The sequence below is a fragment of the Oncorhynchus masou genome, chromosome 8 (genome assembly GCF_036934945.1).
Source record: "Oncorhynchus masou masou isolate Uvic2021 chromosome 8, UVic_Omas_1.1, whole genome shotgun sequence".
NCBI lineage: Eukaryota > Metazoa > Chordata > Actinopteri > Salmoniformes > Salmonidae > Oncorhynchus > Oncorhynchus masou.
This window is the reverse complement of record NC_088219.1, coordinates 15,466,854-15,527,801: the sequence shown is the minus strand read 5'-3', so window position 1 is coordinate 15,527,801 and position 60,948 is coordinate 15,466,854. Positions and strand designations below refer to the sequence as shown.

The 60,948-nt window shown below is 41.1% G+C and overlaps 8 protein-coding genes across 12 annotated transcripts in view; 5 read left to right on the top strand and 3 right to left on the bottom strand.

Moving 5' to 3' along the window:
• The first annotated feature begins 651 nt into the window (after window positions 1–651).
• si:dkey-251i10.3 (uncharacterized protein LOC553498 homolog) lies at window positions 652–11,004 on the top strand. The gene is made up of 15 exons (XM_064971607.1): window positions 652–745; window positions 2,275–2,368; window positions 2,813–2,883; window positions 3,094–3,158; window positions 3,341–3,489; window positions 3,578–3,733; window positions 3,817–3,936; window positions 4,169–4,263; window positions 5,489–5,612; window positions 5,743–5,820; window positions 8,320–8,716; window positions 8,871–9,352; window positions 9,539–9,723; window positions 9,852–9,951; window positions 10,089–11,004. The coding sequence occupies exons 1-15, from the start codon at window positions 693–695 to the stop codon at window positions 10,371–10,373; spliced, it is 2,454 nt and encodes an 817-aa protein (XP_064827679.1). The 5' UTR covers window positions 652–692; the 3' UTR covers window positions 10,374–11,004.
• A 570-nt stretch (window positions 11,005–11,574) lies between these two features.
• si:dkey-251i10.2 (uncharacterized protein LOC562682 homolog) lies at window positions 11,575–13,711 on the top strand. The gene is made up of 5 exons (XM_064971192.1): window positions 11,575–11,913; window positions 12,292–12,410; window positions 12,513–12,622; window positions 13,127–13,191; window positions 13,291–13,711. Exons 1-5 carry the CDS (start codon window positions 11,721–11,723, stop codon window positions 13,398–13,400), a joined length of 597 nt encoding a protein of 198 aa, XP_064827264.1. The 5' UTR covers window positions 11,575–11,720; the 3' UTR covers window positions 13,401–13,711.
• A 964-nt stretch (window positions 13,712–14,675) lies between these two features.
• Window positions 14,676–16,981, bottom strand: si:dkey-251i10.1 (uncharacterized protein LOC100038774 homolog). Its single transcript, XM_064971606.1, has 4 exons — window positions 16,786–16,981; window positions 15,482–15,965; window positions 15,251–15,391; window positions 14,676–15,115 (listed from the first exon to the last, which is right to left on the bottom strand). Exons 1-4 carry the CDS (start codon window positions 16,894–16,896, stop codon window positions 14,958–14,960), a joined length of 894 nt encoding a protein of 297 aa, XP_064827678.1. The 5' UTR covers window positions 16,897–16,981; the 3' UTR covers window positions 14,676–14,957.
• A 702-nt stretch (window positions 16,982–17,683) lies between these two features.
• LOC135544172 (pre-mRNA 3'-end-processing factor FIP1-like) lies at window positions 17,684–55,236 on the bottom strand. Of its 4 annotated transcripts, none has more exons than XM_064971604.1 (17): window positions 55,179–55,236; window positions 54,342–54,467; window positions 29,082–29,124; window positions 28,864–28,954; window positions 27,532–27,638; window positions 25,723–25,781; window positions 25,512–25,622; window positions 25,271–25,401; window positions 22,669–22,808; window positions 20,444–20,543; window positions 20,173–20,317; window positions 20,016–20,039; window positions 19,725–19,782; window positions 19,183–19,220; window positions 18,899–19,070; window positions 18,604–18,780; window positions 17,684–18,343 (listed from the first exon to the last, which is right to left on the bottom strand). In XM_064971604.1, exons 2-17 carry the CDS (start codon window positions 54,421–54,423, stop codon window positions 18,220–18,222), a joined length of 1,602 nt encoding a protein of 533 aa, XP_064827676.1. In that variant the 5' UTR covers window positions 54,424–54,467; window positions 55,179–55,236; the 3' UTR covers window positions 17,684–18,219. The 4 variants fall into 4 exon arrangements, with proteins under 4 accessions (XP_064827676.1, XP_064827674.1, XP_064827675.1 ...); XM_064971602.1 differs by lacking the exons at window positions 54,342–54,467; window positions 55,179–55,236 and adding exons at window positions 29,511–29,676; window positions 29,782–29,828; XM_064971603.1 differs by lacking the exons at window positions 54,342–54,467; window positions 55,179–55,236 and adding an exon at window positions 29,511–29,831 and having other exon boundaries at window positions 22,669–22,802.
• Window positions 33,951–37,117, top strand: wdr55 (WD repeat domain 55). Its single transcript, XM_064971600.1, has 10 exons — window positions 33,951–33,995; window positions 34,120–34,179; window positions 34,298–34,351; window positions 34,472–34,617; window positions 34,709–34,809; window positions 34,968–35,055; window positions 35,218–35,397; window positions 35,527–35,626; window positions 35,767–35,936; window positions 36,230–37,117. The coding sequence occupies exons 1-10, from the start codon at window positions 33,951–33,953 to the stop codon at window positions 36,558–36,560; spliced, it is 1,275 nt and encodes a 424-aa protein (XP_064827672.1). The 3' UTR covers window positions 36,561–37,117.
• On the top strand, window positions 39,446–49,201 carry LOC135544170 (UDP-glucose 6-dehydrogenase-like). 2 transcript variants are annotated; one of them, XM_064971598.1, is made up of 12 exons: window positions 39,446–39,676; window positions 43,015–43,148; window positions 43,465–43,550; window positions 43,947–44,147; window positions 44,260–44,457; window positions 46,315–46,462; window positions 46,660–46,754; window positions 46,904–47,034; window positions 47,149–47,291; window positions 47,546–47,637; window positions 47,803–47,913; window positions 48,336–49,201. In XM_064971598.1, exons 2-12 carry the CDS (start codon window positions 43,022–43,024, stop codon window positions 48,438–48,440), a joined length of 1,437 nt encoding a protein of 478 aa, XP_064827670.1. In that variant the 5' UTR covers window positions 39,446–39,676; window positions 43,015–43,021; the 3' UTR covers window positions 48,441–49,201. The 2 variants fall into 2 exon arrangements, with proteins under 2 accessions (XP_064827670.1, XP_064827669.1); XM_064971597.1 differs by having other exon boundaries at window positions 43,015–43,183; window positions 43,449–43,550.
• LOC135544173 (uncharacterized) lies at window positions 54,849–57,035 on the bottom strand. Its single transcript, XM_064971605.1, has 7 exons — window positions 56,865–57,035; window positions 56,269–56,339; window positions 56,013–56,186; window positions 55,852–55,919; window positions 55,703–55,762; window positions 55,459–55,524; window positions 54,849–55,316 (listed from the first exon to the last, which is right to left on the bottom strand). The coding sequence occupies exons 1-7, from the start codon at window positions 57,026–57,028 to the stop codon at window positions 55,161–55,163; spliced, it is 759 nt and encodes a 252-aa protein (XP_064827677.1). The 5' UTR covers window positions 57,029–57,035; the 3' UTR covers window positions 54,849–55,160.
• Window positions 57,036–60,030: 2,995 nt separating this feature from the next.
• Window positions 60,031–60,948, top strand: part of LOC135544169 (M-phase inducer phosphatase 1-B-like) — a 4,756-nt gene continuing 3,838 nt past the window's right edge. Inside the window, exons 1-3 of the mRNA XM_064971596.1 lie at window positions 60,031–60,115; window positions 60,389–60,505; window positions 60,749–60,834. Of these exons, the coding sequence (XP_064827668.1) occupies window positions 60,039–60,115; window positions 60,389–60,505; window positions 60,749–60,834 (280 nt within the window). The 5' untranslated portion in view covers window positions 60,031–60,038. The remainder of the gene's footprint in view (window positions 60,116–60,388; window positions 60,506–60,748; window positions 60,835–60,948) is intronic.

Here is a 60,948-nt window from a genome sequence, read left to right as displayed (position 1 = left end):
TCTTGGCCATGTTCTGTTATAATCTCCACCTGGCACAGCCAGAAGAGGACTGGCCACCCCTCATAGCCTGGTTCCTCTCTAGGTTTCTTCCTAGGTTTTGGCCTTTCGAGGGAGTTGTTCCTAGCCAAAGTGCTTCAACACCTGCATTGCTTGCTGTTTGGGGTTTTAGGCTGGGTTTCTGTACAGCACTTTGAGATATCAGCTGATGTGCGAAGGGCTATATAAATAAATTTGATTGGTCCGCATGACTGGTTTTTAGCTAAGCCTAACATTCTGCTAACCTACCACCTTAATGATCCTAACCTGCTACGTTAGAACTCTTAGCCTGATATGTAAACATTAAGCTACGCATCACTGTTGATCCAGCCACTGATGTTTTTTGTTGTTGCTGTTGTGTTACACCCATCGCTGTTGATCCACCAACTTCTTTTGCAACGCCAACTTTCAGACACTCCAAGCAAATAATTGTTTCTAACTAACCTAATTGTTCTACCTGTGCTGCAAATATCCAGTTAACCACACTTGTCAATTTCAGCAGATCTGGGCCACAAGTACCAACTGCGTAGTACGCAGCATTGATGTCCCCGAACATGCCAGCTGTGGAACACGCGCTTTTACGACAGCGTACGACAGACTTGACTCCCATACGGCATTTACATTGCACGTGTGTTTCTAGCGAGTTTCTAGTCAAAATGGCCAAGTCAAAAGCTGCACGAAAGAGTGGAGAAACTATGAAGATTACAAGGTTTGTGCACTGAACTTACATTTTCAATAACTCGGACCTTTACTGACATTCTTTACAGTGCGACTAATTACTTGAAAGGAAAGGTCGAGAGCCACTGATGGTGCCAAATACATCAAATTACGTTAAGTAGCTAACATTTGTGTTTTAGCTAGCTACCTGGATCACCAAAGGAAAACGCTTAATGCATAGTACCAACTGTAAAGTTTAGTGAATGAAGAATAATGGTCTAGGCTGTTTTCGTGGTTGGGGCTATGCTCCTTAGTTCAAGTGAAGGAAAACCTTAACGCTACAGCATACCATGACAGCATACAATGATATTAGCCAAATCGCTAACTAACGTGATTTGGTGTATTTGGCACCACCAGTGGCTTTCGACCTTTCATTTCAAGTAATTAGTCGCACTTATTTATTACACTACACGACCAAAAGTATGTGGACACCTACTCTTCGAACATCTCATTCCAAAATCATGGACATTACTATGGAGTTCAAATCCAATTTTATTGATCACATACACGTGATTAGCAGATGGTATAGCGAAATGTTTGTGTTTCTATGTCTGACAGTGCAGTAGTATCTAACAAATTGCACAACATACCCAAAAATATAAGTAGGAATGAATTAAGACTATATGTCTATGGATGAGCGATGTCAGAGCAGTACGGCCTAAGATACAGTAGAATAGTATAGAATACAGTATATACATATGTGATGAGTAATGCAAGATCTGTAAACAAAGGGTCCCCCCCCTTTGCTGCTATAACAGCCTCCACTCTTTTCCTGGCATCCACCAAACCCAGATTAGTCTGTTGGACTGCCAGATGGTGAAGTGTGATTAACACTCCAGAGAACGTATTTCCACTGCTCCAGAGTCCAATGGCGGCGAGCTTTACACCACTCCAGCCGACGCTTGGGATTGCGCATGGTGATCGCTTGGCCATAGAAACTCATTTCACGCAGCCCCAGATGAACAGTTATTGTGCAGATGTTGCTTCCAGAGGCAGTTTGGAAGTCCATAGTGAGTGTTGCAACCGAGGACTAACAATTTTTACTCACGACACACTTCTGCACTCGGCGGTCCCGTTTTGTGAGCTTGTGTGTGTGGCCTACCGCTTCGTGCCTGAGCTGCTGTTGCTCCTAGACATTTCCACTTCACAATAACAGCACTTACAGTTGACCGGGGCAGCTCTAGCTGAGCAGACATTTGACGAACTGAGTTGCTCCATCATATGATGGTGCCACGTTGAAAGTCACTGAGCTCTTCAGTAAGGCCATTCTACTGCCAATATTTGTCTATGGAGATTTCCTGTGCTTGATTATTATACACCTGTCAGCAACAGGTGTGGCTGAAGTAGCCAGATCCACTAATTTGAAGGGGTGTTCACATGCGTGTGTGTACTAGCTAACTACACGTTGCACAGAACTACAGGGCTAATGAGGATGGTCTTTGGTAGATTAGTCAAATATTGATGGAATAAAAAGATAACTAAGTGCAAAGTAACAGGTAGCTCTTTTGTCCCCCACTCCAGTTCCTGTGAGACGGTGGTCCAGGGGATGGATGACGAAGATGACGAGCTTCAACGTGCACTGGCAGATGACATCATTAGTGCTAGTGAGGATGAGGTAGGATGCACACACACCTGCAGTAATTATCTTGAGCAATAATTTGACGGTAGCTTATCTGTCTATTTGGAATTTGAAACATGCAGGAGGAACATGCAAGAGGAACATGCAAGAGGAGGTCACTATATTGAGAATCAGTATGAGCTGACTTATCAAAGCACATGAATTCTGGATTGGTTGGTTCATTTAGGGTACAGTGTAGAGCTCTACGCTGACCTTTTTTACAAGGCACATGTTTGCTCCTAAGTTGAAAATGTATGCATAAAGAAATACATTTAGGAGCATGGAAAAAATTGTCTCCGGGTAATAAAGCTAGAATCCTTCATTTTCTCAGTCACTGGTGCTCCTAAATGAAAATTCCAGATCGCACTGCAAAATATTTACGTGCATATGCAAGTAAAATGGATGAATGTAGAGCCCTGCTGTGTATTTTGTCTGATATAGGGAGGCAGCGATGATGAGAGGAAACACTGCAAGCTGCTGGAGGCCATCAGCTCGCTTGGGGGGAAGAAGAGGTGAGAGATGTCAGAACATTGTGCTCCTATAGTACCTTCCTAGATGAGTTGGGCTTCTGGAGTTATACAGGAGAAATGAGGACTGGTGAACTTGGCCCACCAATTCATTATGTTATTCACCAGTATGTAATGTTACAGTCTTACTTGTATTGCTTTTGTAGCCATGTTTGATCTGTTTTTTTGTCTGATGTGCATTGTTCTCACGATCAGGAAGAAGCTTACTGAACGGTCTGAAGCAAGCATTCAGGTGTCAGAATTCACAGTCAATGCTGAAGGTAAAATATGCTAAATGTACCTGATTTACTTATTTGAAAATACCTTGTGCTTTTATCAAGGTGTTTTGTTAGTTTGTGAAAGTGTAATGTCAGGATCCAGGAACCGGGACGGAAATCCAAAATGTGTTTGAACAATAAGCTGAGTCTGAACTGTATGTCTGTCTGCGTGTCATGACTGACAGGTGAAGGAGATAAAATAAATTTGTCTGACCTCATTGGAACCTTGGATAAGACCCCCGGTGCCTTAATCAAGACAAAGAAGCAGCTGAAGAACCTTCAACACAACCAGAGCACCCTGCAGACGCCCCTGACCAGGAAGGAGACAGAGAAAGTAAGACCACCGACAGAGGCCGGATGTCTAGTCTTGAATGCAGGCCACTGTGCACAACTCAGACGATTGAACAAATATTCTTGTACAGATCCAAAGAGAAGTGGCTTTTGAGAAAACGTCGAAAGAGGTGTCTCGCTGGCAGAGTGTGGTCCTACAGAACCAGAAGGCAGAGCAGCTGGTCTTCCCACTGAACCAGGAGCCCTCTGGCCCCAAACGCATAGAGCAGGTGGTGGCTGGATGGAAGGTGGGTGTAAAAAGATCCTTTTGATTTTTCTGTTTATGTAACATGATTATAAACTAATTTCAGATTCATATTTTATGTTCAAGGCCCAAACCCCCCTAGAACAGGAGATATTCAGCCTCCTACGCATGAACAAGCAGCCTCTCCATGACCCTGTCTTGACACCCACTGAGGAGGCTTCTCTCCGGGCCATGAGTCTGGAGGAGGTGAGTCCCCGTCTCAAGCATGACAGCCAGTATGTGGTCAGATGCGTAAAATAAGCTGAATATGGTGTGTTAGTGCTGGGCAGGGACAAAGGCCTGCACGCACTACTGATATTGACTTCATTCTGTATATGGACAAAACGGACAATGTACAAATTAGGGAGTTTTTCTAAATGGTTCTTGGTTGTCACATATCTACAACTAATATATAATACATTGTTACATTTTTTTGCAGGCCAAGATCCGTCGTGCAGAACTCCAAAAAACCAGAGTACTACAGTCTTATTATGAAGCGAAAGCCAAAAGGGAAAAAAAAATAAAAAGCAAAAAGTGAGGGTTTGATATAACCGTACCATGTAGTTCCTTATATTAATGAGGGTTTGATATATCCGTACCATGTAGTTCCCTATATTAATGAGGGTTTGATATATATCCGTACCATGTAGTTCCCTATATTAATGAGGGTTTGATATATCCGTACCATGTAGTTCCCTATATTAATGAGGGTTTGATATATATCCGTACCATGTAGATCCCTATATTAATGAGGGTTTGATATATCCCTACCATGTAGTTCCCTATATTAATGAGGGTTTGATATATATCCGTACCATGTAGTTCCCTATATTAATGAGGGTTTGATATATCCGTACCGTGTAGTTCCCTATATTAATGAGGGTTTGATATATATCCGTACCATGTAGATCCCTATATTAATGAGGGTTTGCTATATCCCTACCATGTAGTTCCCTATATTAATGAGGGTTTGATATATATTTCCGTACCATGTAGTTCCCTATATTAATGAGGGTTTGATATATATCCGTACCATGTAGATCCCTATATTAATGAGGGTTTGCTATATCCCTACCATGTAGTTCCCTATATTAATGAGGGTTTGATATATCCGTACCATGTAGTTCCCTATATTAATGAGGGTTTGATATTTCCGTACCATGTAGTTCCCTATATTAATGAGGGTTTGATATATCTGAACCATGTATTACGTACCCTATATTAATGAGGGTTTGATATATCTGAACCATGTATTATGTACCCAATATTAATGAGGGTTTGATATATCTGAACCATGTATTATGTACCCTATATTAATGAGGGTTTGATATATCTGAACCATGTATTATGTACCCAATATTAATGAGGGTTTGATATATCTGAACCATGTATTACGTACCCTATATTAATGAGGGTTTGATATATCTGAACCATGTATTACGTACCCTATATTAATGAGGGTTTGATATATCTGAACCATGTATTACGTGCCCTATATTAATGAGGGCTTGACGCTTTATTTATTTTGCACTACAAAAGTGAACTTGTATTGATTTTCCTAAATTGTGCGGTGAGAAGAAATTCCTAGCTTCTGTAGCTGTAAATTCTGCTGGAGGATGAGCAATGCGAAGTAAAAGGAAATTAGCTGATCCAGGAGGAGTTTTATTAACTGAGATGGTGGAAGGAAGGTGGCTTGTGAATGGTGGAAGGGAACATCGGAGGCACAACATGATGAATAACATTCCCATTTCTTCCCCAGATACCACAGGGTGCAGAAGAAAGTGATGCGCAAGGAGTATCTAAAACAGTTTGATGAAATGGTTAAGACAGACCCTGCTGCTGCCTTGGAGGAACTGAAGAAGATGGAACTGTCACGAATGAAGGTAGTAGGCTTTGTGAGACCTTTACATGAAAGGAGAGAGTGATGGAAACAACTTGAAAGAAACTAAGAATAAACTGTGATTATTAGCATTAAACCTGCTTATTTTCTCTGTTTCATCTCTATTCCCACAGGAACGAATGTCTCTGAAGCACCAGAACAGTGGCAAATGGGCCAAGTCCAAGGCCATCATGGCAAAATATGATGATGGGGTAATGTGCTTTTAAGCCGTTTTTAGATGTTTGTTTAAAAGATATTACGCTACCAGTCACAATATTTTATTAGCAAAAATATTTTAAATGTATTGGTGGGCAGTTTGAGAGAACTAGTGTTTTCAGAAAAGAGCAGTATCATGTGGAGATAGAAATTTATCAAAATGTTTAAAATATAATTAGTGAGACATAAAGATACCAATATTTTTTTCAAGACTAAAATCAATATAATCTGCAATTGACAATGAGAAAATGCAAAGAAGGTGTGCATGTAAACATGCTGATTCTGGTCAAACGGTAATATTGTTTGATAAAGAGTTGTATAATCTTACACAATGTAATCAGTCACCAAAGTTGATGGTAATTTCATTTCTAGTTTAAATTCTGTAGCTTTTTTTAAATTAAAAAGTGTGTATGTGAGGGCTGACCTCTGACCTGTCAAATATGGAGCCCACTCCAGCTCTGTGGGCACTGCTTTTGCCAGAAGGATCCCACCTGAGGAAGCCCTAATATGGATGCTGTGCTTTAATCTGCACAAACTGAGCCGTAAAATACAACTCACAAATATGGAATGGCAGTCAAAATGTAATGCCAGTTTCAAATATGTAAAATGCCAGTCACAAAAGTAATCTGTGGAGTCACAAATGTCACATTCACAAAAACATATTCGACCACTTGTTTGTAAAGTAAGAAATATGTTTGTAAAATGTGCTGTATTAACCAGAAAAAATCTTGCATTTATTTGCTAATCTGTTTTCGTTAATGATGACTCCTTGGCTTTTGGATGACATACTGTGAAACGACAATGAACAAAAATATTAACACAACATGTAAAGTGTTGGTCCCATGTTTCACAGAAATGTTCCATATGCACAAAAAGCTTAATTCTTTCAAATGTTGTGCACAAATTAGTTTACATCCCTGTGAGTGAGCATTTCTCCTTTGTCAAGATATGTCACACCTGTCACGTGGATGGACTATCAAGAAGCTGATTAAACAGCATGATCATTACACAGGTGCACCTTGTGCTGGGGACAATAACAGGCCACTCTAGCATGCAATTGGCATGTTGACAGGAATGTCCATCAGAGCTGTTGCCAGAGAATTGAATGTTAATTTCTCTACCGTAAGATGTTGGAGGCAACGTTTTCTAGAATTTAGCAGTAAGTCTAACCGGCCTCAACCGCAGAGCATGTGTATGGCATTGTTGGCGAGCGGTTTGCTGATTTCAACATTGTGAACAGAGTGCCCCATGGTGGCGGTGCGGTATGGGCAGACATAAGCTACGGACAACGAACACAATTTTATTTATTTTATTTTTACCCCTTTTTCTCCCTAATTTTGTGGTATCCAATTGGTAGTTTCATCGCTGCAACTCCCGTATAGACTTGGCAGAGGCGAAGGTCGAGAGCCGTGCATCCTCCGAAACACAACCCAACCAAGCCGCACTGCTTTTTGACACAATGCCCACTTAACCTGGAAGCCAGCCGCGCCAATGTTTTGAAGGAAACACCGTACACCTGGCGACCATGTCAGCATGCACTACGCCTGGCCCGCCACAGGAGTCACTAGTGCACGAGGACATCTCTGCCGGCCTAACCCGGAACAACGCTGTGCCAATTGTGCGCTGCCCCATGGGTCTTCCGGTCGCGGCTGGCTGCGACACAGCCTGGACTCGAACCCAGAATCTCTGGTGGCACAGATTCACTGTGATGCAGAATCTCTAGTGGCACAGCTTCACTGTGATCCAGTGCCTTAGACTACGGCGCCAATCAGGAGGCAACAATTGCATTTTATCAATAGCAATTTGAATGTACAGCAATACTGATCCTGAGGCCCATTGTTGTGCCTTTCATCCACTGCCATCACCTCATGTTTCAGCATGATAAAGCACAGCCCCATATCGCAGGGATCTGTACACAATTCCTGGGAACTGAAAATGTCCCAGTTCTTCCATGGCCTACATACTCACCAGACATGTCACCAATCTGGAACGACGTGTACGACAACGTGGTCCAGTTCCCGCCAATATCCAATAACTTCGCACTGCCATTGAAGAGTGAGACAACATTCCACAGGCCACAATCAACAGCCTGATCAACTCTATGCAAAATACATGTCGTACTGCATGAAGCAAATGGTGATCACACCAGATACTGACTGGTTTTCTGATACACTCCCCTACTACTTTTAAAGGTATCTGTGACCAACAGATGCATGTCTGTATTAGGGCCTAATGAATTTATATCAATTGACTGATATTCCTTTTTATGAACTCTTTGAAATTGTTGCATGGTGCGTTTTATATTTTTGTTTAGTGTGTGTATATACGGGCTAATTTACAGACAGGTTTTTCTTTAAAAGTTGCATTCTATATTTGCACAACACTTTTGACTCACTACTTTCATTTCTATCAAAATGTTTAAAATATATTGCCATAGGTATGTGTCATGAGACTGAAATAAATTGGAGACTCATTTGGTTTCTCTTGGTCCCCAGGCTCGCAAAGCCATGCAGAAACAGCTGGAAGTGAACAAAGATCTGACTCAGAAGTTGGTAATACCTGCTGACGAAGATGAGGAGGATGAAGAGGAGTCAGCAGAGACCTTGCCAGACTTTGTGAATGACGTAGAGCCCATACTGGACCAGGTGAATCCATGGATGAGAGGCAAGCTTTCTACAGAGCCTATGATGGAGGAAAGCAACCGTTTAGATCCTCCTGTTTGGCCCAGAGAAGTGGGAAAACCAGGGGAAGGACGGGACGACCAAGAGGAGGATGAGGAGCAGATGGAGGAAACTGAAGAAGAATCACTTTTAAGAGGGTTTGAAGAGAGGCGGAAATTGCGTCAAACTGAAGATGTTAAGGTTGCACCTATGCCTATGGAGGAGAATGACGGTAAGGTGATTGATATAGTGTGTCACAATGTAGCATCAGATCTTTGCAGATTAGTTTCACTCTATCATGATCAGGAGTGAAATGTCAGTGGGACAAGTTCCCAGTTTTGTGTTTGTGGTGTCTCTCACAAAGTCCTTTTCCATTCAAACTCCAGATGGGAAGAAAGCTGAGATTTTAGAGATCTCTGACGATGATGAAGAGGCTGTAGAGATTTCAGATGATGAAGAGGCTTTAGAGGTCTCTGATGAAGAGGCTTTAGAGGTCTCTGATGATGAGACTGGGCTCTCAAATTTCACCAGCCTGTTCCATGGGCTAGTGAACAACATGGAGCCACCAGCTGACCAGCCCAAGGCAGGCCCAGGTCTAGGCCAGGGGGAGAGCCCTGCCCTGCTGGAGGAGGGCCTGGTACGGGTTAGGACCCTGGAGGATGTGGAGCTGCTCAGTCAGGACATCTCTGCCAGTGACACAGCACTTCTGACCACCCAGATTCTGGGCACAGAGGAAACAGACACTCAGTCTGCAACTCAACAGGCAGACAAAAAGAGAAAGAAAATGATTGATCCCAATGAGGTTCTGACCAAGGAAGCAAAGGTCATCGAAATGCCGTTGGCTCCAACAGCTGTTGAGGATGTTGAGGTAAGGGACACAGTTCAAAGACCAATACATGTATTTTTCAAGGCGCATCTGAAACGAGCGCCCTTCGGTTTGCAGAAGGCTTCAATGCACCATTCAGCTCACCTTCCTGCAAAAAGATCTTTACGTATCCTATGCTGTTATCTGGGAAATTAAACTGCCTTTTCCTGTCATGTATTGCCATCTCAGGACAAGGAGGAACAGAGGGTCATCATTAAAGAGGCCTTTGCAGGAGATGATGTCATCTCCGACTTCCTGAAGGACAAAAGGAAACAGGAGGAGGCAGGAAGGCCGAAGGTTATTGACCTGACGTTGCCTGGATGGGGAGAGTGGGGGGGCCTCGGTCTCCAACCTTCTCGTAGCAAACGCAAGAGGTAAGTAGATGGCAAAGGCATTGAATTGTGGTCTTTTGACAAACTGCTCCAAGTAGTATCATGCAGGCTTAGTGAAGGTATTTTTGAGTTTGTCGACCTAACATTGTTTGCTTTTTCGTCCACTTAAGATTCCGGGTAAAAGTTGCTCCACCTCCACCAAGACAAGACCAAAAGCTCCCTAACATCATAATCGCAGAGAAGCGGGATTCCTCCATTGCTGCACACCAGGTGACCTAGCTCGCGTACTATTTACTACAAAGATATGACATTGTCAGATGAGGATAGCCACCCCCCCAAAAAACAAAAAAACAAACAAGTATGACAATGAGTTCTGGTTTAACTTCTTCTTTCTTTATCTCTTGCAGGTGTGTCAGTTACCGTTCCCATTTGAGAACCCCATACAGTTCGAGCGCACCATCCGTTCTCCTGTTGGCCGCACCTGGAACACCCAAAACGCAGTGCAGAAGATCACAGCGCCAAAGGTCGTCACCCAGTTAGGTGCCATTATTGAGCCAATTGCTCGGGAGGACTTAATAAAGGACAACAGACAGGCAGTCACAGGGCCCAGTATTAACCTGGAGTCAGACCAAGGACCTCAGAAGAAAAGACGCTCGCAGCAAAAGAAGAAGCACAAACGCAAAAAAAACTGATGGTCCTACTGGTTGTCATCACTGAAATGTCTGAGACTGTTGATAAGAACTCATTCTGTTCATTAGTTTAGGGGCTTGATTCAATCCGTATCGCTGAAGTTCAGTGCTATAGTGCGATTTGAAATGTCAAGGTGTCAATTGAGCTGACATACAGCATTTATCGTATATGCCGTCTCTGCGAACGCAGACACGTTGCCTTTTAAATGTCAATCACGCAACAGATTGAATCGAGCCGTCTGGTTGAATTTGACTGCAGAGGGTTCTGTGTCTACTGGTTATGTCTATTTTAGTGGTTGACTCCGATGAGGGGAACCAAGCTGTGCGCTTTCTGGGCAGTTCTGACTAATTACCATACCTGCCTCTGTAAGGAAAGCCAGTTGACCTGATGGTTCTTGGGGAGTTCACTCCAGATATTTTTTTTTATAAATAAAACCTTGAAATGAGTCCATGATGTCATGAAATAATATTGTAAACCTGAATCTGGGATATATAAACAAAAACCAGGTGTTCAAATGGAGGATATAAAAGTACACTTTCATAGGAAAACATCTGTTTATATGAAATTGTTTTGTTGGTTTAAAGTGCTTAATAAAACAAGTGAAACCTAATAAAGCTCACTGACTATTCTGTATGAGGTGCTGTTTTCTTTTACCATTATGTTTAGAACATTTTGCTAGAAAAAAGTGATTCTTGAGAGATATTCCATTAGCAAAATAATTTTTTAACTCATCCAGAGCAATGGTCAGTAATCCATAGATTAGAGCTACTCATTGTGTAAAAGCTTGCTGTTGATGACATGACTTGGTGATTAAACACAGTTTACTTGGTCACATTGCACAATAACTTTCCATTGCATTTCAGAGAATTTGACATCAAGCCACGAGTCCAGTGAGCATAATTGTTATTTTTCATGGCTGTATGTGGAGAAGAAAGAGTTACTTTGTTTCGCCATGCATAGAAAAACATCTTTTGGGGGAAAATAGAATAGGGAACTGTTGCTCTTGCGCGTGGTCAAGGGTTCACCTGACACCCCTGTTGGTGCACGGGCATGTGCACGAGTGGTGAGTAAAATTGTAATTTTTCACAGTGTGTGAAGAAGAAAGAGTTACTTTGTCTTGCCATGAAAAGAGGATAAAGCTTTTTTGGGGTGGGGGGGATAGAATATGGGACTGTTGCTCTTGCGCATGTCAAGGGTTCAGCCCTGTTAGTGCACAGGCATGTGCATGAGTGACTCAGCAGTAATTTGCTTCAAAAGAGCATCTCTTGATTCAAGGCTCCCATTTCACTCTTCCCCCACCTGCCCTCTGTAAGTAGTGCTGCTGTGCTGGATTACTTTGACTTGACCTGATGGAGCTGTTGATGTTTAGTCTGGTCCTTCTACAAGGGATCTCTCCCTGCTTTAGCTTTCCCAACGGTGCACCCACCTCCGCCTGTGATGACATGATTCCTCGTCACACTGGGGTGCAGCCACAGCCCACCCCAGCACCCTACACCATCCTCACCAGCACCAACACCCTTCAGACTGGCCAGCCCATTACAGGTAAGATGTTGGACATCCTACCTACACCTTACAGCTTTGGACATGCCCAAGGAACTAGATGTGATTTCTAATTTGATCGGACCAGTAACACTTGTCTACTGACATGAAATAACCCTAACAAATAGTTCGCAAATTAGAAAAATGTGTTGTCTTAAAAATTACAGTTCTTAATTCATAGTGGAAGGGATAAGGCAGGCCAATGATAGTGGTCACATCTTGGCACTTTTCGATGGGTAAGACAGTGTGTCTGAGGCTTCTTACATTTTCTGTTATCATGCCTGAACATTGATTCAAGATACCACATTTCTGCAGATGAAGGGGAACGCAATGGCACATTTGTATCACTCTGTACTGTTTGTTGGTATATTTCCCCATAAGTGACCATAACTGGAACAAACTACAGAGGCGTGCTTCTGGAGGCCAGATCGGCAGCCAGCACTAGCACTAATGCTTTAGGAAGTTGGCAACTTCCTCCTCCAGATACCAAATTCCTGCAGGTAAGTTAATAGCTTCCCATGTGTAACCTAATTGGAGTGAAAATTCCACGAGTAAACTAAACATTCTAGAAAGAGGTTGACAAATATGATTGTGTCTCCAAGTGCTCAGGAAATAAAGAAGGTGCCATCACCCATGCCAATACTAATGTGAAAGACGACACTACTGTGTTTACCTGGTTACCACCCAACAACACCAACACTATCTACTTCATGTAAGAACATAACACCAAGGGCTCTATTCAATCTGTATAGCTGAAGTTCAGCGTTACGTTATTAAGTTTAGAGCCTCATCACCCTTACTACACTTTTCTAAAAAAATACCATTGGCTACACACATTACTCAAATGTAAACATGCGTGTTTGCTAAATCTCAACCACTACCTCCAGAGGCAATGTTAAAAGCAATGTTCAGGCATTCACCATGTCTGCTCAATCGGGAATAATCTTTACATTTCCAGTGCGCAATCCTTATGCTTCAGCGATCCAGATTGAATAGAGTCCTGAATCTAATCTTGAACCCTTTGTGAGTCTATAAAACTAGATGATCCGTTTTGCTCAGCACGTATTACACAAAATATATGACAGAAGAATAAGGGTACATTTACTATTAAATTCTGCCAATTTAAATCAAAAGTCAGATAAAAAAAAATCTGTTTCTCTCACACAGCACTTTGACAGGCAAGCTTTCATTAATCTGCATTGCACTTTTTTTTCAGGGCCACTGTAGCCCAACAGCGCACTGTCTACTGGTTGAATATCAGGTCAGGAACTGTGATCAGAGGTGGGTGTGAATGTACTACAGTAGATTAGATTATGATCCATCTCACTTTCTCTTCCAGGGGTCTGTGCTGACCTCTTTCTACTGTATCTTGTGTCTCAGGATCAGAGGGCATTGGTCTGGCTACAGGTGGAAATCCAGGGATGGCCAGTAACGGATTTCTGCTGCTCCTTGCCCCATGTATGCTGGTGTCACAGATGCTCCCAAGATAGTTCCATTCCATTTTGATTCTACCGAAGCAGCTTGCATCATCCGCTTTTATCGGAAAAAATATTTTGATTGCATAACATATATTGTATTAGAAAAAAGTACTTTCCATACAAAAGTTTTACTGATTCAAGGTAGTATCATGCAGCTGTTTGTGATACATTTGCTTTGTCTTCATTCAATTGGGGACTAAAATACATCCTAATTATTTTACTTCACTATAACCTCATTTATACTTGTTAACATGTCCTGATGTTGTCCATATTCTGATTGTCAGAAATATGTCTACACATGGTATTAAAATGTCATTTCTGTCCACTGTGTCCGCATTGTGACCAGATGTCACGGTTCCACCTTGTATGCTTTTTATTTTAAGACAAGTCAATGGTGGCACTTGTCAATTTGTTTGAAGGCAGATAATTATTTAAATACCTTACTGTCCAGATCCATCAACACATAAATGCCTGACTAGCTCTGGAGTTCATCAGGAAGATCTTCCCAATGTCTTTAATTCTACACCCATGTAAAAATGTGAGCATAGAACCAGGTTTAAATGGGGGAAGTTGGACAATGAGTTTGGTTTACTCTAGAGGGCACTTTGCCTACCATATGTAAGGCAACTATGCCAGATTTCCCACCAGACTCCTTCAATTCTAATGTAAAGCATACCATAAAATGTGGACAGGAGTTGAACTACATTCCAACGGTGCGGTCACAAGCCAAAAGGGAGTGCTCTGGGATCATGTAACACGCCTATGGCAAGACTAGCCAACAAGGCACCGGACACCATTGGCACAAACTAAATATTATTTTAAGTCTGTTCAAACTTGTCAGCTACTATATTTCACTTCTTGGATCATTATGCCATAACTCAAAGCCCAAAGCCAAGTATGTATGACTATGCATAGGGCAACAGACCAGTTCAACCAGGTAGTGCAAATTCATGCAAAGGGTTTAGTTTACACTGCAAAGTCTCCAGATGTTTCAAAATCTTCATATTCCATCTGCTGAAAACATTCTGGAAGTTTATTACATGCTGAAACGCTGGTAAAGTAATTTCATTTAAATTGTAATAGACTATAACCATAGCTTTAAGTCAGAGGCTAAGTAGTTGATAAGCACAAAACTATAGCTGTAAGTGGTGTAATCGACTTCATGCACTTGATTAGCCAATCAGTGCACATTTCCCATAATCTCTGAAACAGACATTCAACAAAACTGCATACCAATAGAACTTTGCAGCCCCCCCCCATAAAAAACACCACTGACATCATCCAGTGTAGGTTTGTCCATTATAATGAATTTATTCAAGTGGTGGTTAGAAACATACCCACTGGAGGACAGGAGTAGTATTTGAGGTTTCTTATACAGGAATGACATTGGTAAATGAGAATGGAACGTTTGAAAGATAAAATGCACAACTTACAGCCGCCACCCTCAACTAGTAGCAGACCACTAGCTGGTTCACATAAATAAGGCAGAATGCAGGATCCATAGGAGTGGAAAGTTGTTACATTTAGCCATTTAATGTAAATTCAACAGTGATGTTAAAAAACAATAATTTAAAGGACTTTCTTTAGCTCATCGTACAAGACCAGCACAAAGGCACCACCCATGCCTCTGAGAACATTGGACCAAGCTCCTTTGAAGAAGGCCTTGCCACCCTCATCACGAGCGATCTTCTTCCAGCAGTCAATGGTACCAGAGTACATGATATCAGCTGGAGAAAAAAAGTTGACCCAAGTTAGGACATAATGTCAATTTAGTTGTAATTGGAATTGCATGTTTCTACTAGTCTTCCAATGTACAATTTCTCGCTAAACACTGGACAGTGTAGGTGACGAGGAAAACTCACCTCCTTTACGGCCAGACTGCATCATCATACGACGACGGACAGTGTCGAAGGGGTAGGAGGTCAGGCCGGCAACAGCAGTTACAGACTGAGCGATTGCCCAGCTCACTAAGATGGAAGTGTTCTTGGAGTCTGGCAGCATACCTGTTACATACCACACATAATATTACATATGCATATCGCACAAACGGACAGCTTTCTGTGAAAAGCTGTTATCAGTGTTAGAGTCTATACCTTTAGCTGTGTCATAAATTCCGAAGTATGAAGCTCTGTAGATGATGATGCCCTGGACAGACACTGCGAAGCCCTGGTACAGACCCCTCATACCGTCAGACCTGAACGTCTTCGCCAAGCAATCTGCCAGACCGTTGTACTCCCTCGCACCAGCTTTTCCGACATCAGCTCCCAGACGAGTTCTGGCGAAATCAAGAGGGTAGACAAAGCAAAGGGAGGTGGCTCCTGCAGCACCACCAGAGGCCAGGTTGCCAGCGAAGTACCTCCAGAACTGCTTTCGCTTGTCTACACCGTCAAGGAAGACACTCTTGTACTTGTCTTTGAAAGCAAAGTTGAGGGCCTGGGTGGGGAAGTATCTGATGACATTAGCCAGGTTACCTCTCCAGAAGGCAAGGAAGCCCTGCTCCTTTGGAATGCGGGTAACACAATCTATGATACCCTTGTACTGCATTTCTTTGCTGATCTGCTTGCTGGCATGTTGGACCTGTTAAGAATATGAGAACACATATGATAAAATATATAAACCCTTAGATGCATGCTGGAAAAGCTGACGTTTCCTGCCCTGCAGTCAGCTCTGAGCGCTGCTCGTCTCGACCTTGCCACCTGCTTAAATCCGGTATTTTTGGTTGCTAACGATTTGCATCAACTATTTAATTGAACAAGACAGACCCAACACTTGGTTACTGTTTGCCGGTCAAATTACCCTGCAGACTTTCAATGCCAGCCAGGTATTTAGTTTAACCTCAGTTCTACCACTGTGGCTGCAGTAACTACACAACTATTCGATTGTTCAATTCGCGATAATGTATATTTTACTGGCATGATTTACTACGAAACCAAGCTAGTTAGTCGAGTAACGTAACTAAATTGTTACATGTAAATGAGTTGTGTAGTTAGCGATATCAGGTGACATCCAGAAAGAGGAATTGCCCAATGTCATAGACTGGCCCTGGCTTTGTTAGCTAGCTAACGTTAGCATTGTGTGGCTGAGCTAGCCAACCTGCACTAATGACGGACTGCGTTAGCCAGCCGGCTAGCGTGTAGGTCATTGGAAACATCTCATGACCTCGAATTATGGCAACCAACAGAAGATGCTAGATAACCATCCTGCGTTTATTAAACATATCAGATCAATATAACAGCCTCAAGACATTGAAAAGACATAGCTAGCTAAATGTAAGTTGCCGCAAGGGTGATAAGCAGCGTGCATTTCTCTAGCTAGTGATAACGGCTAAGTTAGCTAGCTGATGCTTGCCATGCAGCAGAGGCGGCATAACTTTAGCTAGTCATGGACCAATAGCTACCTGAAGGAGAAGCTTGACTCTCTCGATGGGCGCAACCGCCGTTTTGGAGATGGCAGCGGAGATGCCACCAGCCAAGAAATCCTTGGCAAATGAAACTGCGGTCTCATTCATTGTGCGATGTTATAAATTGACTTGCAGACAGAAGAACACTTGCCCTGCAACAGCGGATGGCCTACCACGAAATGGCCGATTTTATAGACGCGTAGGAATTTTATGAATTCAGCAGATCGCGAGACACAGCGGGAACTCATATCACATTGTCATCTGACGATAGTCGCAGGGGAGAAGTTATCCGCAATCACAGATTTAGCGTCGTCACCAGTTACCACAAGAACAAAATCATAATTATGTCTACAATTTATCTTCTTAAAATCTGATTTAAACCTAACCACACAGCTAACCTTATGCCTAACCCTGACCTTAACTGAAGAGAAAAAATGAACATTTTGTTTTCATTAATCTTGACGATTTTGTGGTTGTGGTAATTTGTGACAACCCAGATCTAGGATTATATCGTCCTACCCATCCTTAATCTCAACAATCAATGGGACCTAAAATATATCTGACCCTGTATCAGTGGAAGGTGCAACTTCTACCTCCCACGAAAGCCTTTGTAATAAGGGGTTTATTCAGAAGGGGCACAATCGTTTTAAACATTGCAGATAAAATGCAACATGATTTCCTATTATAATCTAAACCCCATGAAATCAATTTGAATATGCCTAATCAACATTGTCATAGCACCCTTCAAAATGTAACAAATGTCCAATGAGAAGTCTACAGTACCATGGCCTGATGGTTTTTATTGGGTGAATTGTCAAACCCTGCTGTGATTACAAACTACGCTACGCATAGTTGAAGTGGTCGATGGTCACAGATTACAAAAAAATAGTAAAGCCCAGGTCAGGATTTAGTTTAATGTAAAGAGAGGCGACAGTATACAGTATTATATTATACCATGCTACTCTGTGCCAGAATGTCAGAAGATAAGACACATTTTTATAGTTTGAATCTAATCTACATGATGACATATCTGTATCAACTAATATTTCTTTTAGAAAAAGTGGTATCAACACAGTGTTTGAAATGGCTTCTGGCAAATAAATTACATTCTATATATTTACAATATGACGAAGCAAGATGGGGCCTGTCCTAACAGTGACAATTGTGAATCTGGACAATGTAATGATGCAGTTGAGAATGTCCATGATCAACATTCTCGTATGATTACATTTGTATTTTAGGCTACACACCATTGAAACAACTTAAGAAGCCATTAGATTGGAATCTCTTTCTTGATTCCAATCACTTCACTTGAAATGGACATTTCATATTCAATTTTTCCTTACAAGAAATCAAAATTGTCTAGCCATGGTCATTTTCTTTTTACAAAGATTAAAGAACTAGCCATGGAGCCGCAATGTTCTGCCCTTTTCAGTCCTTGTGCTCTTCCCCACGCCCCAACATATCCTCTGGGACATCCTTGTCCTCTTTGCTGCGTTTGCTTTTCTTGTGCTTGTGTCTGCGATGCCCCTCCCCCTCATCATCATGCTGTTTGCTGTAAGGAAATTAATAAAATAATATAATTCTGTTAACATTTTTGTAAGCGTTTATCTTAAGTCTTAAAGTGAGTGACCACACATTGCTAGTAAAAAGAACCACAAAGCTTATCAATGTAGCTTATGTTCATCAATCTCATAAATGTAGGCCAGTAAAGTAAAACCTAACCAGTGTGTATAATATATTTGCAATAAACCACAAATTCTGTCCTACTGCATTTTCCTTTTTCTCAATCTGACCATACTAACTTTCCCTCACCGTTTGGAAGACTTGTGTTTACCACTCTCCTCCTTGTCACGATGGCGTCTGTCTCGCTGATGCTCCTCCCTCTCCCTGCTACGCCCACCGCTGCTGTCGTGAACATGAAGGTAACTGTGCTCAAATTCTCGCTCACTCTCTCGATCATGGCTGTAGTAGTGGTAACGGTCATCCTCACTAGGCCAGATATCAGGACAGATGAGAGAAAGTTAAGGCATGTGAAGGTTAAATTTCACCACAAAACATAAGCCAATGTATCTACACTGTTTAACTTTCTTTTTCTTTGTTTACACACTTATATTCGCTGGTGGTTGGAGTATGACCTCTCTCTTGATCTCTGTCTCTTTCTCTATGACTTCCTTGGTACTCCCAATGCCCTCGTCCTCTGTCTTCCCCCCCCTTCTCCAGCACAGAGCCCCAAGGCATGTGTGATGATGAAACTGGAGGGTAGCTAATGAAGCTTGACTCTGAAAGAAAATACACTGCATTAACTGCAATACAAGGGGAAGTTATTTGATGTGTGGAGTATAAGGCATGACAATTGTATTTTGAACCTGCCAGGTAAACACGATTACATACCTCCACTGTTGTATCCAAAAGGAAGAGGGGCTCTACTGCTGTAATTCAGGGAAGGACAAATTGTCAGGATTAAGACCATCATTTAAACATTCACACAAACGCGGCAGAGTAGAGAGAGGCTCTGACTGGTACTGCTTATGAAACAGAAGTTGTCTGAGTCTGATGCCTCACTACAGTCCATAGTAGAGCTGCAGGAAGATGTTTTGGGGTGGGGGTGCTACGAATTGTTTCAGAAAGAATTTTTAGCATGGCCTACAGACTGCTATATTGGTCTGCTAATACAGGACTATTAAATGCCTAGTGCACTACTTTTGTGAGAGAAAAAAAACATTTCAGGGGGTACTGCAGCACCCTCAGTACCCCTACTTCCCGTGGCTGTGGTTGATAGCACAGCAGATGTACCTGTCCTATCATCAAAAGAGTGGCCCGGCAAACCGGTTTGCAGACATTTTGGAGTTGGGCGTGTCTTTAGAGCAGCGTCTGAACGTATTGCCTTATTAATGCATTAGTACATTTTAATTAGTCTATTGACTCTCACATACCTATCCACAGGTGGCATCATCAAGGTAGGGGGAGGAGCAAGGGGAGGTAGGAACAGGCCTAGGGGAAAAGCAGTATGTAATCATCACCAAACAACAAATATTTGATCTTGAGTATAACTATGTAGCATAGACATTCAGATTACATTTCTAGATGAATGTTTATGCATGTTTACAGCCATTTCAAAGCATGTTGTATCATATTATCATACTACAATAAAAATGCAGTTCTCTTGCATCCTCTGAGAAACTAAGGACTACACAGAGTTTTGTGGTCTAGCTATAAAAACTTACCTGTAATGGAAGGTGGGGGCATACCTGAGAATGAGACCAAACATGTAAAGGTATTATAACATTATGTTATCATTTCTCATCGCTCTCCTTATCATATCACACGACTATGCATTTGGTATGCTTTCATTCATGTTCTGGATAAAGAATGATACCTTACCTGGGGGGTGAAGAGGTGGGGGCATACCAGATACTGGTGGAGGAGGATGCAGGAAGTGTGGTGGGGGCATACCCATTGGAAGAGGAAGAGGAGGTCCTGCTGGTGGAACCAAGGGTTGTACCTTGTTACCATGGTCTCCGAGCACCTGCAGAGTTGTTGAGAACATTGAATGATGCAGAACAATAGGTGTAGGTGTGTGTCTTACTCTCCTTAGCTTGCAGTTATCTTTGACTTCATCACATAAAATCACTGAATGTGTGAACAGATTAACCTGGATAGGATTCTGTTCCTGCATTTCCCTCCTTCGGCCTTCAACCCGGCGAATGGCTCCTGTCTGTCCACCAATCACATCAATAGTTCCACCCAATTTCCTACAGAAAGAGATGACAGACATCTGTACTCTCTCTCACTGCAGTCAGGAGCCATTTATGCTTCACATGATTTCTCTACCAAGTGTAAAATAAGTATTTAACAAGCGTAGCTCTTTACAATCCAGTTCTTTTGAGGAAAATGTTGTACCAGATCTGAGTTAGTCTTGTAGATCCCAGACCTAGGGCAGCAACAGCACTTGGTCTGGGATTAATGATTGAGACAAAACATTTTTTTAAAGCCAATAAATCACGAGGCAGATATGCCAGAATGTCACGATTCGAAACCAAAGTTTGCAGGCAAAACCTTTGCAGTGGTTTTAGTGAAGGTGGTTGATGCAAACTAGCCACTTGTGAAATGCACTAATGAAAAATAACCCCTGTGTTCTCCATCTTGCTAGCTACTATTTTGTGTCCAGGAATGTTTACGTTAGGACAACAAGCTAATAACTCAAAAAGAGGATAAGGCAGTGATGTAAGAAAGCCGAATGGCCCAACACCACCCTTTCCTCTATGCCAAACTGACATTGTATATATACTGTTAAGCTGGAACATTGGAATATTGTGGGAGACAAGACTGAGTTGGTGTGATGCTTGAACAGGTAGAGGTTATTACTTCCATATTTAAGCATAACTTTATTAACAGGTTTTCTTCAAATCAAATCAAATGTTATTGGTCACATACACATGGTTAGCAGGTGTTATTGCGATGGTAGCAGAATGCTTGTGTTTCTCGTTCCGACAGTGCAGCAATATCTAACATGTAAGTTAACAATTACACAACAACTACATAATACACACAAATCTAAGTAAAGGAATGGAATATATAAACCTAGCAACAACAAAAAAGTCCTCTCACTGTCAACTGTGTTTATTTTCAGCAAACTTAACATGTGTAAATATTTGTATGAACATAACAAGATTCAACAACTGAGACATAAACTGAACAAATTCCACAGACATGTAACTAACTTAAATGGAATAATGTGTCCCTGAACAAAGGGGGGGGGTTAAATTAAAAGTAACAGTCAGTATCTGGTGTGGCCACCAGCTACATTAAGTACTGCAGTGCATCTCCTCCTCTTGGACTGCACCAGATTTGCCAGTTCTTGCTGTGAAACTCTTCCACCAAGGCACCTGCAAGTTCCAGGACATTTCTGGGGGGAATGGCTCTAGCCCTCACCCTCCGATCCAACAGGTCCCAGACGTGCTCAATGGGATTGAGATCCGGGCTCTTCGCTGCCCATGGCAGAACACTGACATTCCTGTCTTGCAGGAAATCACGCACAGAACAAGCAGTATGGCTGGTGGCATTGTCATGCTGGAGGGTAATGTCAGGATGAGCCTACAGGAAGGGTACCACATGAAGGAGGAGGATGTCTTCCCTGTAATGCAAAGCGTTGAGATTGCCTTCAATGACAACAAGCTCAGTCCGATGATGCTGTGACACACCGCCCCAGACCATGACGGAACCTCCACCTCCAAATAGATCCTGCTCCAGAGTACAGTCCTCGGTGTAACGCTCATTCCTTCGACGATAAACGCAAATCCGACCATCACCCTTGGTGAGACAAAAACGTGACTCGTCAGTGAAGAGCACTTTTTGCTAGTCTTGTCTGGTCCAGAACGGTGGGTTTGTGCCCATAGGCAATGTTGTTGCCAGTGATGTCTGGTGAGGACCTGCCTTATAACAGGCCTACAAGCCCTCAGTACACCCTCTCTCAGCCTATTGTGGACAGTCTGAGCACTGATGGAGGGATTGTGCGTTCCTGGTGTAACTCGGGCAGTTGTTGTTGCCATCCTGTACCTGTCCCGCAGGTATATATATATATATATATATATATATATATATATATATATATATATATATATATATATATATATATATAAATATATGGATGAGCAATGACAGAGCGGCATAGGCAAGATGCAATAGATGGTATAAAATACAGTATATACATATGAGATGAGTAATGCAAGATATGTAAACATGATTAAAGTGCCATTATTAAAGTGACTAGTGATCCATTTATTAAAGTGGCAAATTATTTCAAGTCTGTATGTAGGCAGCAGCCTCTCTCTGTTAGTGATGGCTGTTTAACAGTCTGAATCCCTCTGACGTGTTTACCTGTTAGGTGGGGGTCCTGCCTTCAGTCTGTTGGCAGCGAGGGCCAGGACTGAAGCAGGGGGAAAGTCTGGCTTGTAATCAGGCTTGATGGAAGACGGTTCTGTATCCTTTTCTAAAGTGGTTGCCCTTCCCTGCTGAACCTCGAAAATAAAACAATTATCCAATTATTTCCCACCCGCAAAATATCACTGTTAATATAATCAAATCTATGTTAGTACTATATCACATTTAGAAATAAGATAGACTATTATTTTATATTAACATTAGTAATGTTATTATCAATGGAATTATTAATGTATTATTTGACTTGGGGCCAAATCCAGTGAGGTCTGGTCTTGATTTAAGTGTGGGATGAGAAATCTGACACAGGAAACAGCAGCTTTTCCTTGGCTGGGCCAGTCTATTTTATTTCAGTTCACATAACTACATTTCCTGTCTTTCTTGATGATTAAAGATAGAATCATTAATTGCTACATACATTTTTTGACTTATAAATGAATGATACAGGGCCTTTAGAAAGTATTCATACCCCTTGACTTATTCCACATTTGTTGTGTTTGTTACAGCTTGAATTCAAAATTAATGAAAACATTTTTTCTCACACATCTACACACAATATCTCATAATGAAAAGGTCAAAGCATGCTTTTAGAAATGTTTGCACATTTATTGAAAATGAAATACAGAAATATCTTATTTACCAAAGTATTCACACCCCTGAGTCAATACATGTTAGAATCACCTTTTGCTGCGATTACACACTGTGAGTCTTTCTGAATAAGTCTCTAAGAGCACTGCACACCTGGATTGTACAATATTTGCCAATTATTATTTTCAAAAATTTCAAAATTCTTCAAGGTTGTTGATCATTGCTAGAAAACCATTTCAAGTCTTGACCATAGATTTTCAAGCAGATTTAAGTCAAGACTGTAACTTGGCCACTCAGACACATTCACCGTGTTCTTGGTAAGCAACTCCAGTGTAGATTTGTGTTTTAGGTTATTGTCCTGCTGAAAGGTGAATTCATCACCCAGTGTCTGGTGGAAAACAGACTGAACCAGGTTTTCCTTTAGGATTTGCCTGTGCTTAACTCCATTCCGTTTATTTTTTATCCTGAAAAACTCCCCAGTCCTTAACGACTACAAGCATACCCATAACATGATGCAGCCACCACTATGCGTCAAAATATGAAGAGTGGTACTCAGTAATGTGTTGTATTGGATTTGCCACAAACATAACACTTTGAATTCAGGACAAAAAGTGAATTACTTTGCCACATTTTTTTGTAGAATTACTTTAACGCCTGCATGTTTTGGAAGATTTTTAGTCTGTACAGGCTTTCTTTTTTTCACACTATCCATTAGGTTAGTATTGTGGAGTAACGACAATGTTGCTCCATCTCAGTTTTCTCCTATCACAACCACTAAACTCTGGAACTGTTTTAAAGTCACCATTGACATGGTGAAATCCCTGAGCGGTTTCCTTCCTCTTTGGAAGGATGCCCGTATCTTTGTAGTGACTGGATGAATTGATACACCATCCAAAGTGTACTGAATAACTTCACTATGCTCAAAGGGATATGCACTGTCTGCTTTTTAAATTTTTTACCCATCTACCAATTGGTGCCCTTCTTTGCAAGGCATTGGAACATCTCCATGGTCTTTGTGGTTGAATCTGTGTTTGAAATTCACTGCTCGACTAAGGAGCCTTACAGATAATTGTATGTGTAGGGTACAGAGATGAGGTGGTCATTGAAAAATCATGTTAAACACTATTGTCGCACACAGAGTGAGTCCCTGCAACTTATTATGTGACTTATTAAGCACAATTTTACTCTTGAACTTATTTAGGCTTGCCAAAACAAAGGGGTTGAATACTTATTGACTCAAGACATTTCAGCTTTAATTTTTTTTATTAATTTGTAAAAATATCTAAAAACACAATTTCACATTGACATTATGGGGTATTGTGTGTAGACAAATGACAAAAACAATCTCAATTGAATTCATTTTAAATTCAGGCTGTAACACAACAAAATGTGGAAAAAGTTATGAAAAGGTTAAGGGCTATGAATGCTTTCTGAATGCACTGTATATACCCATTCATTTTTTAAGAATATAACTTATAAATGCCACATGAGCTTAGTTCAACTGGCATACCCTATCAGAACCCAAAATATAAGCTTGTTTCACTCCAGTGTTTGTAATGAATGTAAATGTAAACAAATACTACATAGCCTGAAAACATTGTTAAAAATATAATTTGTAATAATAACTTTGTAGCTTTGTCTTGAATTTGAGAGTGGTTACATTTCTTCAGGCCCATCTCTCAGCTTTTTACCAAAACTGAGGCAGGGTGGCGCTTTGTTATTGTATCATTTCAGGATTCTATCTTAAAGGTTAATTACTCTTAACAAATCAAATCAAATTTATTTATATAGCCCTTCTTACATCAGCTGCTATATCAAAGTGCTGTACAGAAACCCAGCCTAAAACCCCAAACAGCAAGCAATGCAGGTGTTAACCATCACTGTTTGGAGACAAACAAAGTTTTACAGTAGTGTGATAAAGTAGGTATAATTAATCAATGTTTTGAGGACTCACTGTTATCTTGTTTTCAAAACTGAGAGGAGCACTGGGCTCCAGGCCAAGCTGTAGTCTGCGCTGTCTCTCACAGTATCCCTTCCACGTTTCCTCATTAAAACCATAGTTGAAGTAGTCTGAGAGGTCGGCACCTAGAGACAGAACAACATACAAAATAACAAATTGATGTTGTAACAATCTGCAGCAATTTTATTTCAAAGATTCAAATGGTCAGTTCAGTATACATAAACAACCCCCTTACCTGGCTTTCTCCATGGTTTGTCCTCAAAGATGTCCATTTCCACCTCCACAACTGGTGCACCATTGAAGGCCCCTAGTGTCTCTATATCTATCCCTTTGGGCTGCAGCTTAACTTGTAGCAAAACAGTAACATTATGAATTAGTCAACAAATACAATAAAACATTTATTGCCCACCTTAAATAATCCCCCAAAACAGGACGAGTTCACTCACTGGCTGCTGCTGAGGCATAGCAACGAGCTGGTTTCAAGCTCAGGTTCATGCCCGTTCCCCTGCAGAGATTCAGAAAGATTTGTTTATATGTATCCAGTGGCCTTCATTAGCTCCCCAGATTTTAAATCAAGTGTGATACTGTCTTTATTATTCATTACAGCAGTATACACAGCCCCTCAGAAAGTATTCACACCCCTTGACATTCCACATTTTGTTGTGTTTACAGCCTGTTGTGTTGTGTTACAGCCTAATTTCAAAATGTATTACATTTTGAATGTACTTTTTTTTTTTACCCTCACCTGTCTACACACAACACCCTATAATACATTTTGAATGTACTTTTTTTTTTACCCTCACCTGTCTACACACAATACCCTATAAATGACAAAGTGAAAACATGTTTTTGACATTTTTGCAAATGTATTTAAAATGAAATACTGAAATATCTCATTTACATAAGTATTCAATCCCCTGAGTCAATACATGTTAGAATCACCTTTAGCAGCGATTACAGCTGCGAGTTTTTCTGGGTAAGTCTGTAAGAGCTTTGCACACCTGGATTATACAATATTTGCACATTATTCTTTTTAAAATTCTTCAAGCTCTGTCAAGTTGGTTGTTGATCATTGCTAGACAGCCATTTTTATGTCTTGCCAGAGATGTTAAAGTTGATTTAAGTCAAAACTGTAACCAGGCCACTTAGGAGTATTACATGTAATCTTGGTAAGCAACTCAACTATATTTGGCCTTATGTTTCAGGTTATTGTCCTGGTGAAAGGTGAATTTGTCTCCTAGAGTCTGTTGGAAAAAAGACTGAACCAGGGTTTCCTCTAAGATTATGCTTGTGCTTAGCTCTATTCCATTTTCTTTTTATAAAAAACACCTCTCTAGTTCTTTCCGATGACAAACATACCCCATAACATGATGCAGCCACCACCATGCTTGAAAATATAAAGAGTGGTGCTCAGTGATGTGTGGTGTTGGATTTGCCACAAACATAATGCTTTGTATTCAGGACATAACGTTCATTTCTTTGCCACATTATTTGCAGTATTACTTTAGTGCCTTGTTGCAAACAAGATGGATGTTTTGGAATATTTTTATTCTGTTCAGGCTTCCTTCTTTTCACTTTGTCATTTAGGTTAGTATTGTGGAGTAACTACAATGTTGTTGATCCATCCTCAGTTTTCTCCTATCACAGCCATTAAACTCTGAAACTGTTTTCAAGTTACCACTGCCCTTATGGTGAAATCCCTGAGCGGTTTCCTTCCTCTCTGGCAGCTGAATTAGGAAGGACACCTGTATCTTTGTAGTGACTGGGTGTATTGATACATCATCCAAAGTGTAATTAATAACTTCATCATCTTCAAAGGGATATTCTATGTCTGCTTTTTTTTTTTACTCATCTACCAATAGATGTCCTTCTTTGCGAGGCATTTGAAAACCATGAATCTGTGTTTGAAATCCACGAGGGACCTTACAGATAAAAATGTTCTCCTGAAATTATTTAGGCTTGCCATAACAAAGGGGTTGAATACTTATTGACTCAAGACATTTCAGCTTTAAATTTTGTATTAATTTGTAAAAATGTCTAAAAACATAATTCCACTTTGACATTATGGGGTATTGAGTGTAGGACAGTAACACAAAATCTAAATGTAACCAATTTTAAATTTTGGCTGTAACACAACAAAATGAGGAAAAAGTCAAGGGGTGTGAATACTTTCTGAAGGCTCTGTATTTAACCCTCTGACTTAACACAGTTTTTTGGAAAAGCAACTGTCTCTCGGGATGCGCAAGTACACTTACATGTAGGAAGGTGCACCAGTTTTGATGTTACCAATGGTGACCTTGACGTCATCCTCATCATCACTGTCACTGTCCTCCTCCTCTTCACCTTCAGTACCTTTGGCTTCCTGTTGAAAAAAGGGAGGAGCATAGTAACATTAACCCCGTTGAGTCGCCCATTTTGTACTTCTAGCCCCTTTTAAACATTGTGTCTTTGAACTACAGTAGGTTGTACCATTGGATTAGTCTATTTCTTCTGCATCTGTAGATACCATCCATTAGTCTATGTGATTAGCGGGGTCTGAGCTAAAACTGTGTTTCTGAGAAAAGGGCAGATCCCGAATGGTCTGAATGGTTTACACTACAAACTATTAAAAGCTATCTATGAAAAGATGAGACTCTCACAAACACAAGCATGTTTTGCTCTGTGACGCTAACAAGCTACACAAGCCTTAAAAAACAAAGATTGCAATTTTGAAACTGCCGTAAAAGTGCAGTAACTGCAGTCAACTGTGGTATTCTGGACACAGTAATTGCAAAATAACTGCAGTGTACTGCAGTTATACTTCACTCTAACTACAATTGTTTTCGTAAGGGAAGAGTCGTTAGAAGGTAAGGGGTTCTTCTACATAGATCATAGGAAATCCCAGGACAAAGGGTCTATAATACTGTAATAAGCTCACATATAGCTGCTGTCATGAACTCCAAACTTCACACAGTTGTCACTGACAAGTTGGATATTCATTTCCCAGTAAGCAAACCATTTCTGTAATTACAGCATTCATACAAATACATTTTTATCAGGTTTTTGCTTTGACTGACCTAGTTTTTTTTTTAATTGACATTTGTCAAAAAAACGCATGAATACAACTGTTTATGTTAAATAGTTTTGTGTTCTACTTAAAGCCCTTGTTGTCCTGAAAAGAAAATGGTAAAACACTTAATTGTGATGCTAAATATAAAGTCTGGACATGCAGATAAATGAAAGTCAGATAAGCAGATTTTTGATGGAGTCTCGGGACTGATAGGGTTAACACTACAAAATGAACGCTCACACCTGCACCATTACGTAAACCAACATACACCTCATTGGTTGCCTGTGAGAGGTTCCTCTATTTCTATTGGTTGGATCTCATCGCTGTGTTACAGTATGAATGAACCATCAGAGGTTTGGGAATATCCATTTTCTCCGAGAGAAAAGCTATGCAACTAATAACACCGGTGTACTATTATGTAACAACTTACAACAGCTGTTAAAATACAATGGTAACTCTTTAGCCTACATTGTGAAAATGTTTTAGAACTAACTATTTATCTATGTGATAAGAAATGTAGATGATATTGCCCCCATGCCTGTGATGCAGCATCCTTCTCTTCGGTATTGCCCATTGAAGTCAGCTGAAGGGTATTGCCCATTGAAGTCAGCTGAAGGGAGTCACCAGGCCTAATAAGCAGAGGGGGGAATTATTGTAGTTACATTGTAATAGCATGTCAAATAATATTTGGAACATCATGTGCCTTGAGTGAATTTGGGTGAGAGGATCAAGTGAGCAGGAAAGTTACATTCTTACCCAGGCAAACCCTCGGGGGCATTTTGTTTCTTGGTGTTTTCCCCTAAGAAAAGATGACATGATGATTGAAGGTCGATGCATTTATTGCCAGTCGCCTAGCATTTAAGACAAGAGCGTTTTGGAGCCAATTTGTTTTGGGCTGAGCTGCCAAACCATACTGCAGATTTTGCAGGGGAAAATGTACATGATAAAATCATCTTAGGTGTGCATCCTAAGATAAATCAAAACACCCCACAAAAAAAAGACACCACTAGATGTGCAAAAATGTGCGATGCGTAGGATTCCTATATGTTTTGGACCAAGCATCATCCGTGAAGCCACTGGTTGGTGTTGTGCATTTGTTAACTGTTTCAATTAATCTTGATCAACATCTGAGGGAACTGTTTAGCGCATGCCTTGTGTATCCATGTGGATACATTGTATATTCACCCCCATACAGCCAATGCTCTTCGTCTTCAACTTGATGGGGCTCACTCAACGGGACTGCTGATTCTGAAATGGTCAACTCAGTAGCCATGGTGTAAATTAGATGCGTGGTCTATTTTTCCGGTTTTCGACCTTGTCCGGCCGCGAGTGTTCGCCGAATAGCAAAATCCTATAACAAATCATGTGCCTGATAACACCTCTGCCATTATCAAGTCATCAAAATGCGCTAATTATCACGAACTGATGATAGTAACCTCTATGACAGACAGCCTACCTCTTTCCCAACAACACCCGCCTCCTTGTACAGTGGCATTCAAAAGGCAAAACAAAAGGCCCTGGGTCCTAGTGCCTTCACAAGGCTTTGTATTTTAACTATTCAATTTATGGGGCTTTATTGGCATGGGAAACATATCTTAACATTGCCAAATCACGTGAAATAGATCATAAACAAAAGGGAAATAAACTATAACAAATTTACAGTAAACATTAAAGTAATAAATACATTTCAAATGTCATATTATGTTTATATACAGCGTAGTAGTGATGCGCAAATAGTTCAACATAAATATGGATTGTATTTACAATGGTGTTTGTTCTTCACTGGTTGCCCTTTTCTTTTGGCAACAGGTCTCAACAGTTTTTACCCCCAAGCTATAAGACTCCGGAACAGGTAATCAAATGGCTACCCGGACTATTTGCAGTGTGTGCCACCCCCAACCCCCTCTTTTTACGCTGCTGCTACTCTCTGTTTATCATATATGCATGGTCACTTTAACTATACATTCATGTACATACTACCTCAATTGGGCAGACCAACCAGTATCTCCCGCACATTGGCTAACCGGGCTATCTGCATTGTGTCCCACCCACCAACCCCTCTTTTACGCTACTGCTACTCTCTTCATATATGCATAGACACTTTAACCATATCTACATACTACCTCAATCAGCCTAACTAACCGGTGTCTGTATGTAGCCTCGCTACTTTTATATCCTCGCTACTGTATATAGCCTGTCTTTTTACTGTTTTATTTCTTTACCTACCTATTCACCTAATACCTTTTTTGCACTATTGGTTAGAGCCTGTTTGTAAGCATCTCACTGTAAGGTCTACCTACACCTGTTATATTCAGCGCACGTGACAAATAAACTTTGATTTGATTCAACAAGGTTTTCTGGGTCTATATTTTTTGGTTGGACAGGTTTCTCAATTTCTTTGTTAGGTTTTAGCATCCTTCATCAAACCATTTGTCATTGTTAATTTTCTTAGGTTGTCTGCTTGACATTTTTAGATTTGATAGTATATTTGACCTCTCAGTTTCCTTGTTTAGGTTTTCTAAGTTTTCACCTTCACTATTACAGTGAAACATTTTGTCTGGAAAATTTGTCTAGAAGGGATTGAATTTGCTGTTGCATGTCTTAATATTATTCAGTTCCTTTGGCTTTGATGCCTCATGATTGCGCAAAGTGCTGTTCAAGTAGAGTGTGATCTAATAGGGGTGTCAGTGGACTGACTGTGAATGCTGTAAGAGACTCTGGATTGAGGTCAGTGATAAAGTAGCCTACAGTACTACTGCCAAGTGATGAGCTATGTGTACCTACCATAGGAGTCCCCTCGACGCCTAATATTGACTACAGTGCCTTGCAAAAGTATTCATCCCCCTTGACGTTTTTCCTATTTTGTTGCATTACAACCTGTAATTTAAATTGAATTTTTATTTGGATTTCATGTAATGGACATAAACAAAATTGGAGAAGTGAAATGAAAAAATACCTTGTTTAAAAAAATAAAATAAAAATGACTAATGGAAAAGTGTGTGCATATGTATTCGTCCCCTTTGGTATGATGCTCCTAAATAAGATCTGGTGCAACCAATTATTTTTGCATTCTGTGCGCCATCTTTTGCGTTGAGCTTGGGGGGGGTGGGGGGGCCTTGGGGAACGTGTACCGTTAAGGCGTTTAAGGAATGATGGATGGCACTAAATACAGGGAACTTCTTGAGGAAAGCCTTTTTCAGTCTTCCAGAGATTTGAGACTGGGATGGAGGTTCACCTTCCAGCAGGACAATGACCCTAAGCATACTGCTAAAGCAACACTCGAGTGGTTTAAGGAGAAATGTTTAAATGTCTTGGAATGGCCTAGTCAAAGCCCAGACCTCAATCCAATTGGGAAGCTGTGGTATGACTTTTTACAGATTGCTGTGAACAGATTGCTGTACGCTAGCGGAAGCATTCCAACTTGAAGGAGCTGGAGCAGTTTTGCTTTGAAGTATGGGCAAAAGTTCCAGTGGCTAGTTGTGCCAAGCTTAGAAACATACCCCAAGAGACTTGCAGCTGTAATTGCTGCAAAAGGTGGCTCTACAAAGTATTTACTTTGGGGGTGATGAATAGTTATGCACACGCAAGTTCTGTTTTTTTTGTCTTATTTCTTGTTTGCTTCACAATAAAACATATTTTGCATCTTCAAAGTGGTAGGCATGTGTAAATCAAATGATACTAACGGTTGTAAGGCAACAAAGGGTGGTAAATACTTTCGCAAGACACTGTATGTACATACCCAGCGTCCAACAGAGCTGCACGAGTTGTGACCCATTTTTGTTGGTTATGTTGTCGTAGTTGTGTCTATGGGGGCATATGGGAGAGGGAATGCTGTCCCCCCAGGTACCCCCTGTGTGCTGAGGGTATCAGGTTCTTGTCCAGTTCTGGCATTTAGGTCACCACAGACTAGTACGTGTCCCTGGGCCAGGAAATTGTTGCTCTCCCCCTCTAGGATGGGGGAGAGCATCCTTAAAGTATTGGGGGTACCTGGGGGGGTAAAGTATTGGGGGTATGTGGGTAGCCTATCAGGTGTAGGCTATATCATACTTCCAAATGAAGATAGCCTAAACAGAATACAAACATAAAACATAATAATAAAATAATAATACTATCCACATGTTTTCTAATGGCAGCTATTTTTCAGAGATGTGATCAACAATCAATCAATCAATTAATCAATAAATCAATTCTATTTCTCGTTAATGCAATATACACTCTCCCACCACCATTTGCTACAGAAGTGTTGTTTCTTAATCCTGTTCCTGTGGAGAGCTGTGTACTGCTAGGGCAAAAACACAAATGTGCACCCACTATACAGTCATTAACAGAGGTTGTTCGGTGAATAACGCTCTGGTGATTAACCTTGTCCGTCTGAGACCTGAAGACTTGTGTTAGCTCCCTGTGATGATGCCTTGCCTTTAGCTCAGCAGACTTGTGGTGCACAGGAGATCCTGGTTAGAACCGCAGTCAGTCACATGGCGCCGTGACCCAAATGGGTGTCTGCAAGAAATAACCCAAATGGGTGTCTGCAAGAAATAAAGGGAAAGGGAAAAGGGGATACCTAACCCCTCAGAGAGGTGCGGGGGGCTACCGTAATAAACCATGTCATCGGCGCCCGGGGAACAGTGGGTTATCTGCCTTGCTCGGGGGTAGAACAACATATTTTTACCTTGTCAGCACGGGGTTTCGATCCAGCAACCTTTCGAGATCAATGGTTAATGTCACTATGTGTTGGGGCCAAAGATCAAATTTAGCTTTAGGGCCACTAAAAACCTTGATCTATCGACCCATGATCTGTTAAGCAGTAGGCTTCATTGGAGCAAAGGGATGTGATATGAACCTCAGCAACGAAATGTAATCCACCATTTATAAAATTGTGTAGGATTTGGCAGAGGGAGACCTCGTGTGGCAGTCGTTGGAGCTTTTTACAGTCTGTGTTGGAGTCATTCAAAAAAATGTCAATGTTTTATTTCAGTGTAACTCGCTCGATAAGTTTATTTATCTGAATGTTTTTTTATTTTTTTATGTCACCTTTATTTAACCAGGTAGGCAAGTTGAGAACAAGTTCTCATTTACATTTGTGACCTGGCCATGATAAAGCAAAGCAGTTCAACACATACAACAACAGAGTTACACATGGAGTAATACAAACATACAGTCATACAGTAGAAAAATAAGTCTATATACAATGTGAGCAAATGAGGTGAGATAAGGGAGGTAAAGGCAAAAAAAGGCCATAGTGGCGAAGTAAATACAATATAGCAAGTAAAACACTGGAATGGTAGATTTGCAGTGGAAGAATGTGCAAAGTAGAGATAGAAATAATGGGGTGCAAAGGAGCAAAATAAATACAGATAAATTAAAGATGGGCTATGTACAGGTGCAGTAATCTGTGAGCTGCTCTGACAGCTGGTGCTTAGAGCTAGTGGGGAGATAAATTTCAGAGATTTTTTATGATGTATTTTTTATGAAAAAATAATAATAATTATGTTTGCGTTTGTTGCTGCCTTAATGGGCATTGTCCGCTTTTGGTCCAACCGAGGGTATGCCTGGTTAATTTTGCAACGTTTTGGTAAATTTCGCAACGTTAACAACGTTGCAAAATTTACATGTTTGAATGCATCTATGGCTTGGTTGACGTCTACAGAATGCATAATGGCGGCTTCCTTGGTGAGACCACGAGTATCTTTACCTTACGACAATTCTGGTGTTTGACCGCTTTAAACAAGTTTTTGTCAATGGCTAAACGTGATTGTGCCTTATCAATGGTGTTGTTTTTGCCTACATTATTCAGGAAGTCGGGGCTATTTCGATAATGACTGGTTCTGATGATTTGAAAACAGAAGATACCGGGGTAGCTAAGTTAGCTAACCATTCATACATGCTTCAGCTCTAGTCCGAATGTGTACATCACCACATTTAAACTATTTTATTAAGCCAATCTGACAGTCTTTTTCTATCCCATTCTATAGGACGAGTCGGTAGAGGACACAAAAGATGATTTGAAAAAAGATCAAGGTTCTGAGGTAATTAACAATCATGCATGCAACTAGGTTATAAGGCTTCTCAGCGCCTCATGTGCTTCGGTATCATCACATTTAATGACAGCCTATTATAGTAGTCTTTTCTTTATCATATTCTCCTAGGAAGACGAACCGGCAGAGGAACCAAGAGAGCCAAGGATTCGTGAAACGCCAGAGGACATCAAACTCGACGCAATTGTCAACACATTGGCCTTCCATCCGAAACAAGATATTTTTGCTGCCGGGGATATTGACGGTGATATTTACGTGTAAGAAATATAACCACTTGTGATGCTTATGAACATTTACATAAATGTAAGTGCCATTATGGAAGTGAACGTCATTGTTTTGCATCCCCAGATACTCCTACTCATGCACAGAGGGGGAGAGCAAGGAGCTATGGTCGTCTGGACATCACCTCAAGTCCTGCAGGGAAGTTGCTTTCTCTCATGATGGACAGAGTAAGTGTGATCACTGGTAGGGTTTGGTTGCCTTGAATTTATTTTGCTTGTGATACATTTTTATCATCATGTTGGTCAACACAACTTGCTGGGCCCTTCTGTCTGTTATGTTTTAAATGGTTAAACATCAACCAGTAGTTCCTTTTCTGTGTATGTAGAACTGTTCAGCGTTTCCAAAGACAAGTCAGTCCATCTCATGGATGTGGAAGGGGGGAAACTCGTCACACGCATCGCCAAAGCCCACAGGTAAAGTCTCTTTAGTCCTTTTTCTACACCCTCACTTGTTCAATGTTCTGTTGTCCAATTGCTTAACTCTGAGACTGTCCAAAGCAGAGAGAGCCTAATGATTGTATTGCACTATTGTGGTTGCTATGTCTGGTTTCCTCACCTTCACCCATATTTGACCAGTGTCCCAATCAATGCACTGCTGCTGGTGGATGAGAATGTGCTCGCCACCGGGGATGATGGGGGGACACTGAAGGTTTGGGACATGAGGAAGGGCACATCGTTCATGGACCTGAAGCATCATGATGACTATATCAGCGGCATTGCTATTGACCAGGCCAAGAGAATGCTTCTCACCTCCAGGTAAGAGTTCAGTTCAGACACGGGATGGGGATGGATAATTGAATAACTGTTTTCAGTGGCTCTATTCATTGAGACTAGCATGTACAGATGTGACTTGTCAACTGACATGAATTATGTTTTATGTCACAGTGGTGATGGGACGATGGGGGTCTTTAACATCAAGAGGCGGCGATTTGAGCTCCTTTCAGAGTTCCAGAGTGGGGACCTTACCTCGGTGGCCATTATGAAAGTGAGTGTCTCATCCTCTTTATCTGAAGGTTCAGGACTGGCTAGTCTACTGGCTGAGACACTTGAAATCCTTGCATTATCTAAAAAGACGTTCAGAGTCAATAACTTAAGTTGTCCACTGTTCCCTGCCTCGTCACACAGCGGGGTAAGAAGGTGGTGTGTGGCTCCAGTGAAGGGACTATGTACATCTTCAACTGGAACGGCTTTGGAGCCACCAGTGACCGCTTCGCTGTGAAGGCAGAATCCGTGGACTGCATTGTTCCCATTACAGACAGTATACTGTGCGCTGCCTCCATGGATGGAGTTATACGGTGTGTTATACAAGTGTTCAGTTGGATTTTATATAGGATCTAAAGAGTTTAATGGTTTTGGAGACTTTAATTATTTAGTTGTCATCTGCATTAGATGATAACATGCAAAGCACAGATTTGAGGGAGATTATTTTGCTCAGCGTTGTTCTTCAAATCTCCTATAGAGGGCAAGAGTATGCCAAACATACTTATGACATGGCTTGATTTTTCCTTGGGACCATTTTTCGTTTTCAGTGATACAGTACTGAAGTTTTTACTTAGACTAATTAGAATCTATCTCTCCCTCTTGACAGTGCCATAAACCTCCTGCCCAATCGGGTACTGGGCTGCATAGGGCAGCATGTTGGGGAGCCTATTGAGCAAATTGCCCGCTCTCGCGACTCACGTTTCCTGGCGAGCTGTGCCCATGACCAGATGATCAAGTTCTGGGACATTTCAAGTCTCCGCGACATGACAGTCAGTGACTACCGGAAGAGGAAGAAGAAAGATGGAAACCTCAAGTCACTCAGCAAGAAAGCCTATGGGGGTGGGGATGACTTCTTTTCTGGACTGATGGAAGACACTGAGGCAAAACAGGAAGAGAAAGAAGAGGATGAAGGAGACAGTGACAGCGACAGTGATTAAAAGATACTTGTGGAAGTCATGCCCATCATATGTTGCCAGAGGTGTTGTGTGCTATTGGTCAAACAACTCCTGGCCATTGCACCAATAAACTCTTCTCAGCCGGCACTGTTGAAAGAGGCATCTTGGCAGAGTGGAAGCTTTAGATGGTGTATGCTTGGGGCATAGCCTTGGAGATAGCCTTGAACAGCCTGTTTCATCCACTGCTTGCAGTGTGGTTTTCTCCTGAAACATGACTCTTCAAAAGTCTGGTGCAATCTCAGGTTAAAATAAAAAATGTTTGTTAATTGTAGAGCCCTTAGAAATGAGTCCCATAGATCTGGTTGGATTCTGCCATTGGAGAGCTGAGCTATGGGAACTCAGGATCAAGGAAGAGTCTGGGGCTGCTTATGGGGTCAGAGGTCAAGGGCCACTGTTCAGATTCGTCTTGCAAGAGGAAACCCCTCGGCCTGGTTTGCTGTAGTATCTTTGCCTGATTACCGGTATTGTAGCATGACATCATGCACATGTATGTAATGTACAGCATGACATGGAAATAAAATGTTTGTTTTTTTACATTCGATTCGATTGATGTATTGTTTTAAAGTATCACTCATTGGCATCTTGCACAAAATATTATTTACAATTTAGGGACCAGGTAAAGTGATGGCAGAAGTGTGGTGTTCTGGTGGCTGTTGGAGACCGCAATAGTACTAAAGAGAGCAGTGCTAGAATAGAAGACACATTCCAAGAGCTTTGTCTGTGCAAATAGACAAACTGACAACCAGTCCTTAGAGGACACAAACTCGGATCTAAAGGACAACAGCATTTTCACGGTCCCATAAGGCTCCCTCAATAGAGCATCTCACCATCTTGGTTTGTATCACATGGCCCAGAATTTGTTAAGGTGGCATCGTAAATCAAATTTTCAGTTTTGTCTAATCTACACTTCTTTTTTTAGGGAAGTTTGACCAATGTTAACTAGAACAGATGTTTCTCAAGAATGGGGTGCCAAGTGGATACTGTACCAGTGGTGTAAAGTACTTAAGTAAAAATAAGTGGCGCAGCAGTCTAAGGTACTCCATCTCAGTGCTTGATGCATCATAAGACACCCTGGTTCCAATCCAGGCTGTATCACAACTGGCCGTGATTGGGAGTCCCATAGGGCGGCGCACAATTGGCCCAGCATCGTCCGGGTATGGCCGGTGTAGACCAACATTGTAAATAAGAATTTGTTATTAACTTACGTACCTAGTTATATATATTTTTTATACTTGAAATGACTTAAGTAGTACTTTTTGGGGGTATCTGTACTTTGATATTTTTGGCTACTTTTACTTCACTACATTCCTAAAGAAAATAATGTACTCCATACATTTTCCCTGACACCCAAAAAGTACTCGTTGCATTTTGAATGCTTAGCAGGACAGAAATTGGTCCAATTCGCACACCTATCAAGAGAACATCCCTGGTCATTCCTACTGCCTCTGAGCTGGTGGACTCACTAAACACACATGCTTCATTTGTAAATGTTGTTGGAGTGTGCCTCTGGCTAGATGTAAATTAAAATAAGAAAATTATGCCATGTGCTTTGCTTAATATAAGGATTTTGTAATGATTTATACATTTAAGTACGGTATATTTTAGCCGTTCTAAATACTTTTGATACTTAAATATATTTAAAACCAAAAACTTTGACAACAGTATTTTACTGGGTGACTTTCGCTCGAGTCATTTTCTATTAAGGTATCTTTACTTTTACTCAAGTATGACAATTGGGTACTAGTTCCAGCATTGCTCTCTACTTAGGACAAGGGGGCACCTAAAAGTAGGCTAAGGTAATTACATTTGCCCTGAGGGTGGATAGAGAGGGAAGCGAATGAGTAGAGTGCTTTGGTGTGTAATGACTCCTAACTTTTCCTGGATTAGTAAAGATTTGGGAGAGCTGGGTATGACTTAATCTGACGAGTGGGTGGACCCTGGCCGTGTTTCCTTAGGAACACAGCACAAAGACAGCAGTCATGATGCTGAGGGGGGACGGACTAGTGAAATTACCCAGCACCGTAACACGTCAGCAATGAGTGTTTTAGAATATCCTTATTGAACAGCATCACGGTTTCTTAGCATAATACTACCGTAATGTGTATGGAATGAGGGACTACGATTGGGCTGTGAGACAATTCCCATGGCTTTTATTTGCAAATTCCAAATGCGTACTTACGAGCCCCTCCCAACCATGCAGAAAGAAAAATATAGAATAAAAATAACAGGATATGAGACGTACTGTTTTTCTCTCCACCCAGCTGAGTTACTCGCTCTATAATAACAACGGGAAAGGACACTCCGCTGTGGTCTGTGCATGTCTTCGTCTCAAATTAAACTGGGTTGTGCCTCGCGGTTTACGATTAAATCATTACGATGAGTGGATTGCTTTGGTAACACTGTTACAAATTCCACTGTTTTTCTATGTTCTCCATTCATCCGTCAGTGTGATGGAATTGTATTATCGTTGGACTAATATAATATAGTACACTCCCACCTCCCAAGTCAATCTCATCAATTTCCTTCAGCTATAGTTGTCTTTTGCTCAGCTTCATGTTTTGTCCCCAAGGTTTATAAATAATACTCAATATGTGAAATGTGTTTTCAATACATTTGCAAATGTTTGTCACACCCATGTACTAACTAGTGATAGGCAATCAATACTTAGCCTACATGAATTGGATCTCAAATAACTAAATCCTAAACCTCTTCGAACAAGATTTTTCAGCCACACACTGGCATAACAATGTAATTACCCTGTAATAAATTGTATAATATGAATTTCTGTAACGTTGTGCCATAGACTGAATGGTTGCGTCTTCTTAAATTAACACATTTCTGGTAAGCATCAGTGGGGATGTGACGCTAAAGGAATGTGAAACCCCGCCGCCCTGTTTGAGATTTAGATAGAAGTCTCACCGTGGCACTCAGCATACCAAACTCTTTTCACTGGAGCATGCGTCCACACCACTTCTGATCATCATCACCACAGACCAGCAATCATACCCCTGGAAGAAAATAAAACGGAGTCTCTTGAATGTGGTTGATAGTCTGTGAAATTGTATTCGGTTGAACAGCGCACCCATCATTAAACACTGGTAAGTGTTTTGTGTTTAGTGGGCTAGCTAGTTAGCCCCCCCAAAATAAGCTAGCCAAATTGGCTTTGTAACGTTAGCTAGCTAAACACATTGATGATCGACTAGATGGGGATACATTCATGTAAATAACAGGTATGGATAAATTATAGGTGGCTGGTGTACAGGCGCAAATTACCGAGATACCGTTAGGTTTCGAGCTAGCAAATAACATCGAAGTGTTGGCCCCCAACTCAAACGTGTGGCCAAGTTTTAAACTCTCTAAATTACCGTGTGGGAAGTTTTAAACCCACACGTTTATACGTTACAGACTCTAGTTGGTTCCGGAATTGGATCCCTTGATAAAGATGTTTAAATAAGACTGTATAAAATAAATACAAATACTGAGCTACAGTAGCTACATTGTATGCTCAATTTTATTTTATACTTATACAATTGCTCCGAGAAAGATTTTGTTTAACAAGTTAAGAGGCTCTCCTGTAATCAATACTTCAGCACCCTCCACTTACGAGGACAACCACACGGATCTTTTTTCTGAAAGGTTTTATGAGATTGGAGAACACATTGAGAGAAATCTTAGACCATTCAGAATCTTTCCAGATCCTTGATATCCTTCGCATGCGCATATGGACTGCCCTTTTCAATTCATACTACAGCTTTTCAGTGGGGTTCAAGTCCGGATACAAATAACCATAGCGAAATATAGATTTTTGTGACCAATTAACCATTCTTTGTAGATTTAGTTGTGTGCTTGGTTCCTCACCCGCCACAAAAGGGATTGTGAAATACAGTTTTGTTCACTAAATCATTTTCGATGGTTTCTTTTGGTCGTTCAATATCCAGATCTGTTCCTAATCATCCCTCGAAAGATTCTTGACTTTGGTCTGGTTACTGTGATGATTGGTCTCCCGAGTGGTGCAGCAGTCTAATGCACTGCATCTCAGTGCTGGAGGCGTCACTACAGACCCTGGTTCAATTCCAGGTTGTATCACAACCGTCTGTGAATTGGCCCAGTGTCTTTAGGGGTAGACCTACATTGTAAATAATAATTTGTTCTTAACTGACTTTTTTGAAAAATTTAGAGATCTGTACACGGTAAAAGTTGGGAATAATGTATAATTTGTATCTAGTGCGGTGGAGGACTAGGGGCCAATTATGTGTGCGCACGGTCGTGTGTTGACTGACAGTAGTCCCAGGAAGTTCCATCTGACTGCACATAGAGCCCTCTGTGATTTAGAGACAGCGTGGCAGCATAGGTAGAGTGAGGGGAAAACTGGTCAAATAGAGGTGGCTTAATTTGCTACACAGAATTTTCCTTTTAATTCCATTGATACCCACTGGGGAACTCAACTCAATCTTGAAGGTATTGCCATGAAACATTCAGATTATGCTTTGAAAATTATTTTAGTTTTGATAGTCAGTATTGACTTTCAAATAGCACAGCACATAAAGCCAACCAGGGTTCTCACCAAAAAAATGAGAGGCACTGTGCCATCTTTTGGACTGGCTGTGCCACTATGTAAAACATATAATTATATGGCAGGTGTTCAAAAACACAAATCTCTCGGGCGTCCACCCCAGCCATATTTGACAGCACCACCTTGTTAAAAAATCCCGGTGAGAACCTTGCCAACGTTTTGACCTCGAGGCTGGAGCCCTTCTCAATGACGTGCTGGATACCAGACATCCTTGGGAAAGGACAAACTCAAAGGCTTGACTGAAACCATGGGTTGATGTGCTGATCTAAAAAATATATATTTTCGAGGCTTTAGTTTATTACTTTGTTTATATAATTATTAAGGCATGGACTGTACACTGCAATTCAGCTCTTATATTCCAATGTTGTACACCATGACAAACTAAACTTTACTATTATGGCAAGTTATTAGAAAATGCATATACCGAGCATTCGTAAAGTCTTCAGACCCCTTGATGTTTTCCACATTTTGTTGTTACAGCCTTATTCTAAAATGTAGTAAATAAATGTTTTTCCTAATAAATCTACACACAATACCCCATAATGAAAAAGCAAATTCGTTTTTAGGAAGTTTTGCAAATTGATTAAATATATAACAGAAATACCTCATTTACGTATTCAGACCTTTTGCTATGAGACTCGAAATTGAGCTCAGGTACATCCTGTTTCCATTGGTCATCCTTAAGATGTTTCTACAACTTGATTGAAGTCCACCTGTGGTAAATTCAATTGATTGGACATGATTTGGAAAGGCAAGCACCTGTCTATATAAAGGTTGACAGTGCATGTCAGAGCAAAAACCAAGCCATGAGGTAGAATGAATTGTCCGTAGAGCTCAGAGACAGGATTGTGTCGAGGCACAGATATGGAGTACACCAAAAATGGCCTCATCATTCTTAAATGGAAGTAGTTTGGAACCACCAAGACACTTCCTAGAGCTGGCCTTCTGGCCAAACGGAGCAATTGGGGGAGAAGGGCCTTGGTCAGGTAGGTGACCAAGAACCCGATGGTCACTCTGACAGAGCTCCAGAGTTCCTCTGTGGAGATGGGAGAACCTTCCAGAAGGACAACAATCTCTACAGCACTCCACCAATCAGGCCTCTATGGTAGAGTGGCCAGACGGAAGCCAATCCTCAGTAAAAGGCACATGACAGCCCATTTGGAGTTTGCCAAAAGGCACCTAAAGGACTCTCAGACCATGAGAAACAAGATTCTCTGGTCTGATGAAACCAAGATTGAACTCTTTGGCAGATGAAAACCTGCTCAGGACCTCAGACTGGGGGCGAAGGATCACCTTCCAGCAGGACAACGACCCAAAGCACACATCCAAGACAACGTAGGAGTGGCTTCGTGACAAGTCTGAATGTCCTTGAGTGGCCCAGCCAGTGCCCAGACTTGAACGTTACAAGCTTGTAGCGCCATACCCAAGAAGACTCAAGGCTGTAATCACTGCCAAAAGCATTTCAACAAAGTACTGAGTAAAGGGTCTGAATACTTATGTAAATGTGTTATTTCCGTTTTTTTTAAACTTAAGTGGTTTTGCTTTGTCATTAAGGGGTATTGTGTGTAGATTGAGGAGGGGAAATTATTGTATCAATTTTAGAGTAAGGCTGTAATTTAACAACATGTGGAAAAAGTCAATGGATCTGAATACTGTCCGAATGCACTGTATGTAATTGACACTCTGCTTGGTAAAGGATGTCAGTAGTGCCAGGGGTTAAAATAAATGACAGGCCCATCTGTATTTGCTTAGTTTCTGTTAAATGGAAATGTTGGGGGAAAAAATAGCTATTTTATCACTCAATCCATTGAAAAAATGTGTATGTAGACCCCCGTCTTACATGATTGTATTTTCTTTCTCGAGAGGGAGAATGATGGAGGTGAGGAGGATCTGTTGTATTGGGGCTGGCTACGTGGGCGGTCCCACCTGCAGCGTCATCGCCCAGATGTGCCCTGAAGTGACGGTTACCGTGGTTGACGTGAACGAGGACCGCATCCGTGCCTGGAATTCTGATAGCCTTCCCATCTTTGAGGTGAGTGGGAGACAAGATTATTACAATAAACTATCGAAATAGATCTCAACTTAGTAGAATTTGTCTCAACTGGAGGAAATTAAGTAGAACTATATTACTCATTCATATCCAGGTTTCTTAAAGATCTGTCCTAACTTGTATTGGTCTTTCCAATATTTCCAGCTTCTAGTGTTGCCACGTAAAGTCATTCATTTTGGCCACTTGACTTTTGATCTCTCATGATACTTTTGACACTTGTGCTCTAACAACCTCTCTCTCTTTCTAGCTTGGACTCCAGGAAGTGGTGGACTCATGCCGCGGGGTCAACCTTTTCTTCTCCACAGACATTGATGAGGCCATAAAAAATGCAGACCTGGTCTTCATATCTGTAAATACTCCTTTTCAACACTTTCCTTTCTTATGTCAATTGCTTTCATTGGAAGTATTGTTGAGACATGTCTCAGTTTTGCTTTCTTTGAAGGTAATAGTAATCATTTGGTGGTTGTTTATATTTGTCCTATGCAAAAAAAACATGAATGTTTTTTTTTGCATATCTCCCCCTAAGACAACCTCTGGGGGTCATGACCAGGGTCAGCAATTAGGGTTAAGTGCCTTCCTCAAGGACACAGACATATATTCCACCTTGTCCGCTCGGGGATTCGACCTAGTGACCTTTAGTTAACTGGCCAAATGCTCAAACCAGTAGGCTACCTGCCGCCCCAAAATGCAGTGATGGTGAAAGATGATTGAATCCACCTGAAACATTTCCCCTTTCCTTTGCCAGGTTAATACGCCTACCAAGACATTTGGGATTGGTAAGGGTCGAGCAGCAGACCTGAAGTACATAGAAGCATGTGCCCGGCGCATTGCCGATGTCTCCAGTGGCTGTAAGATTGTTGTGGAGAAAAGCACAGTTCCTGTACGTGCTGCTGAGAGCATCCGCCGCATCTTCAATGCCAACACCAAGAGTAGCCTCAGCTTCCAGGTGATTTCAGGGGACAGGCTTGCATGGGTGGATGGACTGCACATCAAACGTCTACTTTCATCTACCTGCCATGTCTTCAGGTCTTTAAAAGTATGATCTTGTTCTCCTGCAGGTTCTATCAAACCCAGAGTTTCTTGCTGAGGGAACAGCCATCACTGATCTGAAGAATCCAGACAGGGTATTGATTGGGGGGGATGAGACCCCTGAGGGCCAACATGCTATTCAGGCCTTGCGGAGCATCTATGAACACTGGGTCCCCAAGAACAAGATCATCACCACCAATACCTGGTCCTCTGAGCTTTCCAAGCTGGTATTTATATGTCCTTCTGTACATTACTGTATAACAATCTCAAGTCAGCAACGTTACGATCTGAGACTAGAGGTTGACCGATTATGATTTTTCAACGCCGATACCGATACGATTATTGGAGGACCAAAAAAAGCCGATACCGATGAATCGACCAAATTTTTTTTTTTGTATTTTTTTTTGTAATAATGATAATTACAACAATACTGAATGAACACTTATTTTAACTTAATATAATACATCAATAAAATCAATTTAGCCTCAAATAAATAATGAAATATGTTCAATTTTGGTTTAAATGATGCAAAAATGTGTTGGAGAAGAAAGTAAAAGTGCAATATGTGCCATGTAAAAAAGTTAACAATTAAGTTCCTTGCTCAGAACATGAGAACATATGAAAGCTGGTTGTTCCTTTTAACATGAGACTTCAATATTCCGAGATAAGAGGTTTTAGGTTGTAGTTAATATAGTATTTAAAGGACTATTTCTCTATACATTTTGTATTTCATATACCTTTGACTATTGGATGTTCTTATAGGCACTTTAGTATTGCCAGTGTAACAGTATAGCTTCCGTCACTCTCCTCGCCCCTACCTGGGCTCGAACCATGAACACATCGACAACAGCCACCCTCGAAGCAGCGTTACCCATCTCTCCACAAAAGCCACGGCCCTTGCAGAGCAAGGGGAACAACCGTTTGAAACGTTATTAGCGCGCACCCCGCTAACTAGCTAGCCATTTCACATCGGTTACACCAGCCTAATCTCGGGAGTTGATAGGCTTGAAGTCATAAACAGCTCAAAGCTGGAAGCACAGCGAAGAGCTGCTGGCAAACGCACAAAAGTGCTGTTTGAATGAATGCTTACCAGCCTGCTGCTGCCTACCACCACTCAGTCAGACTGCTCTACCAAATATCAAATCATATACTTAATTATAACACAATAACACACAGAAATACGAGCTTTTGGTCATTAATATGGTCGAATCCGGAAACTAATTTAGAAAAAACGTTTATTATCTCAGTGAAATACGGAACCGTTACGTATTTTATCTAAACGGGTGGCATCCCTAAGTCTAAATATTCCTGGCATCCCTAAGTCTAAATATTCCTGTTACATTGTACAACCTTCAATGTTATGTCATAATTACGTAAACTTCTGGCAAATTAGTTCGCAACGAGCCAGGCTACTCAAACTGTTGCATATACCCTGACTCTGCGTGAAATGAACGCAAGAGAAGTGACACAATTTCTACTGGTTAATATTGCCTGCTAACCTGGATTACTTTTTGCTAAATATGCACGTTTAAAATATATACTTCTGTGTATTGATTTTAAGAAAGGCATTGGTGGTTATGGTTAGGTACAGTCGTGCAACGACTGTGCGTTTTTCGCAAATGCGCTTTTGTTAAATCATCCCCCCGCGTTGCATCAATTATATGCAACGCAGGACACGCTAGATAAACTAGTAATATCATCAACCATGTGTAGTTAACTAGTGATTATGATTGATTGATTTTTTATATGATAAGTTTAATGCTAGCTAGCAACCTACCTTGGCTTCTTACTGCATTCGCGTAACAGGCAGGCTCCTCATGGATGAGAGGCAGGTGGTTAGAGTGTTGGACTAGTTAACTGTTAGGTTGCAAGATTGAATCCCGGAGCTGACAAGATAAAAAAAAAAATTTTTTTTAAATCTGCCAAATCGGTATCCAAAAATACCGATTTCCGATTATGAAAACTTGAAATCGGCCATTCCGATAAATCGGTCGACCTCTATCTGAAACACCTCCTGCAATGTTTCCTGCCTTTATTCATTGGCTCACTTCTCTATCCTTGGTTTTCCCCAAAAAAACTTATAGGCAGCCAATGCCTTTCTTGCCCAACGTATCAGTAGCATCAACTCTATCAGTGCCCTCTGTGAGGTAACCGGTGCTGATGTGGAGGAGGTGGCACATGCCATTGGGACAGACCAGAGAATAGGGAGCCGCTTCCTGAAGGCCAGCGTAGGTGAGTGGGAGAGAAGCAAGGCGGGAGTGGTTGAGTTGTGGGTAGTAACAGTTAAGTTGTGGTTGGATGAGATCATTGGATGACTGAGCGGTTGGATGAGATCATTGGATGACTGAGTGATTGGGTTTCAGTTATGGAAAAGTGGGATGTGAGTGGATGAGTTCAGTCATGATACATTCTGTGTTTTTGTTTCACAGGATTTGGTGGCAGCTGTTTCCAGAAAGACGTTCTCAATCTTGTGTACCTATGCGAGGTGCTGAACTTACCCGAGGTTGCAAGATACTGGCAACAGGTGTGCTTTTATCATCAACTCAAAGTAGTGCAATACAGAACTCGCTTCTCATTTCACAAGACATTCCTGTAACACTTTTTTGTTTTACGGTCAGTAAAATACAGTATCACAATGACAAATGTTGAACATCTCATTGTTGTGTCTCCCAGGTTATAGAGATAAACGACTACCAGCGAAAACGATTCTCCTCACGGATAATCAACTGCCTCTTCAACACAGTGACAGACAAGAAGATAGCCTTGCTCGGATTTGCTTTCAAGAAAAACACTGGCGATACAAGGTATGGAGGGGTATTTAAAATATTTATCTGCTTCCATCCAAAGCTCTGAGCGTATTGTCCTGTTGCCCCCTCCAAGCTCATATACTCATATCCTTGTGTGCATTTCGTTTTTAGGGAATCCTCTAGTATCTACATCAGTCGCTACCTGCTGGAGGAGGGAGCCTGTCTACACATCTATGACCCAAAGGTTAAAGCTGAGCAGATCATGCAGGACCTGACTAAGCCCACACCCTCAGAAAGACATGACACTGCCACAGGTAGCCACAGTGTTCTTTCTGTAAATTAATATAACAGTAAATCCTAAAGAAGATGAACAAGAATACCTTTATTGAATACATAATGATATTTCAAGGGGTGTTCTGTTCTCTCTGTGTTAGGTGTTAGTTGCCATAACATGGGAGACTTTTTTCGCTCATTCTAATGAGATGGGATTAATGTTTGTTGTACAATTGTGTGAAAAAGTTGTATTTATATGCATGAAGTAATCCTTGTTTATTCTGGCTCATCCTAGTTTCTCGTCTAGTCACCATCGTCACAGACCCATACAAGGCTTGTGAGAATGCCCATGCAATTGTGATCTGCACAGAGTGGGATATGTTCACGGTGTGTGTATTTACATTTTTAAGCTACTCACTCATCAAATGGCAAGGAGATGACTCTGGCCACACAGATATTTTGGTGCCACTTATATAATAACATACCGTTGCACTGTTCATTGATGAAAGGGAGCTCTCAATGTAAACCATGAAGTCTATATTTGTGTTGCAGGAACTGGACTACGAGAGGATCTATAAAGCCATGCTGAAACCTGCCTTCATCTTTGACGGCAGAAGGATCTTGGACAGCTTGCACGACCAACTCCAGCATATTGGCTTCCAGGTGAGTAACCACGGCCACAGTAAAAAGTATATGTTTTGTAACATACACCGGATAGGTGCAGTGAAATGTGTTGTTTTACAGGGTCAGCCATAGTAGTATGGCAAACCCTGGAGCAAATTAGGGATAAGTGCCTTAGTCAAGGGCACATCAGCAGATTTTTCACCTTTTCGAACTGGTCCAACACTCTAACCGCGAGGCTAATAGTCATCCTACAGTAAGACGTGAACAATGTCTAGGACTCTGAGATTATGAAAACACCCTAAGAACAAAAAAAGGTTGTCTTTTCTTTTGGAAGGCTGTGCTGACAAAAAAGCCAAAGATCCATTCACAGCAGCATGCTTAGTGAGTCCCATTAGTATTTGAAAAAAGTTGAGTAATAGACAGTCCAGCAGTTTCCAAAGTAACTGTTTTGTCCTTTCCAGGTGGAGACTATCGGGAAAAGAGTTAACCAAAGAATCCCTTTCACTACCAGTGGCGACAGGTCAGAAATGGACCAACCGCAACCATTGAAGAAGAACAAACTGTGAAGTGTTCTTTACAGGACAGCAGCGTCAGAGCAGGCTCAATGCAGTAGTAAATTAAACCAAGTTATAATTTTGCTGTAATATTAAAATCAGTCATTTCAGCACCTGCATCAACTAGATGGGATGACTTCAAACAAATAATTATGTTAGCTACAATGAAAGAGAGGCCTGGATAATGTTTTGGTTAGGGTTCAAGATCTGGTTTGTCGGCTACATGCGGCAACAATATCCCTCCAAACTTATGCTTCATTTCTTTGTTTTGTGCATGTTGGACAACTACCAGGGTTTGGATGTTTTTTACACAAGGGGTAAAACAACTTAAACTGATTTCATAACTTTCTGTATTTGCCCTTTTTTCAAGTTTTCTGCCTAAAAGTATTCCTGTATGAAAGCAATTTTTAAAGGACAGATTCCATTTTTCTTACTTAAGATAATGTATTTAGTTTTTATTCATTTCAAAGCAATTTTTATACAAGATGGTGCTAGTTGAATGTGAACTTAAGCAGTGTGAACATGAACCCAAAAATGCAATATTCTAATTATATGTATTATCTTTATGCATGAACTCTGTAAAGTAAAACATTTATCTATAGTGTTTACATGCAGAATAAAAAGCATTTTTAGTATCTGGAATTTAAAAAAATAATAATTTGCAGGCCCAGAATCAATAGTACTGTACTACAATTATGTTACTTTCTCTCAAGTGTTGTGTACTATGTAGTGGTGTCCCCCTGTTTATTAGTTAAAGGTCTCATGGATGGTCAGGCATTTGCACAGTCATTTTGTCAGCTAATTCTAGGAAACTGCATACGGAACTGCATACCTCGGTCGACAGTCTTGATGCACTGCTGGGTTCTCCATGGAGCAGCGGCTTTATTTGACACATGAACCTAATCCTCAACATCTGTTCTGCTCTGACAAATGCACTTTAGCAACAAGGCCCAAATTATGACGCACATGTAGTGCCTTCAGAAAATATTCATACCCCTTGACTTATACCACATTTAGTTGGTGTTACAGTCTGAATACAAAATGGATTCAATATTTTTTTCCCCTCACCCATCTACACACAATACCCCGTTATGACAAAGTGAAAACATGTTTTTAAATTTAAGAAAAAAATGAAATACATATTTCTGTAAGTATTCACACCCCTTTGCTATGGCACTCCAAATTGAGCTTAGGTGCATCCAATTTCCTTTGATCATCCTTGGGATGTCGCTACTACTTGATTGGAGTCCAATTCAATTGTTTGGACATGATTTTTAGAAAAATACACACCTGTCGTGCAGCAGGTAGCCGCAAGGTTAGAACGTGGGCCGGTAACCAAAGGTTGTTGGTTCAAATACTGGAGCTGACGAGGACATAAATATATAATCTGTCACTATGCCCTTGAGCAAGGCACTTAACCCTAATTGCTCCAGGGGCACTGTACAATGGCTACCCATACTGTGACCCCAAAAAACAACATTTAGATTACACACTTGCCTGCAACAGGACAGATATAAGCACCCCCCAAATTATTATTATATAGAAGGTCCCATAGTTGTCAGAGTAGAATCTATACCTTGAAGTCCAAGGAACTGTACGCACAGTACCAGTCAAAAGTTGACACACCTACTCATTCAAGAGTTTCTTTATTTTGACTATTTTCTACATTGTAGAATAATAGTGAAGACATTAAAACTATGACATAACACATATGGAATCATGTAGTAACCCCCAAAAAAGTGTTAAATAACTCATTTATATTTGAGATTCTTCAATATAGCCACCCGTTGCCTTGATGACAGCTTTACACACGCTTGTCATTCTCTCAACCAGCTTCACCTGGAATGCTTTTCCAGCAGTCTTGAAGGAGTTCCCACATATGCTGAGCACTGTTGGCTGCTTTTCCTTCACTTTGCGCCCCAAATAATCCCAAATCATCTCAATTGGGTTGAGGTCAGGTGATTGTGGAGACCAGGTCATCTGATGCAGCACTCCATCACTCTACTTCTTGGTCAAATAGCCCTTACACAGCCTGGAGGTGTGTTGGGTCATTGTCCTGTTGAAAAACAAATGATAGTCCCACTAAGCTCAAACCAGATGGGATGGCGTATCGCTGCAGACTGCTGTGGTAGCCATGCTGGTTAAGTGTGCCTTGAATTCTGAATAAATCACAGACAGTGTCACCAGCAAAGCACCATCACACCTCCTCCTCCATGCTTCATGGTGGTAACCACACATGCGGAGATAATCCGTTCACATCCTCTGCGTTTCACAAAGACACGGCAGTTGGAACCAAAAATCGCAAATTTGGAATCATCAGACCAAAGGACAGAATTCCACCAGTCTAATGTCCATTTCTCGTGTTTCTTGGCCAAGCAATTCTCTTCTTATTATTTGTGTCCTTTTGTAGTGGTTTCTTTGCAGAAATTCGACCATGAAGGCCTGATTCATGCAGTCTCCTCTGAACAGTTGATGTTGAGATGTGTCTGTTACTTGAACTCTGAAGCATTTATTTGGGCTGCAATTTCTGAGCCTAGTAACTCTAATGAACTTATCCTCTGCAGCAGAGGTAACTCTGGGTCTTCCTTTCCTGTGGTGGTCCTCATAAGAGGCAGTTTCATCATAGCGCTTGATGGTTTTTGAAACTGCACTTGAAGGAACTTTCAAAGTTCTTGAAATGTTCCAGATTGACTGACCCTCATGTCTTAAAGTAGTACTGTAGTTTCTCTTTGCTTATTTGAGCTGTTCTTGCCATAATATTTACATTTAAGTCATTTCGCAGACGCTCTTATCCAGAGCGACTTACAAATTATATGGACTTGGTCTTTTACCAAATAGGGCTATCTTCTGTATACCACCCCTACCTACCTTGTCACAACACAACTGATTGGCTCAAATGCATTAAGGAAATAAATTCCACAAATTAACTTTCAACAAGGCACACCTGTTAATTGAAATGCATTCCAGGTGACTACCCCATGAAGCTGGTTGAGAGAATGCCAAAAGTGTGAAAAGCTGTCATCAATAAAAAGGGTGACTACTTTGAAGAATTTCAAAAACAAAATATATTTTGATTTGTTTAACACTTTTTTGGTTACTACATGATGTGTTATTTCCTTGTTTTGATGTCTTCACTATTATTCTACAATGTAGAACATAGTAAAAAAAAAAAAAATACCTTGAATGAGTAGGTGTGTCCAAAGTTGACTGGTACTGTACATCTCCGAGATTGTGATGAGGCATATATTTGTGGAAGTGTTTAAAAATATTTCTAGTGTTGAAAGTTCCAAGAGCACAGTGGTCTCCATCATTGGGAAGTTGAAAAAAATATGGAACTACCCAGACTCTGCCTAGTGCTAGCTGTCCGACCAAACTGAGCAACCAGGCAAGAACGACCTTGGTCGGGGAGGTGACCAAGAACCCAATGACCACTGACAGAACTACAGAGCTCCTTGGTTGAGATGGGAGAACTTGCCAGAAAGACAATAGTCTCTACAGCACTTCACCAATCTGGGCTTTATGGGAGAGTGGCCAGACGGAAGCCACTCTTGAGAAAAAGCCACATGACAACAAACCTGGAGTTTGCAAAAAGGATGTGAAAGACTCAAGAGCATAAGGCAAGATATTCTGTGGTCTGAAGAGACAAACATTTAAATATTTGGCCTGAATGCAAAGCGCTATGTCTGGAGAAAACCAGGCACAACATCACCCGTCTGACACCATCCCTACTGTGAAGCATGGTGGTGGCAGCATCATGCTATGGGGATGTTTTTCAGCGGTAGGGACTGGGAGACTGGTAAGGATAGAGAAAACAATGAATGGACACAAATACAGGCAAATCCTTGATGTGAACCTGCTTCAGAGTGCAAAGGACAGACTGAGGGCAAAGATTTACATTCCAACAGGACAATGACCCCAAGCATACAGCCAAAGAAATGTTGGAATGGCTTCAGAACAAGAATGAGAAAGTCCTTGAGTGGCTCAGCCAAAGCCCAGGCTTGAATCCTATAAAAAAAAATCTGTGGAAAGACTTGAAGATTGCTGTTCACTGCCACTCCCCATCTAATTTAGCAGAACTTGAGAAAATCTGCAAGGAAGAATGGGAGAAAATCCCCAAATCCAGATGTGCAAAGCTGATACAGACATACTCGAGATGACTCAAAGCTGTAATCTCAGCCAAAGGTGCTTCTACAAAGTGTTGATTTAGAGATGTGAATACTTATGTAAATGAGATATTTCTGTATATAATTTTCAATAAATTTGCAACCATTTCAAAAAACATGTTTGCACTTTGTCATAATGGGATATTGTGTATGGATGGGTGGGGAAGAATATTTAATACATTTTTAATTCATTCCGTAACACAACTAAATGTGGAATAAGTCAAGGGGTATGAATATGTTCTGAAGGCACTGTATGTGTTGTCCACTAATCATAACCGTAAGTATGCAATTTCCTTTCAATCACAGCGGAGCAAAAACCATTGATGATCATGCCAAAGCAGATTGATTGCATTCAGTCACCACAGTTTATATTGCTCATGCAAAGAGGGGAGGATTTAAACTTTTCTGCAATCACTACCACTAAATATTCAGAGACAAACAGTATTTCAATTTCATGTAAGCTATTCATGCCATTGGTATTTACAAATACTCAAAATGCATCCCTCATAGGGACTGGGGGGGGGGTGATGAAATAACATGTAGCTAGCTAATCTTCCTCTATTTCTGGACTCAGGTGAGAGTATTTGCACTGACGTGAATGGGAAAACAAACTGAAAAATATATATATATATTGCCATTATTACATTTGTGATTGTTTTAACAGTTGACACAATTATTACAGTTAATATATTGTTTTTGTTGAATTCACAATTAATTCATTTGGGGGCTTTTATTTTGAAGATGTCATTCCGGATATTTCGTCAGCAGAGAAAACAAATGAACGTTTTGTCCATCCACGAATTTTGCTTTGAACGATGGCGTGCCCTTTTTTACGAGATCCAATTGACATCGGGGCACAAATTGTGAGAAAAACAATACGAACTAAGCGTTTGTTCAAAGACAGACAAAATCCTCTAAGTTTTTCCGAAGAATACATTAACGAGAGGTATCACTTCTCGTCTCATTGTATAGTATACCTGGCGGATCTGTTGACACCTTCAATGAGCAACGATACACTCCGCAGCTGTGCGCTTACAGTAATGCAAACACTCTGCATCGGTTTACATTTTTTCGCATGTGGAGAATATATGCATGTAGTCGGTGACGCTGAAAATTTGAGCAAATCCACAGTTTGTCGAGCCATACGGAGAGTATGCATCGCACTGACGAGAATTCTCCCTGATTTCGTGAAGTTCCCTGGTCATTGTTCTCAACAAGAAGTTAAAGACGGCTTTTATAGAATAGCAGGTTATGTATTTCATAGTAGGCCTATGCTTTTGTTAGCTTACAGTTTAACTTACTAGTACTATCTAAATAATTTAACGCCTGTGATCGTTGCAGGACTACCTAATGTAATTGGTGTGGTGGACTCCACTCACATATCCATCAAAGCGCCTTCAGGACCAGAGGTATCTGATTATACTAATCAGAGATCATTTCACAGCATAAATGTGCAGGTAATACTGGGGAAGGTGTAAATACTTAACTGTGATAAAGAAATAATATATTGAAAAAATATATTCCTAGATAATGTAATTTGAAAACTCACTGCATTGTAAATCTTTTCCAGATAGTTTGTGATTCGCAATGTCTCATCACAAACATTGAGGCAAAGTGGCCTGGATCTGTGAATGACTTCCACATACTCCAAAAGAGTGTGCTGTACCATCAGTTTCAGCAAGGTAACAACATTACACAATGACAAATGTTACAACTTCCAAGTTCTATGATTTCAGCATGTCTCTCTTACCTCCCTTACTTCTCAGGTTGTTTTGATGGGCAGCTTGTGGCTGACAATGAGTATCCCTGTCTTCCATTCTTGATGACGCCATACCTGAATCCTAAACCAGGCGCAGAGAGCTGCTTCAACGAGGCACTGTACGAGACAAGGGCATGCATTAAGACAACATTCACCACGTTACGGTCCCGATTTGGTTGTTTGAAGGGTCTCAGAGTATCGCCACAGAGAGCTTGTGACATAATAGTGGCATGCATGGTCCTTCATAATGTTGCAATCATTCGTAAGGAGGCTCCACCCTGTTTCAGTTGGATGCCCCGGAAAAACCCAGAGCCTGTTCACTGTGATTACCAAGATGGTACAGCAATCAGAGATCGCATTGCTGCTCAGCTCTTTGTGTCACTTCTGCCCAAATGAGAAAAGGCCACTGACTACATATAGACGCTGCACCACCCCAGAGATATGCCCTCCAGAGATCCGTAAATGGAAGAAGGAATCTGACACTTTTGTTTTGGGGGGGGGGACATTTATTCAATAAGTAAAACTGAAAGATTGCAATAACTGTACATAAGCATGATTCATTTCTGTTCATGACTGCAAAGAAAAGAGAAACATGTAAACATGAGCTAAGGTTGATAGAAATTTCATGAATAAATCCAAAATTGGTTAAATTAGAAATATGACAACTGGTTGTTGAAGTGATGTGGATGGTTTTAGGTTAATTTACATTCTGAACAGCCTTCCTGATAGTTTCTAAGTTGATTGTTTATTTAACTGTCCTACAATTCTACTAACATGATGCTGCTTGTGTGACATGACATCTAGTAAACATTAAGGTGTGGAACTTACATTTAATTGTTTCTCAAGTAATTTCATCTCCAAGGACATCTTTTGCATCTTTAATCTCCTGTAGTCAATCTCCTGTTGCAAGTATTTCATATACAAGTCCTTCACTTTGACAATTGAGGGCTTTCTTTTTTTGTCCCCCTTAAAAACATTGAGATTTAATCAAATGCATAATTTGTATTAATGGCTGACATTACACCCATAATTTTCTCAGTATATTGTATTCATTATGTAGAAATATTAGACCTTACATGGCAAACACTTTTTTTTGGTGGAATCTTACCTCTCTGTCCCATGTTTTGGAAGTGGATGGTGTGGCCTCAGGTGAGGTCTCGTTTGTGCCTGGACCCTATGGAGGTGTAATGTTTAGGCCATTATCTTTATCTATGAGGTCTGATAACTGATTGGGCCACATCCAGAATACTTTATATAATAACTATATACGCATCAAATACATTAATTTAACACATTCCACTTGAACATTTTCCAACCACACATCTCTTCTGAATAAACCATATTAGGCCTACCTCATGTATAGACGAATCTGATGTGATTTCTTCAGCATTGTCAATGTATACGACTGGTACCTGAAACATACAAAGTAATCAAATTAACAAAAGTACAGTAGGCTGAGAAACAACTGCTTGAATGTTATCTGTAGCTTTCAACAACTCACATTTTTCAATGATACTTCGGACCCAGATTCTGCTGTGATCTCCTCTGATGTCATGTGGTTTGCTAGCACTGCAAATGTATAATGCTTGTGTTAAAAAAAAATGGTGAGGTCAATGCCAGATCTAAAAAGATGCAGTGGTGATCTCAATGGATTAGACTTGCCTCTCACAAAGTTTGAGCAGGAGAGTGTTGACTCGAGTTCTGTGGAAGAGGTTTCCTCTGTGATAGTGTCTACAGTGGAACAGAATTTATGGGTTTCAGCCATCAGGTCCTCTGCAGCAGAAAAGACAGGATGCAGTGGGCCTTCCTTGGTCTTCCGCCTATCTGCTTTTTTGGCTGGAATCAGAGATTACATTAGTATCTTGACAAAAACGTCACAGTGGAGTCTATGGGGCAGTACACGGACTGTGCAGCTCACCTGTTTGTACCATGTTCTTGTATTTCACCTTGACCTGCAGCCAACTTCGTTTTACTCCAGATGGATTAACCCTGTCAAGTAGGTGAAACAGTTTAATCTGAATCAATGAGTAGTTACAACATCTTCTCTACACACAACAAATAGCCTATCCAAAAACTGGATTGTTTACTTTGTGTTTATGTGTAACTTTCATCTCCACTGACTGTTGGACTTGAAATTGCAATATTGTCGCAAGCCATAGGTTGACATCTTGCAATTTCAATGGATAACCACAGATGAGATGGATGAGGGAAAGCATGTAACCTTAACAGTAACCGTTATCTTTAGAATAAGGTTAGCTAGCTAGCTATACTAGCTGTTCGAAGATGCTGGTCAGACAGCTCACTTAGTTAGCTAAATTTGCTATCAGACAGGAATTACAAAGCCATTCATGGTTCCTTGTCAGACTGTACTGTAGCTAGCGAACTACTGAACGTAGCTAGAGTAACAAGCTAGTTAGTCAGCCCACTTCTTTACCCAGAGAGCTATCAACCAATTCATCACGCTACACTCACCGGGTACTGTATTTAAAATCTATGGCAGCTCACGTTACTTACGCGTTGACTGAATCGGCAATTTTCTGCCATGCTGCCTGTCTCGCTTTACCAGCAGCAGTTGTATTATTTTTGTGATTGAAAATATGTTTTAGGTCCTCAAACCGCTGAATTATAACTTGCTGCTCTGCAGCACTGAAAAAAGCTGCCCTATCTCCCTTTTCCATTTTTTAAAATCACGTGGTGTGGTCGTTGTCATGGAGACTTACACATCCTCCTAGCTCAGGCTATTTATTTATCTTTATTTGTTTATATTATTTGAATATGATGCCCTACCTAAACAGATTGTGAAATTGAGAGAAAAGTAGATGCATATGATATTGAGAAATTAGATAGGAACATTATGCCCTCGAAGAGGGCATAATGACCTTTATGGCACTGGCCTGTACAGGGTCAGTCTCAGAAATTTCAAACCTGTAACATCATTTTGTTTGTTATTTTTATTTTATAATTTTGTATAATTGTTTGTCTTATTTTTAATGTATTTATTTAATTTATTTTTTTACCCTTTTTTCTCCCCAATTTTGTGGTAAGGTATTGGTAGTCTTGTCTCATCGCTGCAATTCCTGTACGGACTCGGGAGAGGCGAAGGTCAAGAGCCGTGCGTCCTCTGAAACACGACCCAACCAAGCTTCTTGACCCAACCACTGATTCTTGACACAATGCCTGCTGAAACCGTAAGCCAGCCAATGTGTTGGAGGAAACACCTGGTATACCTGGCAACTGTGTCAGCATGCATGTGCCTGGCCCGCCACAGGAGTCGCTAGAGCAAACCCGGACAACGCTGGGCCAATTGTGTGCCGCCCCATGGGTCTCCCGGTTGCAACAGAGCGCGGACTCGAACCAGGATCTCTAGTGGAACAGCGAGCAACTGTGATGCAATGCCTTAGACCACTGCGCCACTCGGGAGGCCCAACCTGTAAAGTTGTTCTGTCGATGTGCCTTTGTTGTTCTGTCGAATCTGTTGATGTGCCTTTGAGCAATGCATTTAACCCTAATTTGCCTCGTGGGCGCTGTACCACTATGGCTGACCCTGTAAAACAACACATTTCACTGCACCTATCCAGTGTATGTGACAATGAAAAGAAAAAATAAATAAACAGATTTAGTACACAATTTGTTTCAAGCAAACCACCATAGTCCTGTGCCCAAGAACGCACTCACATCTGTAGCCATGAAAGGCTGGTCATGGCTCACATCAACACCCGCACCCTGGACCCGTTCACTCCAATTCGCATACCACCCTAACAGATCCACAGATGATGTAATCTCTATTGCAACCAACACTGCCCTCACCCATCTGGACAAAATACCTATGTAATAATGCTGTTCATTGACTACATACAGCTCAGGAATTCAACGCCATAGTCCCCCCCAAGCACAGGACCCTGGAACTGAACACCTTCTGCAACTAGATTCTAGACTTCCTGGCAGGACGCCCTCAGGCGGTTAGGGTGGGCAACAACACATCAGGGGTGTGTAATTTGATTTGAGGACCAGACTCTTGCCCTACCTGAACCTTTCCTTCCTGCTAGAGTTTCGAGTAGGGATGTGCGACTGGTGGCCTGTGCTCCCCTTTTGATGGCAAATGTGGAAAAGTGTGTGGAATTGCAGCACACTACACTGTAGCTTATAAATTGCAACAGTTTCATGCAACAGTTTCAAATATTTTACTGAGTAACAGTTCATATAAGGAAATCAATCAACTGAAATAAATTAATTAGCCTCTAATCTATGGATTTCACATGACTGAGATTACAGATATTCATCTGTTGGTCAAAGATGCCTTAAAAAATGGTAGGGGCGTGGATTAGAAAACCAGTTATCTGGTATGACCACCATTTGACTCATGCAGCGCGACACATCTCCTTCACATGGAGTTGATCAGGCTGTTGATTGTGGCCTGTGGAATGGTGTCCCACTACTTTTGGCTGTGGGAAGTTGCTGGATATTGGCGGGAACTGGAACACACTGTCGTACACGTAGATTCAGAGCATACCAAACATGCTCAATGGGTGACATGTCTGGTGAGTATGCAGGCCATGGAAGAACTGGGACATTTTCAGCTTCCAGGAATTGTGTACAGATCCTTGTGACATGGGGCCAGGCATTATCATGCTGAAACATGAGGTGATGGCGGCAGATGAATGTCACGACAATGGGCCTCAGGATCTTGTCATGATATCTCTGTGAATTCATATTGCCATCAATAAAATGCAACCAGGATTCATCCATGAAGAGCACATTTCTTCAGCTTGCCAGAAGCCATTGAAGGTGAACATTTGCCCACTGAAGTCGGTTACAACGCTGAACTGCAGTCAGGTCAAGACTCTGGTGAAGAAGATGATAACGCAGATGATCTTCCCTGAGACGGTTTCTGACAGTTTGTGCAGAGATTCTTCAGTTGTGCAAAACCACAGTTTCATCAGCTGCCCGGGTGGCTGGTCTCAGACGATTAGGTGAAGAAGTCGGATGTGGAGGTACTGGGCTGGCGTGGTTACACGTGGTCTGCTGTTGTGAGGCCGGTTAGACGTACTGCTGAAATCTCTAAAATGACATTGGAGGCTGCTTATGGTAGTTAATGAACATTCAAATCTCTGGTAACAGCTCTGGTGTACATTCCTGCTGTCTGCATGCCAATTGCATGCTCCCTCAAAACTTGAGATATCTGAGGCATTGTATTGTGGGACAAAACTGCACATTTTAAAGTGGCTTTTAATTGTCCCCAGCACAAGGTGCACCTGAGTAATGATTCATGCTGGTTCGTCAGCTTCTTGATATGCCACACCTGTCAGGTGGATGGATTATCTTGGCAAAGGAGAAATGCTCACTAACAGGGATGTAAACAAATTTGCTTGCAGAATTTGAGAGAAATAAGCTTTTTGTTGTTGTGCATATGGAACAGCTCATGAAACCAACACTACATGTTGCATTTATATTTTGGTTCAGTATAGAATGAGAGTCTATTACTTATTTTGTGAGTCTCTAACAAACACAAGACTGCACCTTTTGGAGATTGGACAGCACTGCCTGAAATGGTCTATACATATTTTTAACTTATAACTTCTAACATTACATTGTAAAACTTTTTGTTTGACACACTTTGGATTTGATGATGATGAGTGATTTTCACTGACAAATCGATGAGTCGGCAACACGGAAGTGACGTTTGATGCCATGCAATTGGTTGTTTCTTTGGTGACACATTTAAAATCCATTTGTCTACTCTCTTTAGCTACGGATATTGTTGAATCGTAAGTTATTTAGCTAAATATATTATATGTATCATTTTTGGTTATATAACATAACTAACGTTTTATGTAATAATTGTGTCATGATGAGTAAGCTATAGTAGCGCGCTAATAATCTCTAGCTAGCTAGACAACATAAATCTATAGTAGCTAGCTAGCTAACGGTAGCTAACTACATCACTCAGTATCTATCTACGTTTAACTGATGTAGGTCTGCTCCTGCTCTAATGAAAATATTTAGCTAACAACATAATGTGTTTCCCCCCTCTCACGAAGCCTACCGATGGATGGTTACAGTTTATCTATGCCTGGCCCTCACTCACCGGACTACCATGCCTCCCCAATGTCAGAACTCGCCAACTGCTTTACGGGACTCCGCGCCTTTCACACAGGGTAAAAGCTATTATCCCCGAACTACATTAGTTGGCTAACTGATTTCAAGTGTGGGTGGCTATCTGACACTCGAGGGAAAGGCTACCGGACACTCATACTCTGCCATGATCATGTGCCATGTTTACATGGATTGTGAATAAGATTAGGCAAGGATTGAGAGTCCAAAAGGCCTTGCAGAAATAAACCACACCCATGGCCTTTATACTACTATATTTACCCATGTTTATCTTATGCATTACTCAGTGACACTCCTCGGAGATGTCTGGACCTGTCCAACCTCAGCACTGGGAGTGTAGACGATGCTGCTGCACAGGGATCACCACACCTTGGTGAGCAATGCTTTTTACATACTGTAGGTATATTCATTCATAACAACAACAACAAAACAACCCAGGGGACACCCCAAAGAAAAATCAGAGGTGACAATGGCAAGGCAAAACTCC

What these genes read in the sequence shown, in the direction of transcription:
- LOC135544172 (XM_064971601.1), bottom strand. Translation starts at nt 29,598, where the DNA reads ATGGCTACTGAGTTGACCATTTCAGAATCAGCAGTCCCGTTGAGTGAG. An exon ending in AGGAACAGAATCCTATCCAG is followed by an intron (nt 20,318 to 20,443) that starts GTTAATCTGTTC and finishes ACAACTCTGCAG; the next exon opens with GTGCTCGGAGACCATGGTAA. An exon ending in ATGATGCCACCTGTGGATAG is followed by an intron (nt 19,221 to 19,724) that starts GTATGTGAGAGT and finishes CCTGAATTACAG; the next exon opens with CAGTAGAGCCCCTCTTCCTT.
- LOC135544173 (XM_064971605.1), bottom strand. Translation starts at nt 57,028, where the DNA reads ATGGAAAAGGGAGATAGGGCAGCTTTTTTCAGTGCTGCAGAGCAGCAA. An exon ending in ATTGCCGATTCAGTCAACGC is followed by an intron (nt 56,340 to 56,864) that starts GTAAGTAACGTG and finishes CCTACTTGACAG; the next exon opens with GGTTAATCCATCTGGAGTAA. An exon ending in CCGAAGTATCATTGAAAAAT is followed by an intron (nt 55,763 to 55,851) that starts GTGAGTTGTTGA and finishes TGTATGTTTCAG; the next exon opens with GTACCAGTCGTATACATTGA.
- si:dkey-251i10.2 (XM_064971192.1), top strand. Translation starts at nt 11,721, where the DNA reads ATGGAGCTGTTGATGTTTAGTCTGGTCCTTCTACAAGGGATCTCTCCC. An exon ending in GACTGGCCAGCCCATTACAG is followed by an intron (nt 11,914 to 12,291) that starts GTAAGATGTTGG and finishes TTTCCCCATAAG; the next exon opens with TGACCATAACTGGAACAAAC. An exon ending in ACCAACACTATCTACTTCAT is followed by an intron (nt 12,623 to 13,126) that starts GTAAGAACATAA and finishes CTTTTTTTTCAG; the next exon opens with GGCCACTGTAGCCCAACAGC.
- LOC135544170 (XM_064971597.1), top strand. Translation starts at nt 43,022, where the DNA reads ATGATGGAGGTGAGGAGGATCTGTTGTATTGGGGCTGGCTACGTGGGC. An exon ending in AGAGTAGCCTCAGCTTCCAG is followed by an intron (nt 44,148 to 44,259) that starts GTGATTTCAGGG and finishes GTTCTCCTGCAG; the next exon opens with GTTCTATCAAACCCAGAGTT. An exon ending in AAGACATGACACTGCCACAG is followed by an intron (nt 47,292 to 47,545) that starts GTAGCCACAGTG and finishes GGCTCATCCTAG; the next exon opens with TTTCTCGTCTAGTCACCATC.
- si:dkey-251i10.3 (XM_064971607.1), top strand. Translation starts at nt 693, where the DNA reads ATGGCCAAGTCAAAAGCTGCACGAAAGAGTGGAGAAACTATGAAGATT. An exon ending in GAAACTATGAAGATTACAAG is followed by an intron (nt 746 to 2,274) that starts GTTTGTGCACTG and finishes CCCCCACTCCAG; the next exon opens with TTCCTGTGAGACGGTGGTCC. An exon ending in AAAAAAATAAAAAGCAAAAA is followed by an intron (nt 4,264 to 5,488) that starts GTGAGGGTTTGA and finishes TTTCTTCCCCAG; the next exon opens with ATACCACAGGGTGCAGAAGA.
- si:dkey-251i10.1 (XM_064971606.1), bottom strand. Translation starts at nt 16,896, where the DNA reads ATGAATGAGACCGCAGTTTCATTTGCCAAGGATTTCTTGGCTGGTGGC. An exon ending in GAGTCAAGCTTCTCCTTCAG is followed by an intron (nt 15,966 to 16,785) that starts GTAGCTATTGGT and finishes TATTCTTAACAG; the next exon opens with GTCCAACATGCCAGCAAGCA. An exon ending in AATTTATGACACAGCTAAAG is followed by an intron (nt 15,392 to 15,481) that starts GTATAGACTCTA and finishes GGTATGTAACAG; the next exon opens with GTATGCTGCCAGACTCCAAG.
- wdr55 (XM_064971600.1), top strand. Translation starts at nt 33,951, where the DNA reads ATGGCTTGGTTGACGTCTACAGAATGCATAATGGCGGCTTCCTTG. An exon ending in TTTCTCTCATGATGGACAGA is followed by an intron (nt 34,810 to 34,967) that starts GTAAGTGTGATC and finishes CTGTGTATGTAG; the next exon opens with AACTGTTCAGCGTTTCCAAA. An exon ending in AGAATGCTTCTCACCTCCAG is followed by an intron (nt 35,398 to 35,526) that starts GTAAGAGTTCAG and finishes TTTATGTCACAG; the next exon opens with TGGTGATGGGACGATGGGGG.